At 29.0% G+C, this 72,089-nt stretch overlaps 1 protein-coding gene and 1 long non-coding RNA gene across 4 annotated transcripts; one reads left to right on the forward strand and one right to left on the reverse strand.

The window, feature by feature from the left end:
- The first annotated feature begins 15,438 nt into the window (after positions 1-15,438).
- On the forward strand, positions 15,439-38,446 carry HMA3 (heavy metal atpase 3). 3 transcript variants are annotated; one of them, XM_029273267.2, is made up of 10 exons: positions 15,439-15,569; positions 28,396-28,637; positions 30,096-30,353; positions 33,018-33,115; positions 34,142-34,397; positions 34,515-34,652; positions 34,826-35,153; positions 35,594-35,796; positions 35,975-36,177; positions 36,478-38,446. In XM_029273267.2, the coding sequence occupies exons 2-10, from the start codon at positions 28,433-28,435 to the stop codon at positions 38,026-38,028; spliced, it is 3,240 nt and encodes a 1,079-aa protein (XP_029129100.2). In that variant the 5' UTR covers positions 15,439-15,569; positions 28,396-28,432; the 3' UTR covers positions 38,029-38,446. The 3 variants fall into 3 exon arrangements, with proteins under 3 accessions (XP_029129100.2, XP_020226065.1, XP_020226064.2); XM_020370476.3 differs by lacking the exon at positions 15,439-15,569 and adding an exon at positions 27,925-28,037 and having other exon boundaries at positions 36,370-36,508; XM_020370475.3 differs by lacking the exon at positions 15,439-15,569 and adding an exon at positions 27,926-28,037.
- A 12,231-nt stretch (positions 38,447-50,677) lies between these two features.
- On the reverse strand, positions 50,678-55,989 carry LOC145958431 (uncharacterized). The gene is made up of 3 exons (XR_014434214.1): positions 55,829-55,989; positions 54,713-55,035; positions 50,678-52,941 (listed from the first exon to the last, which is right to left on the reverse strand). It is a non-coding gene; the product is annotated as an uncharacterized LOC145958431 (long non-coding RNA).
- Between the last annotated feature and the right edge of the window lie 16,100 nt (positions 55,990-72,089).

Raw genomic sequence — 72,089 nt, forward strand, 5'->3', positions numbered from 1 at the left:
TAGCTCTAAAATCATTAGCTTTGCCGATAGACATGGTCCTTAAAAGTCTCCAACAATAACATACCTTGTTCTGCTTTCATATCTAGTACGATCATTACAATTCAACCACATGAAAACATGTTAGAATAAGTTAAGATTCAAAAAATTAATATAATTAAACAGTAAAATTAGCATAGAAGTAAAAACAATTATAATATCGACATAAACAACCCAACTTACTATAATATTATATCAATTTATAACTTTCAACACAATATAACATGTTTTCTATAACATTTTAAATTTCCAGTTGCAATATTTTTGTATTAAGTTAAGTGAATATAAGTGATATACATAATTATATTATTATGCGATGATAAATTTTTTTTATAAAAAATATTAGTATTTTATTTTATGTTTGGGTTCCTAAATATATATATATATATATATATATAATTATGTAAAAAAAATTAAATATAATATAAATACAAATGTAATATAGTATTTATTTATATATATATAAAATAAAAGAAAAGAATGATAACATATATATAGAGCCATATCCGTTAAGATTTATTAAATATAAGTTCTCACTCCTTTTATGTTCATGTTTTATTTGGATTTTTTTTAATGATTAAAATAGATGGCTACACCAAATATTGGTTCATTTACTATACTCATTCATGTTTTTTTTTTCCTGAGTTGTAATGGGTCGTAGACACATTAAACAATATATTACCACCTTTAAAGGTTCGATTTTCTTGGTAATATCATTACTAAATAAGACAATGTCAATCACCCTTTAAAGGATCAATTTTTCTAAATTGTAATGGACCATAAACACATAAAACAATGTTGTCACCTTTAAGGATTAGTTTTCTTAGTAATATATCACCAAATGAGACAATGTTAATCATCCTTAATGGTCATGTGACCATCTCGTTCACTCTTGCTGACAAATCATATTAATTCACTATATAATATATAACATCTTTTCTTGGGAAACAAATACAAAAAATAAGAAGGGAGTTTTGTAATAAAAGAAAATACCTTTCCTTCTTTTCTATGACAGTATGGTAAGAATGTTAATAGTAATAAACTTGTAATCAAATGTATGTGTAATAAACTTATATTTTCCTCATCTCAATTTACTTTGTATTATAAGATGTTTAATTTAAATATTTTCTCATAATGTTTTTTAATAATTAAATAAATACGTTTGTATAATTAAGGGTGTTACATTTTCAACTTGAACAACACAAAATCAACACCTCAATTTGCAACACCACAACACATCTCATCACAAGTCAGTATTGCACATGAATAACACAATTCTATCAACACATTTTATGCTTAATACAACAACTATATGTGTCATTTAACCCACATCCAACAACAATTTAATTCGAGGAAATCCTACATTTGACATGAGCAAAAAGAGTGTTCTTAATCGAACTACGTCCAACACTATAAAGGCATGCCTAGCGTAACAATGAGTTCTGCACTTGTAGACTCACGAATTTAACTTTTTACACTTGAAAAACAAAGAATCCAACATGCAACACAATAAAACATAACTACACAACCTTAACAACTCAATTTCAACAACAACTTCAACATGCAACCAACACAATGATCAAATCATCAAATTCTCTCAACATGTTCAAGGAAACACCCAAAGTCTTAAATATTCAAATCTTCTATATCAAACATCATTACAACCACAATTCCACCACAATCATGTAATACACAACTTCACAACTCAACAAAAACTAAGTTCTAACACCCTGACCTCAACTCCAAGCCAAGAGAAAATGAAGAAGAACAAGATCCCAAGCTTCCAAGCTCCAAAAACCTCTGCACCAACTACAATCAACTCCAAACAGCTACAGATCATTGACTAGCGACTTGATTAATCAACAATAACTTCTAAAACTCACATGTTACAAGATTCAAAGAAAAAAAGTAATTTTTAATATATAAAGAAATAAATTTGAAATTAACGAATATAAGAGAAATCAACCGCAGTTGAGATTTGGGTAATAAAAATTATTGTGAAAAATTGAAGGTAGTTATTGTGATAGCCAAATTAAAGCAATTGATAGTATTCGAGAGACCAAGATGCAAGGGATGTATCGTGCATGTATTTTAAAAAATATAATTTTAGCCTAGTTAACTAATATATGTAGTGTCATTTTTTAATGGTACGTGTAAGAAAGTAATTTAATGATTGTCTTAATTTAAACCTAAATAAATAATTGAATGAAAAAGATGGGAATTCTAGAAGCTAAAATTATAAAAAAGTTAAAGAGACTATACTAATAAGTGTATATCTTTACCAAAATAAATTAGTTGATTCCGGACAAATCCCTGGAATTGTTCTTCCACTAAGCCCACTTTTACAATTCATTTAAGATAAGGGTATTTATACCTTATTCATCAAGAAATTTCTTCCTATGTAACAATCTTGAATTTGTTACAACGGATGAGATAGATTAGTGCTATGAAGAATTGGACCAACATGGAGAGACTCGAATTATTTAAATTAATGAAGTTTTATATTAATTTAAACTCTGTTATGATTATCATAACAAAGAGAATTAATTTCTATATATGTCAACGTGATCAATTTTAATTATAACTAACAACGTTGGCTTTAAAAATAATTATTAAAACAAATAATAAAATAAAATACACATGAATTAATTAATGGTAATGTAAAAGTCTTTTACACTCATGCATACATTGTTGTAATTAAAAAAATATTATTTTCACACAATAAATTAAATATATTATCTTCAATATGATTATCTTGAGCATGTCAGAATTCAGATCTTCTAACTTTAGCTATGTTATAATATTTCTTTCTCTTTTTATCTATCTTACTTTAATAAGTTGCATGCATCCTCAATTATTAATTATATCGACCAAATAAAGTTCCACCCTAACTTGCAAATATTTTTTATAGCCCAAGAAAAAAAAAGAAAAAAGAATAAAAAAGTAAAATAAAAAGGATGACGCGCGCAATGTTTGGTAAGATGAGTGCATGAAGTCGGGTTGTTTCCTTCGTGCAGGCAGGGGAGCAAATAAGAATTCGAATAGTAAACATATTTCTTATGCTATGTTGGGTTTCAAGAGACCATCATAAACTCAACTCATCTGATAACTTATCTCAATTTTAAAGGTAAGAACACTTATCATGTTTCACCAAGTTATAAACATTTTTTATTGTCTATTTATTTATTTTTCTCATTTTTTTATTGTCTAGTTATGTTTTTTTTTTACTGAAACATTTTTATACTGATTGATTTATAAGCTTAGAGTTTTTGTTGAAAATTTAATTATAAAATATATATTATTTTAAATTAACTTATATGTAATTTAATTTTTAATTATCAATTTTAAGATACGGTGTAAATTATGTGTATAAAATAAAATAAAAAACAATACGCGAGTGAGTCATATTTTTATTAATGACACAAAATTTAATCATAACCTTGGACACTACATTCATACAAATTTTTTTTGGTTCGTCCCTGGAGTATTCAACTGCATCCATACAAATAATGACGTTTCATGGTTAGGAAATTATTTGTTTAACACAGTTATAATTAAGAGCATCTCCAGTGGAGTTTGCTTATAAGCAACTCCTGTACCACATCACTGCCACATCAGCTCTGGTCCATTTTATGGGTTGCTTAAATTTTAGTAAAGTTGCTTAAAAATAATTTTATTAAAATTTAAACAACCTATAAAATGGACCAGAACTAATGTGGCAGTGATGTGACACAGGAAATTGTTTATAAGTAACCCGCACCGGAGATGCGCTTATGGCTAAACTTGAACAATACACCATGAAATATATAATTGAACTGAGAAAAGACGTCCACTCAACATATGCTATGTGATTGAAGGATAGTGGATTGCTAACCCAACTCCACTATGACCAATTGTCTACAATCATAAAAGCATCTATTATTGTTATTATTATTCTTTTGGGGACTTAATGCTACCTCCCCACAGAGACTTAGAGGGGTCCCATTACAGAAGTGGATCCTAAAGATAATTCTGTAAAGAGTTCCATGGAGGAAATGTTAGTGATGAGAGAGTAATGTCTTTGACAATATATCAACCATTTATATTTAATTTAATAATATATACCCTCCTTTTCATTTTGTTTAATGTTTAAAATTTTAATATATATGTCTGATTTCATAAAATCAATTATATAATCTTTTAATATATTTTAGATTTTCATCAATATTTTAAAAAATGTATTAATAATAATGTAAGATATAATAAAAAATAATAATACTATATTAATATTACAAAATGATAATTGAATTGAAATAGATAAGAGTTATTAAAACCTCAAACAAAATAGAACGCATGAAGTTTTTTTTTTTAATATAATGACATTTGTATATATCATGTCAATATATAATAGAAGAAAAGTGATATGATTCAACCAAGTGAAATTATTAAGTATTTAACTTAAATGTATGTCGAAGATATGGAATTACTTATGTTTTTACTTTTTCATTGAAGTTATATATTTTAGTGCTATGTTGGAATGTAGGATAATTTTTCTTAATGGAATGTTTTGTTTTTCTTCTTCTTAAAAATGGGCACTCGCACTCCAAGTCCAAGTTATCATTTAGAGGATATAGTGGAGCATCGATCCTTCTCTCGAGAAAATAGAGAAGAGGAGAATGTTAGTGGAAGATCATCTCCTCACGAAAGGCAACCACAGGAGTTATACAACTCAGCTTTTGTGAACTAATATGTGCTTATCCTTCCATTATAATATATATATATATATATATATATATATATATAATTTTTTTTTCCTGGGAATGAAGCAAACCTCTCTTGAGATTTGTACAATATTAGTCGATAATTTTATGTAAATGCCTTTCTATCAATCTAATAATTAAATTATAATTATTGTCACTTTTTATTATTTATGTTAAATTTATAAAATTAATTAAAATACTAATATTTAATAGTTTCAATTTATACATGTAGTGAATAATTTGAAATTCACACTAATATAAATTGATCTCTAACATGAAGTTTTTAAGAACTTTTCGATTGAAAATACATAGTTGTTTTAGATTTTTAGTAGAAAAACTTTAAAAATTACTTTTAAATTTGTGTTTTGATATACTTTTGTTGAAAATCATAATATAGTTATTATATATATAAAATATGAGTTAAGATCCGTTGACACCGAACATAAATTTAAAAACTTACATCAAGTTTTATATTTTCAATAATATTTTGTATATTACAAATTTAATTGATATATTTATTGAATTGTGTGATATTATATTCATGATCATATATATCAAATTTCATACGATTCTAAATTTATTTAATAGTTCATCACATTATTTTATTTTGATATATAATATAATATTTTAATATAATTATATAAAAATCTCTAATTATTTTTTTAAAAAAATCTAACTAGTTAACTTAAAACTCTTTTATTAATTTAAAAAACCTAAGTTGTTACACTTATACAGATAATTAAAATTAAGATAAAAAATACAAGGAATGAGAGGTGAATTAATGTTGATTATGTATAAAAAATATGAAGGATGACCATGAGAATGTCATTCCTCGAGAAAGAAAAATTCATATATCTCAACCAAATTCATTAATACTTTATTTAGATTAGAAATAAAATAATTTTTAAAATAAAAAACTATAAATAAATAAAGATTAAAAAATAAGAGGAAAAGGCGTAGAAGATTAAAAAAATTATATTATTTGAATGATAAAAAGAAAAGAATAAGATAATTTTTTTCTACTTAATTAGCGTAATGAAAAGAAAGAAAAAAATAAATTGTATAAAAATATTGTTATACTTAGTTAAAAAAATTACTTTATTATTTTGCTTAATATAAAATTATTTATTATTTATTATTAAAAATATTATTTAATTGTTTAAAAAGCTGGAAGAGAGAGAGAGAGATCATCTCCTCCTATTTCATGCCATTTGGATTTTTGCGGGAGGGAGAAAGGTTTTTTCTGGTGGATCCCACAAAAAAAAAAAAAAAAGAACTTCTTATTTTTAGTCTAAAAAAATTATTTCTCCCTTTTCTAATTTCCTACTTTTGATTTTTCCTGAAACAAATAATGGATAAAAAATGGGGGAAAAAAATCAATGTCTTACGTGTGACAAGTTGTTTGACGTTTTGGGTTTAGTCATATGTATAATCATTGCATGGCTTGCCATAATCAGAAATCGACCAAACAAAGCTTTCCAATAAAAGATGATTCTGAGCAGGTGTACGCACTCATTGTCATCATGTCTGAAATTTCTCTCATCAATGTTTGCTTTCACTTTGACATTTCGATTAAGCAGTATCGTAATGTCTTGTATTCATGTATCAGGAGATACACCTAGTTAATTTGAGTCGTCGTGATCTTCATCTTAGGTGTAGGTCTTCTTGTTTTATTTTTATAATATGAAGAGGAAGGAAGTGTTGCAAAGATACTTAATGTTTAAGTAAGTGATCGATGTATTAAATACAGTAATTAAAGTTGGTTACGTATTTTATTAGAAGTCTATTTATAGTAGTAGTTGTTGGGTCGTGATTAAAGACCGAGTCCCGGGACCATAAATAAAAAAAAATGGTTTAAATTTTTAGTTGATCAAATTGTCTCAATTTTAATTTTTTTCACTCCAAACCATTTGTAATCAACCGATGAATAAGCCTAACATCCACCATGTCAGACATTAAGATAATCCAAACCATCTCTATCATGGAATCCAAAAAATTAATTCATCAAATTTTTTTTTAAAATAAGAATAATAAATATATATTAAATTTATATTTATTTTCAGAATTGCTCCTAAATTAATGTGATATTAAATATATACTTTCAAAAAATTTGCATTCTAACAAAAAAAAAGATTATTAGTATGTCAAAAGACATAAATTAAATAAATTTTACTTACTTGTTGAATTTAAAATGTATTTACTAAAAAAAAATTTGTAAAAAAAATAATTAATGTTTGAAACATAATAGATTGGATTTAATAAAAAGGGTTAAATTAATTTAAAATTTTGATTATTATAATATGGACAGAAGATAATAAAGATATATATAAAGTTAGAATTTAATAAAATTTACTAAATTATAAGAGGTTAGTTAAATAAAGAGTGAAACTTAAAAAAAAAATTATAATTTTAATTGATAAACAATAGAGTGTCACAAAATATTTTTATCGGTACTTCTCATCGTTCTGTTTGTAAATCATATTTATTTCGTCATTCTATTAAATTGTTTTTATCTTCCCGGCCGAAAAAGATACTCCTATACAAGAGAAAAAAGAATGTAAAATGTTTTTTTTTCACTTAATAAATAAAATGATTTATAGAAAATTTTAAAACTATTCTTAAGATCATGCCTCCTAACGTTCTGGAAACAATTGATAAATAAATGAATATATATATATATATATATATATATATATATATATATATATATATATATATATGGAACATATCAAGTGAGAGGAAATTTATTATGAGAGATGAGAGGGTTAAAATATAACCCTTAGATTAATCAAGTGAGAGAAAATTTAGGGTTTAATCAAGTGAGAGGAAATTAATCTAAGGGTTATATTTTAACCCTCTCATCTCTCATAATAAATTCCCTCTCACTTGATATGCTTCCTATATATATATATATATATATATATATAGAGGAGGGTTCAAACGACACCGGTGTAACTTTTACTAAGTGTTACACCGCTCAATAATTTTATATTAAATGTGAATTTTGTAAATCTAACCGTTAGATTAAAAGTTCATATCTCTTAGATCATATATACAAAATTTTATAGTAATCCAAGATGATTTGATATTTCATTCTCATAAAACAAAACTGACGTAATATATACATTTTAAAATATACTAAAATATGAACACTTTGATTACCTTCAAATTGTTGTTCAATTTTACTAAGTGTTACACCGCTTAATAACTTTATATTAAATGTGAATTTTGAAAATCTAACCGTTAGATTGAAAGTTCATATCTCTTAGATTATATATGTCAAATTTTGTTAAAATTGAACAACAACTTGAAGGTAATCAAATTGTTCATATATTTAGTATATTTTGAAATGTATATATTACGTCAATTTTGTTTTATGAGAATGAAGTATCAAATCATCTTAGATTAATATAAAATTTGACATATATGATCTAAGAGATATGAACTTTCAATCTAACGGTTGGATTTTCAAAATTCACATTTAATATAAAATTATTGAGCGGTGTAACACTTAGTAAAAGTTACACCGGTGTCGTTTGAACTCTCCTATATATATATATATATATAAGAGAAAATATGAGAGGAAAGTTCAAACTATGTCAATATAACTTTTATTAAGTATTACACTGTTTAATAACTTTATATTGAATGTGAGTTTTATAAATCTAATTGTTAGATTGAAAGTTCTTTACGCTTAAATTATATATACAAAATTTTATATTAATCTAAGATGATTTAATACTTCATTTTTATAAAAATAAAATTGACGTAATATATATATATATATATATAATAAAATATAAACATTTTAATTATCTTTAATTTTAATAAATTTGATATAAATATATAAAATAATATTTTATATAAAGTTATAATTGAATGATTAGATTTATAAAATTTATATTTAATATAAAATTATTGAGTGGTGTAATATTTAGTAAAAGTTATATCGATATCATTTAAACCCTCTCTCTATATATATAAAATTTATTTTTTTCAAATCATGCCAACAATTAATGCATTGAAAATGATAATAAGAGTGCATTAATTTTTTTACTCTTTAACAACCTTCTAAAACAAACTCCTAAACGAGTTTATAAATATAAATATAAGAACTGACTCTTGCAAAATTTATTATTGGAATAAAATGACGTAAATGTCACATATAAGAATTATTCTTATATAACATAAAAACTTTCAAGAATCGATTCTTAAATAATAAAAAATAATTTTTTTAAATTCTCATTTAATTGTGAAATTTGCATAAAATAAAATTAAAAACTTAAATTAAATTCTTCTATTGAATAAAAAAAAAAAAAAAGTTCTGAAACCCTACGTACTGTGAAACCCATGAAAAGTGGATTAGGAACCTAAAATAGGCTCTATCACATGCTGTAAATGGGGACCTTATTTTTAATTTATTATTATGATAAAAAAATAATATCATTTATTTCATGGGATAAGGAGCATGATCCATTTGTTCTTTTGTCCAAAACAGGATGCATTTTTATGTTGGGGGAATGAATTATCTTAATTGAGATTTTTACTTAAACTTTTTTCTAATAAGCTCCACTATTATAAATTCATATCTCGTTTTCATTATTTAAATTCTCTTTTTGTTATTTTAATTTAAGATTATTTTATTAAAGTAAAATGTTACATGAGATGGTCCAAACCGAAGAAGCGTAGAATACTTCTGGAAAAGTAGGTATCAATTCGATGGGGTTTAATGGTTTTGGGCCTACGAGGGAACTTTTATATATTGGAATGCAATTATGTTCTTCTAAATGGACTCCCTCCTTTTCCGGGTCACTACACCAAAGTGATGATTGTTAATTAATGTGAGGGTCTACCAAAATTAAGGAATGAAAAGGAAGTGTGTCTTGTACCAATTTTTTTTTCATCATCAATAAATATTCCTCCATTGAATATGAAGACAAACACTATATATATAGTCATTTCCTTGTAACTTGAGTTTCACATACATCACATAGTTAAACATCTTTTTTAATTTGAGTTTTTTTTTTCAAGAGTTAAAATGCAATCCATAATCACTTGATTAAGTGATATGAATCTCTCACCACTCATATCAATCTAAGATGATTATCTGAAAATAAGATGACTTATATGATAAAAATAAAAGTAACTTATTTTATAAATTATATTTTTCTTCTCTAAAATTATTATATGATATATTTTATTTTATTTTACAAAAAATAAATGTCAAAGAATTAATTTTGATTTCATTATATCTCTCTTAATTATATATATATATATATATATATATATATATATATATATATATATATATATATATATATATATATATATTACTCTGTTGAGATTTTCGTTGAAATTAACTTTTGTTCTTGTTATAAATCATTTTAATTCTCTCAACGGACTCAAACACGGCAAATATACCGGTCGTATAAATAGTAAATTTAAATCGTATCCATAGGGACTAGTTAAGTAAAACAAACATTTAATGACTATTCATGACTAAAGAATAATTCCAATTTCTCATAAATTGTCATGCAATTTGAAGTAAAGATTATGACTCTCGGAATGTTAAAACTATAAAATTATTTGTGTGTGTGGAAAGGATAGAAATGGTATTGTAATTTTGTAAGATTGTGGAGTTAGATATCACCAAACTTTACTCTGATGAATCTTTGTTCTCTTGTTACATTCATTGCCTAGTCAACTCATAAGTTTACTCAAACCTAATCCCTTAGAGTAAGAGCATATGTGCAGATAATGAATATTAATTCCTTGAGTATCCAATATCTACACCTGCATTACGGGTTAGGATTTAAGACTACTAATGGACCAAGCTCCATTCCTAAATACATTTCCCACTAGGTATTTGTTTCAGAGCTAGTTCAAAAGGCTATTTTCCAATACCCAATGGACTTTTTATCAAGCAAAGGAGAATCAATCCAAAGCAAGCATTAAAATTAGAAACATAACACAATAATGAATGAAACAACATATATAAAATCTGTAAATTTAAAAAAAAAATTAAAATCATTTGATACTTCGTTTCATTAATTCAAATCAATATATAAAATGATTTATAATTATCCGTCAATTTGAATTAATGAAATAAAGTATCAAATAATTTTTACATTTGTAGACTTGATTTATGCATTAAAAACTTTAAATTCAATGGTTGGATTGTTAAAATTTGATGTAGAATATAAGTTATTGAACGGAGTAAATTTAGATAAATCTTCTCCTCAAGTAAACAAATCTCTCTCTCTTTATATATATATATATATATATATATATATATATTTATATATATATATATATATCATTGATAATGTGAAGATTACAATAGAGTTACGTTGGTTACATCTAACCCTACAAAATAATGGGTAAAACCGCTCAAAACAATGAGGGTGAAACAAAAATAGAGATGGAAGTGAGATAGAAGAACCGAAGGAAAAACCCACACACGAATGATCCCAAGCACCAGGAATCCCTTCCACAGCTCCCAGAAGTCGCCCAATGTGTGAATGAGGCGGAAAAGCCTCAAAGTTTTGCTCAAATATGAATTGGTTGAGTCAGGATAGGGTTTACACGCCCGACGCGTTATACCTCGCGCCCGGTGCATGGTATTTCAGAGGGGTAATTGCTCTCTGTCTTGAATCATGCCTGGCGCGGATACTCCTGCGCCCGGTGCAATGATGTTTTTCCTGCTCCTCAGCTCTTGCAATTTCCAATCCAATGGGCCTTCAATCTCAACTCTTTAACTCAATACCTGCACAAAAAATGAGGTGTATCAGGGTATTGTCATATGATTTTTGGGTTAACTATATTTGCACAAAAATTAATCAAAAGAGAATAATTATATTGCAAGAGTGCATGGGATGAGTGAAATTTTTCAATAAGTCCTATCTAAAAAGAAGTATAATTGAGACTTAACATACTCCAATACACCCATTGGGTGAATGTTACTATATATATGGAAACTATTAAAGTTGTGTTTAAAAATCCGTGTAAATGGTTTTAAATAGAAGTTTTTCATGTTTAAATACACAAATAGAGAAACAATGAAAATGTTGGAGATTATGCTTAAGATAATCAAATGTCTTGGTCTAGTGGTTATAAAGTCTGTTTCTAGTACTTTTATGTTTGATTTTCATCTGTGTAAAATAATGCTTGGTTAGTGAAAGTCACATCTCGCGAACACAAATTGGTCTTTAGTTGTCAACTTTAGGACATTATATGAACCATATCCATGAAAAAAAAATAGCTTAAGATCAATTGGATGAAACCAAAAATCAAATAGATACTAAACAAATGTATTTAGTTGATCACAAAATAAGCAAAAAATCTTGTTGTCGTGTGAAAGAATCCCTTTGTTAGAAAGAGTACATGTTCTTTTCCAATCTCAAGGCACACATATATTCATTTATCTATTGGCTTCATTGAAATGAACTTTAGTTTAGGTTTAACAACATTCCTTGGCTTTTTAACCCAAAGAGAATTAATATGTAAACAAATTTCTCAAAGGGGGTTATTTCAATACTTTGGTGTGATCAATGGGAGTGTCACTTCAGCCTAGTGTCATCTATGCAACATAATTAATTTTTTCAAAAATGGCTTGAAAGTGGAGGCAGAGCCGTATGCGTCAATGATGATCTCACACGTAACTCCAACAACACTTGTTCTAAGTAATAATAAACATGTGTTATTACTCTTAAGTAGGAATCAATTTTTTCAATAATAGGTGCCACTACCTCCCAATAAGTGGCTAAGTTTTGCATTTTTTTTGTTAGTGTTGCTATCCACATTGAGGAATCATTTTTTTTAATATTCAAGTGTTGTTGTCCCCAATAGGGGATCAATTTTTATTTTTTCTGCTATTCAAGTGTCCTTACCCCTGGTAGAAGACTATGTTTTTAATATTCAAGTATTGTTGCCTCCATTGGTGAATCATTTTTTTTAATATTCAAGTGTTGCTACCCTCACCAGGGAATCAATTTTTTTAATACATGGTGTTGCTGCCCCCCTTGGAGGATCATTTTTTTTAATTTAAATTAAATTTTATAGTAAACATTCTAATTAATAAATTAAGGTATAAATAAAAACACCAACATAAAAAATAAAATAAATATTTTATTTATTATTCTACAAATATTAACATTATGGATCACCTAAACTAGTTGATGAACATACTTTCACGTAAACAAACAATAATTTTGTCCGAAGTTTATGATCGACGCAAATACCGCAAAATATCTTATACAATTCTTTCAATCTTAGCATATAATTCAATCTTACCTGCTTTATAAAATTCTCTATATACAAAAAAATATGTAATCTACATCATTATCATTCACAAGTTGAAGTGAACCACAATCAACACAATCATTTTCCTGACAATAAAGTTGATGTCGATAATGAAGTTCTTTTATATTATCAATACTTCTTACTTTAATGACTTCTTTAATTTGATTTTTCAACTTGTGTAATGTAATAATGTCTTCATCAATCCTAAATAATTTAGGAATATCACATTCATCAGTAATTCCTCTAGGATCACTGATAATTTTTCCTCTGTAAAAAACAACGTATAGTATTAAACTCATTTATTTAGGAAGCAAACAAAAATAATCACTCTAAATTGAATCACCAAGCAAGCAACATTCAACATATGCGTAACATATATATACACAATATTTTTTTTAACTAAAATAGTCCCCTAAATGGGATAGCAGCACATGGAAAATAAAAAGGTCTCTCTTTTAAGGACAATAACACTACCTACAATGTGGTAAAAGGAGTCCCTCATTGGGGATAATAAGACCTTAATTGAAAAAAATAATTGATCTCTAAATGGGAGTAGTGACACTAACCAAAAAATAATGCAAAACTTAGTCTCTATTAAGGGTAGTGACACCCATTATTAAAAAAAATTGATCCTACTTGGGAGTAACAACTTTATTGTGAAAAAGGTGAAAAATTAAATTAAACACATAAACTTTTGAAATCTAAAAAATAATATGATAAAGAAAATATAATTTTGAATCCATTAATTTGATATAATTCAAATTAAAGAAACTAAATACTTTTGTCCTTTTGAACATTAAAAAGAATTATACATATGATTCCGTATGTTGGACTTAAATATGTTTTTTCTTCTTCTCTAATTTAAAGTTTTTTTTATTTTTATAAATTTATTTACAAAATCACTCATATAAAATTGAAACATTTCATTTTTAGTTTTTGCCTTTAAATATAGTTAAAAAAAAACGTAAAAATTTCTTAATGTTATCACGCGCCTCATCACTAAAAAGATGTTATAATATATCATCAAATGTGATACTAACAAATTATTTTATTATTTATGTTATGTCAGCATAAAATCATGTTAACAATAGTGTCACATCAATAATACAATAAAGGAGCTAAAAATGAAAGAAAATTAATTATAAGGATAGAAAATGAAAAAGAATACCAATTTATAGGAATGTAAAATAAAAAGTAAAAAGAATTACGTGGAAAAAAGTGAAAAATAAATTGTAGGTAATAATAAATATTTAAGCCTTAAAATAACAAAAAATATTTTTTAATAATTACTTCTTTATTCTTTTTTTCATTTTTTTTTCTTGTTCAACATTATAAAGTAAAGTGATTTACATATAGAATAAACACTTCAAGCTCTTTCACTCGGTGTACACCATTCCTTTCCTTTTTATCATGCACATGCCACATAGCAAAATATTGGCACTTATTAGCTTGCAATGGTTAAGTGACTATGACTAAATTAATTGTTAGTGGTTGATTTTAATATGGATAAATTTTAATAAAAGTCTTAAAATTTATGTTAGCATGTAGGGTATTTGAGCTAAAAAAAAACTAAAATTAAATAATACTAGTTTTATTGAGAGAATGTTTGATTTTTATTATTTAAATTTATTTTATATTTAAATTTATGCAATATATTTAAGACTTATATATTTCTTTGTGTCTAAGAATTTGCCACATGTTTTTCTTTTAGTCCATTAACTTTTTTATTTTCATTTTTCAACCCTGTAAATTTAGTTTTCATTTTTTTCCTTATATATATATTTATTTATTTATTAAGTCCCTCTACTCTACTGCTAGGGGGGCACTGGCGGTGCCTAAAAATTAATAAAATATACTCTCTAAGGTTAAACCGAAAAGACAATAAAAAGTTATTAATCTATATAATTACAATTATTCTCACAATATTCCTCTAAGAGAAAATATAAGTGATGTACTTTCCTGTAGATAATAATTTTATACTTTCATTTAATCATAACCTACCATTTGTAATAAATTATTAATTTTTTGATAAATAATAAAAATTTATATTATTAATAATATTTTATTAATTAAGAATATAAAATAATTTAACGTTATCGTACATGAGTTAAATTAATATATTAACCGTTTTTAACCTGCAGGCAGGAATAAAAAAAATGGATAAAACAACGTGTATGTTTGTGTGCGGATCATACGACGAGTATCGATCCTTTTCAAATCTCGAGGCACATAGATCCTAGAATTATACCATACTATATAGTCGTTTGTCTGTTGGATTGTTTGAATGGAAATCTGATTTTTCGGTGCAAAACATTGCTTTCTCTCTCCCTTGGATCTCCCTTTGAGTTTTGACTTGTTTTTTAGTTGCAATGACTGCTTCATTGCTTTCTTACTCTTGCAATGACTGATGGTCACAGTGGTTTTGAATTCCACACATGACAACGATGTTGATGCTGGTATGAAGCTCAAGAAAGATTGATCAAGAGGAGAAAGGTTGGTATCATTTCTAACTTCAACTAATTTAACAAAACATGCTTCATTGCATACTACTATTTTTGATAGTTTACCAAATCACCCTCGATATATAAATAATAGTTATTTGTATAATGATGTAAAAAAAAGAAGTTAAAAAGCAAATGTTTTTAAGAAGTTTTTACATAACTAAAGTTTTTTTTAATATTTTTTCAAAAATGGGAAAATTCTTTTAAAAAAATTCTTATTCATTCCAATTTGTATTTATCATATTTTATTTAGAAAATAAATTACTAATAATTGAAAACAATCTCTTGTTATAATGTAATTTATTTATTATAAATTTAAAATATAATTTATATAATTAAAATATTTATTTGTCCAAATTTTAAACATTACATAATTTTTTTATATTCATATATAGTATTTATATATATATATTTATTTATTTATAAATTTTAATTCACCTAAATACTAAATTAAAATAACTATATTAAACTATAGTTCTTTTAACTTATGTATAAGGACAATTTAGCTTATGAAAAAAGATAATTTTTTTTTGTTCTTATTTTTTTTATTTTATAAATATTTATGAAAAAATTTGTCTAAACAAACTTTATTTAACAATTAAAGGAAAAAGGTTGGGATAAATGTATGAGGACTTAGTTTGATCTTCATCATAATCTTTGTAACTTTTTTATAAATAAAAAGAAAAAATTTGCAAGTATTTGAGAGCACTTATAAAAAATACTTTGTAATTATTTCATAATATATTTTTAACTTATTTTCATAATATCTACATGATAATTTATGAAAATAACTTATGTGAAACTTATAAAAGAAAAAAACAGTCTGAAACCCTAATGGGCCAAAACATATGGGACATGTGTGTGATTTATTTTCATTTACTCCTCCCAAATTCATCCCGACTTTCACTCAGACAATAATTAATGAAATGGCAGATACAATATTTACAATACATGTAAATGTAATACGTGAACAAATTAATATAAATATTAATTTTTTACAAAATCAATTTTAAATATTGGTAGTAAATGTATTTATTTCAATGTTTGCTTCTTTCTAACAAAAAGAAATTAATTAAATAAAGTTACATTGCATGTTGCTAGTAATTTTTTTTATATGCTCCTTTTTGATGTCTAGCAATTGAAGTTTTATAATGATTTACTATTTTTATATACTTATATTTATTTATATACGTGAATGGAGAATGTTTTTAAGCTTATAAAATAATTCTATCATATAAACCATTTTAATTTTAAAAACTTGGTTTTATATGTTAATTATGTTTTGATTATTAAATATTTTAATTTTTAAAATTTTTGGTAGGTGTATAGCATTTTTTTTATAAAACTAATTTTAAAATATTTAAATTTAGATTAAATTATACTTTTGATCTTTTATCTTATTTTAAAATTTTAATTTAATTATTTATTTTTAAAAATATTCATTTAATTCATTTATCCCTTGAATTTGGGTTGATTTAGTCCTTAATAAACATTAATTATTTTTAATTTTGTGATATAATTTTGAATTATATTTTGACTTATTAAAGGCTTAAGCTTGTCTCTTTAGATTTATTTATATGAAAACTATTACATGCAACTCAAATTCACACAAAAAAGTGTCATAAACATGGTGAAAATTGCATAATAATAATAATAATAAGCCTAGAAGACAATCAAAATTTCAAAAAATTTAACTTCATATTATTTTTTAGTTGTTTAGGAGACATGTTTTTTTATAGGTTTTTTTTACTATGTTTATAACTTTTTTTAATTCGAACATCAATTTAATTTCATTATTTTTATATATGTGAATATAATATTATAAGTTTCATATCTTGAATTGATTAAAAATTGATTCAAGATCATATCACAAAATTTAAATAGTCATTATTTTAAAATGACCAAATTAATTTAAATAAAAAATTTAAATGATCAAAATGAACATTTTAACTTATAAAACATCAAAATAGATTTAAAAAGTAAGATAAACGACTTAGATTATATTTTTGTCTTAAATTTATTATCAGTAGGTATGTGATGACTTTTTCAATGGAACTATTTTTTATTTTTATTTGTGACAACCCGCTAGATCATTACATTTAATATAGTTTAACTACTATGCAACAAAATTGATAAACAACATCCAACTATCCTAGAATTATCATACTATATATATATATATATATATATATATATATATATATATATATATATATATATATATGAGGAGGGATCCTTTTATTTCAGGAGTAAGTCTACATAGACTTACTCTGTTCAATAACTCATGTTTTACATCAAATTTTAATGATTCAACTGTTTAATTTAAAGTTCTTAATGTATAGATCAAATCTGCAATTTTTTATAAAATTTAAAAATCATTTGATACTTCGTTTCATTAACTCGAATCAATGTATAAAATAATTTTATGATTATTTGTCAATTTGAATTAATAAAACAAAGTATCAAATGATTTTCAAATTTTCTAAAAATTTGCATATTTGATATATACATTAAGAACTTTAAATTGAATGGTTGGATCGTTGAAATTTGATGTAGAACATGAGTTATTGAACAGAGTAAGTCTAGGTAGACTTATTCCTAGAGTAAAAGGATCCCTCCTCTCTCTCTCTCTCTCTCTCTCTCTCTCTATATATATATATATATATATATATATATATATATATATACATATGGCAAAAACCAAAATCAATTGAAATTTATAAATCTCCACATGAGGTTACATTCATCCCTTGTACACATATTTTATCCACATAAATTACACAAATATACACAAAATAACCTTATATGTCGATCAAGTGTCTATATAATACTTTATCGTATCAAAATAGTAAGTGCAAAAATGGGTCATTACCGATGTGACCATCCACTACCATCCAAGTCATTTTGCTAATCCCATCTTGTTCCCATATACAATGTATAATCACTCCAATTCCAACCATACAAAAAAGAAAGGATAAATTTGTGAAAAGAATCAACATAGTATTCAAAACAAACAACTTACAACAATACAATACAACTTTGTCAATATTCAATGCTACTCAACATTCACAACTTTCAACTTGTTAACAATATCATCATACAAACAATTCAACAATTTATAATACAAACAACTTAACAATTTCAACATATAACTATACATACATATATTCTCAACAATAAGCAACTAATACATCATCACACATATCAACCAAGGAGATCTTCAACAACAGGGTGAGCATACTAAGTAGCTAGACCCTATTGAACCACAACATCTGACCTATTACATCTAGGTCAAGTATAAATAGTGTTAAACCTCTTAGAGTCTCAGGTATACAACTTAAATTGATTTATCAAGTTTCGTCGCTTAATCTATGAAGTCTATTATTTCTATTACAGTAGAACAATTTCAATATGAGCTTATCACAATATTAACTTGCAACACTAAGTCTCCTATGAATTTAACCCATTGATTATCCTCTAAATACTATGCTCTTCCAGTACTCAATTAGGGACTAAGGCCTCGACTTTGTACCTTACTTAGTTTGTCATTTTAACTACAATATGGATCGACCACACCCCCATATTATTCTTCATAAATCTTAGATGGAACAATTTAAACAACATAAATCTTCTCTAGTCTTTATGTATCTCAACTAAGATATGTATTTTCACCACATCTCTAACAACTTAATCAACTATAACATATACTTTTGCAACTTAATCAATTATCAACTTATAACTTAACAACATAACATTACTGTTCATCATCTCAATTCAATGTATAATGAACCATCCTCATACAACATTCATCACATAAACAAAACATCACTCTTCAGTTATCAAATCAACTTGAACATCACATTTGAATCATGCAACTCATGCCTTACGTTATTCCTAGTGTGCCCGACGTTATTAAGGTAGAGAGCTTCCTGTCTCACCCATGCCTGACTCCAATCTCCATGCACCCGAAATGGATGAGGTAGAGAGTCTCTAAGTGTCTCACACCTGGCGTAGTAAAATCCACGCACGACCTTAATTAGGTGAAGGGGTTTTGCTTAACTCACACCTAACGTCACTCTATTGATGCTCGACCCCAACTTAGGTAAAAACAACTTTCTCTCCTCATGCCCAACACTATTCAAATCCATGTCCAATGTGATCAAGTCATAGACTTTTCTTTATGCTCACATTCAATGTTGCTAATCCTACATTCCACATAATGAGATAAAGGTCCTTGATTTGAGTCACGCGCCAACGTCATGGAATCACACCTAGCATGACAAGAGTTTTTGCACTTGACAAACTCTCATTTTGACTTAATCCACTTTAAATCCAACAACTAACCAACATGCTGCAAGAAAATTCAACATTCAGACACCATAAATAACTCAAAATCAACCCAACACACATCATGCAATCATCACATTCTAAAAATCATTAATTTCACCCACATGCGTCTCTAAGCACTAAAACTTAACAACGTATCATCATCTTCCTTCCAATTTCAATCTAAAATAGCTATCAATGGAAGAATTCAACTATAACACAAGCATCAACAAATTACAAGCTTCCCTTATCTTTAGTCAATCAATCTGAAAAAAAGAGAATGAGAAGGAAGAAATTCGTATGACTCTGCCTTGAGGTTCCTACTTTGAGAGCTTGGATCTCCAACAATCACATTGGATCAACTGTAAGGATGGGAGAATGAAAGATTTTCAATATAAAGGAGGGAGAAGGAGCTTTGAGTTTTAAATAATTTCTCTCTAACTTCTCTTTAGATTTTCTTAAACCATTAACTTATGAGGTTCACATCTTCAGAAAACTTTATATACCCTTTGTTAAACTACACTAACTTAACATCTAACTTAGGCTACCTCAGGCAACTTAACTCTTAAGATTCCTAAACCCTTATAGCTCCAAAATAACATTAATAACAAAACAACAATATTTAATCGTATATCATATATAATTAAATTAAAGCATAATGTGTTATATAATTTATTACTATGACATTTTTTAAAAACCTATGATGCTTAAATTTTTTACTTTTCAAACACTAAAAAAAAAAAAAACTGGTGGCTAGTTATTCTTATGTTTGATATTTTTTGTTTAATCTAGTGATATGCCTTTTTGGTGTACATATTTTGGTGATTTTTTATCTTTTGATTTTTAAAACATCTTTTCTCTCATGTACTTCTTTATTCTCTTATTTCTTGTGAATTTATTTTTTAAAATTTTTACACTATCTAAATAACTATTCAAAACCATTTATATTATCATATGCATGCGATTTAGTTACTTTTAATATATACTAATTTCAAACCTTAAATCCTAAACAAAATTTTTAAATGAGAAAATATCTTAAGTACTTATATAACAACACATTTGCGCACTTTAAAATTGTATAAACACTTATCAACATGAATAATTTAGTGAATTTTAAGCGTAATATTTATCTTTAAGATCAATGACTTTTCTCCTAAACTGATACAAGACATTTTAGTATGTTTTATTTTAATCCACATATTTTTTTAGAAACTTTTCAAAAGGTCATACATCTCTAAATTGTTATAAATCAAACATGTTTAGTTGTGTAGTTCTTAATCAATGAGATATTAAAAATTAGATACATCTTATTAATATAAGCATCACAAATTAACTCCTCTAAAATATCATCAACTACACAATTTCACATTTGAACAAATCTCTGGATCTTTCTCATATCAATGTGTCCGATCTATTATATTAAGCATTTATAACAAAAAAATCTTGTACAATTAAAAAATTATATTAAGCATTTATAACAAAAGCTCTTGTACAATTAAAAACATTAAAAAATAGGCTAAAAACCTCTTTTGGTCCCTTATAATCTTTTTTTGTTTCAATTTAGTCCCTCATTAATTTTTGGTCTCAATTTGGTCCCAAACTAATTAATTGGTTTCAATTTAGTCCCAAATTAATTAATTAGTTTCAAAATGGGACTTCTGTCCAAATTATTTAAACAGAGTTAACTTTTGGCCACGTGGATGCCACGTAGATGCATACGTGGCATCCACGTGGATGAGAATTTTTTTGAAAACACCTGGACCCAGAACGACCCGTTCTGAAACCGAAACGGGTCGTTCTGGTTGCAAAATTAAAACACCACCAGTGAATCAGAACGGGCCGTTCTGAAACCAGAACGGCCCGTTCCAATACTGTGAATAAAATATTCTTTACTTAATTGTGTTTTTGATATTATAATTATGCAATTTTGATCTCTAAGGTTTTAATTGAGTAATTTCAGTCCTTAAAAGATTATAGTTGTGTAATTTTAGTCTCACAATTTTTAGTTGAACAATTTTAATCTATCAAATATCATAATTGTGCAATTTTAGTCTTTCTCATTAAAAATTTAATAATTTTAAAATTTTAATATATATATATATATATATATATATATATATATAATGTAAAACTATATAATTGTTTGTTTATTTAAATTAACGTATATTATTAATTTTTTAATGTATCAAAATGATATATATTTATTATTACTAAATAAATAAAATTTATATATTATTAATATTTTAATATTACTGATAAATTAATATCAATAATATTTTTACTATATTTATAAATAAACTAATAATTTGATAAATATAACTTAATATATATTAATATACTTTTACAAAAATATAAATATATAAGATCAGATATATATTTCTAATTAATATACTTATATTTTTGTAAAAGTATATTAATATATAACGAGTTATATTTATCAAATTATTAGTTTATCTATAAATATATTAATAATATTATTGATATAATATCAAAAATTATAATATACGTTAATTTGAATAGATAAATAATTATTTAATTTTAAAATATTATATATATATATATATATTAAAATTATTAATTTTTAATGGGAGAAACAAAAATGATACTATTATGATATTCGAGAGATTAAAATTGTTCAATTAAAAATTGAAGGACCAAAATCGCGCAATTGTAATTCTTTAAGGACTAAAATTATGTAATTAAAATCTTGGAGATCACAAAACTGCATAATTGTAATACTTGAGAGATAAAAAATGTAATTAAACCAATATTCTTGATTAATTTTATTAAAAAATATAATAATTTTGAAAAATATTTTTTTATGGTAAAAATTTTAAAATTACTTATTTTTATAAAATATAATTGTCTTATAAATAGAGTAATAATTTTTTCTTTTTCTCTTTCTGTTTAAAAAAATATTTAAATATCACTTTATAATTTTTTGCAACTTATTTAAGATTAAAAGAATAAAATGATAAAAATTAATAAGATAAACATAATAAAATAAAATATAAAAAAATATTAATATATTTATTTTATTAGATATAATAACATAATTAAAATATAATTAATAATATATATTTTATAAAATTATTAATATTTTATATATAAAAAAATAAAATAAAACCGGAACGGCCCGTTCTGAAATTGGAACGGGCAGTTCTGGTTGCATTTTCGGTGTGTTAATTTTGCACCTGGAACGGACCGTTCCGGATGCAAAATTAACACACCAAAAGTGCACCCAAAACGGTCCGTTCCGGTTTCAGAACGGGCCGTTCTGGGTCCAGGTGTTTTCAAAAAAGTTCTCATCCACGTGGCATCCACGTATGCATTTACGTGGCGTCCACGTGGCCAAAAGTTAACACCGTTAAAGCAATTTGGACGGAAAGTCCCACATTGAAACCAATTAATTAATTTGGGACTAAATTGAAACCAATTAATTAGTTTGGGACTAAATTGAAACTAAAAATTAATGAGGGACTAAATTGAAACAAAAAAAGATTATAAGGGACCAAAAGAGGTTTTTAGCCTAAAAAAATATCTTGATTAAGTTTTGTTTTCAAATGAGCCTATAATATTAAATTCAAACAATAGGTAATAATTTTCTGGTTAAAAAAGAATAAGTAATTAAATAAAAAATATTAAGTAATTTTAATAACTGAAAAAAGGAAAATAAATAAACTAATAAAAATGTTAACACATATTGACCCGACTTGACTCACATCAATTTACAAATTAAGTGAATTGGATTATATTGTTCTAATAAAAATTAAAATTCATTTATTAATTTGATTAAATTGACTCAAACTCGTTTTAACACTGCTGGCTCTCACTAAAAATCTGAAATTAGGAAAATGTCTTTCAATTAAAAATATACTAAATTCGAAAGTTTAAAAAACAAGGATTTTGTGTTGGGATAAAAGCTAGGATAGCATATTTGGATTCTCATTTTTGGATTCTCACTGCTATCAAAATATTGGTCAATTTGGCTGTGTACACCGAAAGTTGAGCTGAACCAAAGCATTAACCTAACAAAATTCTGCTATTTTTATACCCTGTTGCTATTCGCACGCCTTTTGCATATATGCCCTTTTCACATTGTTTCTTTAACTGTCTTCTCTCACTTTTTAACTTTTTTTTTTTTTTAAATATCATCTATCTATATATATATATAATCCATTTATTCTGAAATTTTTTTAAGTTAAATTTACTTCACTTAATAATTTATATTTTATATTAAATTTTAACAATTTAATTATTAAATTAAAAATTGTAAAAATAATTTATTTTGAATTATATTAAGATTTAATATAGTATTTGATCCTTAATTTTTTTTAATAAATTTATAAACTAAAAAAATTATAATTAAGTCTTTTTTTTAAAGAAGTCCTTCATTTTTATGTTTTTATAATTAAAAAATTATTTACAATTTATGAAATTTCATAAAATATTTTTAACGTTTACATATTTAGAAAGTCATATTAAAATATTATTTCGTGTCTACATCTATGTGTATCAAGAATATTAATTTGGTGGAATTTTATGGATCATAAACAAAATTTTAATTTTAAAAACTAAATTATAAATATATATAAAAAACTTAATTATAATTTTTTTTTTTAATTTAAGATTGATTAAAAATCTTTAAAAAATTCATACACCAAATTTGTATTAAACATTACATTTACTCGATAAATCTTCATTAACTCGAGTTAATTTATTTGTTAATGAAAAAATAAAGTTTAAATTATATGTATAATTAAATTACTGATGAATTTTATAATTGACTCCACATATATACATAAACAAATATTATTAATACTCCAAAATAATTATTATTATATATCCTCATTTAAAAATAATCATTTTTAAAGTACTTTTTGATATAAGTGAAAAATTATTAGCATGTTTAAATATAAATTTAGATGAACTTTTGAAGGTTTTTACCAAAAATAAATATTTTTTTTATAAATAAACTTTTAGAAATATTTCACATATAGTCAGGGATAGGAAAATAATATAAAAGATACATGTGATATAAATTTAAAATTAAAATTTAATCTATTATTTATTATAAGTTTTTATTTTTATTTTTATTTTTTTATTTTTATTTTTATTTTTATAAGTTTGATATAAAATATTAGTCTACTTAAAAGTTTACTTTATATTTACAATGTTATATAAGATAATAAACTTAATTTTAAATAAATTATTTTTTAAAAATATGTGCATAAGTTTTTTTATTTAATTTGTGTGATAAAAAAATAATTTACTCTATTAATATTAATATTAAAATTTAAAATAAAAATAAAAATAACTTAAAAAAGATAATTCATGAACAATTTTTTTTAAAATAAGTCAAATCATATTAAATTTTAAATAAATTATGTTATAGACCATTGTATCCAAACAAACTCTACATGATGTGTTATTTAATAAACAGCATCATGTATGCATTTGGTAACTTTCACAAGACATATTGATAATGATTTTTAATTAATTAATTGTATAATTGTTTAAGATATGACTTATTTACATCCTTACTTATATCTAAACAAATTTTAAATAATGTGTTATTTAATACAAAATTATATATGATATATTTATTGACAATAAATTTTAATTAATTAATTGTTTATACACAAAAAACGTAACCTTAAATATAAACAAGAAAAAATTGTATTTTAGTTTGTTATAAAGAGTACTCTCTTTTGCAGTTTTTCGAGATTCAATTTTCATTTATAATTCTTCACTTGTTAAGGACAGATGTTTTATAATTTGGAAAAAAAATATAAAATGAGTTTGTCGTTAAATTAAATAAATAAAAATCAAAGTTGTCAAATATTAAATATTAAATATAAGCATGTCTTTTAATTAATTTAACCTACCAAAATATTTTATTACAAATAAATATTTTTTATAATTAATATTTTGCAAACACCGACTATTATGATAATGTCACCCCACTTTCTTTTTTCCTTCCCTTTTGTGATGCTTTTATAGCAATGCACTTATGCACATTGCACCGCACACTTTCTTTTTGTAGACAAGTACAACTTCCAGTATATTTTTGCTGTTATTATTTCTTCACAATTTTGTTTTATAGAAGGTTTTTGTTTTTAAGGTACATGAATTAAATGAATTTAAATTAAAGTTATTCTTAGCAATTTGGGCAAGTCAAAGGTGACCTTGATCCAATTTCAAGAAAATGAGAGAATAGCAGCAATCCAATTTATACAGCGTTGCTTTTCCTTTGAAATTGTTCTTACAACTCCTAAGAACTAAGAATATATTTTAAAAAAATGTAATAACCATATATACATTAGATGTCACTTTAACTTCGGAGTGTAACACATCAAAATTTCACTATCATCATAACTTAATATGATTGGTTTGGGACAGATTTTGAAAAAAGACAAGACAAGAGTCAAACCAATTTCGGCATTGATCAGTAAGTTTTTTTAATGCCTTGTGCATAGATTTTTAATTTTAGACCACATTTTAAAATAAAAAAGAAACATATTGTATATAATTGGATACCGATTTAAAATTACATATAACAATACACATTTTAATGAAAAAAATAAAATTTATAATTACATATTCAATTCAATTGATTTTTAAACATACCCATTATCATTCTCAAATAATTAAGGAAATAATAAATTATAATAAAAAATATTTCAATATCTTAAAAAGTGTGTTAAAAAATTTAGTATGTTACTAAAACTTTTCATAATGACTTAAAAAAAATATTAAAAACATGCACTTTTGTAAATACATTTTCTGATGTATTATTCTAATTTTTAATAAATTTTAACTCAAAATAAAAACTAATACTTTTTTTTTACAAAAATTAATACATTTTTTTGACAGAACAAAAGTTAATACGTTAATAATTTATTGAGTGAACAAACTAAAAGACAAGGTGCTAGTAACATAAATGAAAAACATTGAAAGATGCCAGAGAATGAGATTCTCGGAAGCATGTTAAATTTGGTTAAAATTAATATATATATATATATATATATATATATATATATATATATATATATATATATATATGACAAAAAATATGTTTATATATTTTAAACATATATTCTATCAATTTTGATGTATATTATTAATTAATTTTAGATTAATATTAAATTTGTAAATATTTATATGATAAAAACTTTCAATTTAACACTATATTAGAAATTAAAATAAAATGAAATAAACTTCTATAAAAGTTAAAATAAATTTATATATAAATTAATTTATAAAAATTCTAATATTAATTTCTCATAATCATGATTTTTAATTTGTATAAAAGTTAGTTTTAATTTACAAATAATTTTATTTTATTTTTTATTCGATAAATGTTTATAAATAAATTTATCCACAGAAACTTGTAATCCATGGGATAATTTATAGAAATTTAACTCTTAAATTTCTCCTTTTGGAATTATAAAGCAATTATAATAAAATAAAGTTTAATTATTTTTTAAGATCACATATATCTTAGATATATTTCATTGGAGATAACAATTTATTGAACCAGGTAGAATGTAATAAAACTCGATCTTAAAATTTTATTGTAACTACGTACTTAAAATTCGAATTAGAAACTCTTTGATTTAACTAAAACAATTTTTTTTTTTATCGATTGATCTGGTTACTCCGTGATAAAACTAAAGTTTAATTGAATGTAGTTTCTGGTCACTGTAAACCAGCAATTGAATTTACCTAGTCGGGTATATCAAAGAAAGATTATGCTTTGTGTTGATTTAACTTGAATGTTTTGAACCTGTTGTACTAAAAATAACAAGAAAATGTGGATTCATAGGTGGATTCCATTAATCTTGTTGATTCTCCACTACACACCCTTGTCTCATCCACACGAGGAAGACACCCAAAAAAAAAGAAACTGTTAAGAAAATAATTGAAGTTTCTGAGGGTAATTAGAGCTTAATTTCTAAATAATGTAAATAATTTGTGTCCTGTTCCTGTCTTTTCAAACCATAGTGCATCTTTTTTATTTTCCCTTATATACCCCACGAGGTGTTGCCTACTTAAACTCCCATTTCTTCTTGCACCGCTTCACACCATTAGCATATATCACTATATTCCTTATCTCTCTGCTAACAACAAGGTGGTTTTCTTTTTCTTTTTCCAACGTTTCGCCTCTTACTTTGGACCATGTTTTTCACCATTTACTCTCGCATCATGCATGCTTCTACTTTCCTCATTTAAGGCTTCAGTTTAACTGTTACTTTTTCTTACTTCTCTGATTCAGCTTTTAACTTATAAGAATAAGAATAATAAAATCTTTTTTCCTTCAATCGCCATGTATATGATGATCATCATTATCTTGTCACAAGATGTTGCAGTTTGACAAGTTTCGGAAATTGACCAAATTCAGATGATCCTTGTTTTCATATCTTAAAAATTGCTTGTTCAATTAGAAAGGTGTTTCATCTGGGGTGATTAATTGTTTTCTGGGGTGGCAGGTTTTTTCACCAAAGTTTCCGAAATTTTTCTCTCGTCATGTCTCTTAAGGAGAAGAGCAAGGAGGGGAAGAAATTTGAGAAGAGCTATTTCGATGTGTTGGGTTTGTGCTGTTCTTCGGAGGTGCCACTGATTGAGAACATCCTGAAACCTCTCGAAGGAATCAAAGAGGTTTCTGTCATCGTCCCATCACGAACTGTCATTGTTGTTCACGACACTCTTGTCATTTCTCAACTTCAAATAGGTAACTTCTTCATTCCAATCACTTTGTTCTTCATTCCAATCACTTTGTTCTGTTTTACTTTTGATAATTTTGGATTTTGGCCTGTGCCAAACACGGTATCCTAGTGAAGCTTGTGACGTGCATATTTCTTATGTGACACATAAACTTGTGTGTTTAATCACATGGGATGGTGAAGCCAATTATGCCAAAGTTTATCTGTCATGGTTGGACCATTCCACATTGGAGTGCATTGTTTGAAGATAAACGTCTCAGATTAGGATCACCAGATTGCCTTTTTTTTAATTTTTATATTTTATATTTTTCAACAGTTACAGGATTGGGGATGAAAGATTCTCTTGAGTGTTTGGATTATAGGATAGATTGTGAAAAGGAGTTCTGTTTGGAAATTTATTAGTTTATGCCATTCACGACGACAATGAAATATAAATTTAAGTACTCAAACCTCCTATGATTCTAGTGGGTAAATAATTGTTTTAATAAGTTAAGGTACACAAAATAGAATATTTTTTTTACTAAATTATGAAATGCGTATTTGGGGTTGTAAAGCCTAAAAGTTTGCTCAGAAGAGGGCATAGGGGTTGCTTACGCTGATGATCTTGCGTATTTCCTCATCTTTTTTCCATGAAATAAGAGCACCTGTTATCATCTTTTCACAAAGTTTCCTTTTGCTGAAAACGTAACGTGTTGATGCACTACTAACCAAAAAGGAAATGCCCCTTTATCTTAACTTTTTCACATGGACGGAAATAACCACTAAATGTGCTTGTTTAGAGTCCACAAATTTCATGTTTGCAGTGAGAAAGATGGATTATTTTTTACAATAGTCACGCCAAGTTTAATCATAAGCAATTATGCATATTATCTTACATTTTGATCTTAGTGGTTATGAATAAAGTGAATTTGCAAACCTTGTTTGGATTTTGGTTTTAAGATTAATTCATTAGCGAACAAAATTGTTTTTTAATATTAAGTTTCTAACATTAATTATTTCAAATTTTCTAAATTCAGTTTTATGAGAATCTAATAAGAAGAAAATGATTAGAATGAGGTGGGACATATAAGGGTGGCATTTTTTTTTCCTTAAATAAATAGTTGTAATATATAATGAAATTTAAGAAAATAAAAAATAGTTAATATACTTACCATGACTATTAAAATATACTCATTGGAGTGACTCTTTACATGCCCAATTATAATTTATTTTTGCAACAATTTTTTTAAAATTATGCTATAATTTAGGTACTTGTACTATAACTGTAATGTAAGTTGGTAGTTATAATGTTATAAATTATATAATGATATACTTTTCCTTGTGGAAAAGTAGTTCTATCTGTAGCATTATTTGGGCACTATGAATAAAGTTAGGTTGTTTAATCTTTTGCTTTAAGATCAGCAACTTTAGCTTTTGATGCGAAAGATTTGGTTGAAATAATGAATCGAAAATGAATGTGATGACAGTTAAGGCTCTGAATCAAGCAAGACTAGAAGCGAATATTAGAGTGTATGGGGACTCAAAGCACCAAAAGAGATGGCCAAGCCCTTACTCGGTTGTGTCTGGTTTGCTACTTTTGCTTTCGCTTCTCAAATTTGTGTGCCATCCCTTTAAGTATTTGGCCCTTGGAGCAGTTGCTGTGGGAGCCTACCCTATCATCTTGAAAGCTATTTTCTCCATTAGGAACCTTAGGCTTGACATCAACATTCTCATGATCATAGCAGGTAATTTTTTTGCTTAAGCACAACATACTGGTTTCTATAATTGTAAAACTACTAATAATAAAAATATATTCCTCATTTTACTTGTGCCCTTTTACTAGAGGACAAAGGGTAGGGCGGCCTTATTTTCTTCTGCATAATTTAAATTGAGAACATTTAATAAAACATTGGAACGGGTATTATCTTAATTGAACTAAGTATAAGAAATTTATGATAATTCATATACTTAACTCAATTAACTGAGTTAGATCCTAATTAGAATGCCATTAAATGAACCTTGAAAAAAAATCACTTTTGTGCAATTTTTTTTTACCCTTTAACTTTTAAAAAGGTATTAATTGAATGCTTTTTCAAAAAATCTTCCTATTTTTATCTTAATTTTTTAATATATTTTTAATTGAAAAAATCCTTTTTTGAAAAGAGCAATAGAAAAGGACTTTCACATTCAATTTAATTTATATGTTTTCCTTACTTATTTATCTATATATATATATATATAATTAAAATTATTCTTTTGATAATGATTAAGCTTTTTAGCACAATTTCCTTTAAAGTACCATTATTATTTTCTAATTTTTAAAATTAATTACTTATATCTTTTTTATAACTTTAATATTTCTTTTATAACTTGTACTTTTAAACTTCTATTTATATTATTTTTTCTTACATAAATTTATATTAATAACCGTTCAAGATACTAGCTAATTTGTTATAAAGAAATGCCTTCACGAATATTCTTGAAAAGAAACTCTTGTTCTCATTAAACTTAAAACCTCAACCCAAAAAAAGAATCCTAAATATAATCATGTGAAAAATATTTATTTATTTATTCATTTACTCACCTAATAAAATCACGTGAAAAATCACATGAGAAGATTCTCGTATCCTTGAAACACAGAGATAATTCTGTTTTGCAAGTTTCGAAACTTGAATAAATCCATATATTCTTGTCATGCAAAGTGGAAAACAATATTAAATCCTTAAAAACAAATATGCACATAATTTGTCACATATATATAATTTGTGTGTTTGAAAATGTGTTCGGTAAACATCATCACATACAAAATGTTGAATGGCTAAAAAACATGGAAGCTAGAAGTAGTAGTTTGGGCCAAGATGTAAAAATCATGTCAAATGTGGGCCTTAAAGAGTCAAAACATGCTAAAAATCTAATATGGCATCCAAAATTAAATGTGATCACACTGCACAGAATATTTTGGTTGTCTCCTTTTCATCAACGGTGATTACAGATGAACTAACTTGTATTGTGAGGCAGCGTGAAAGTGACAAACTTGTCCCCTGAAATATCAAACATTTCGTAGAAGCAAACAAGAAAGAAGATACACATTAAAGTCTAATATATACAAGACGTGATGGAATCAAACTGGATGACATCATAGCATAGCTATCCAAATTAAGTAATTAATTCACAGTTCACATGAGTAAATGTATTTTTGTAGACATAGGATTTTTTTTATAAATATTAACTTATACGATGTTATATATTTGATTTTAGTGTCTAAGATAAGTATTGTTTATTTAAAATATTCTGTTAATTATATCTTTTATGTTTATAAAAAAACCTGCAATTAATAGAAAAAGTTAATAAGATAATAATTGAGTTCAATGTAATATAGAGGGGGAGATTGTGCTTGATGAGTAACCATATACAAGAAAAGATAGGATTAATTAAATTTAAGTAGATTAGAGAGAAAGTTGGAACTCCTCCAATTGTAGAAATTAGAAAAGATGATAGATTGTCTTATGTGAATTTTTACTTGTGTAATAGAGACATTTTAAAGTTTTCATTAGGATGGATAACCAAATGGAGGGTAGCCTGAATGCGGATAAATTACAGGGGAAATCATTATAAATTACTGGTGTAAATGAGATATTTTGCGTCTTTTTTTAATTTTAAAAATAATAAAAAATAGAAAGATAGAAATAATAGAATAGGTGGTTATTTAAGAAGTCAGAGTGATTTGGAAAAGAAAATGTAAGTAAATGAATTAAAAATAATTATAAATTATAAGGGTAAAATAGTCCAACAATTTTGAACATGAAAACATAGAATTACTTTTATATATAGATCTAAATTTAACCTTTATTTAGTAGGGTGATTTAATAGTGAGGAGGATAAATTAGAATGGATTAGAGTGGATTTGGAGAAAAAAAATTATATCAGGTGAAAGATATTTAAGAAGAATTGTAAAGTATTAGAAATGAGTCACACATTATTTTTTATACCCTTTTTATAGGAGAGGAATTCTTGTGAAATTTGATAAATATGTAAAATTACAACATGTAAAAAATAATTATTTAAATTATATTATAAAGAAAAGGTAAAATAAGAATTATAAATACCAATTTTATTATATTTTTTTGCTTATTTTTATTCTGTTAAACAACTAAAATTTTCACTTTATTCAACTCTATTTTCTCCTTATTTCCTATCATATCAATTTTCACATATACTTATTTCTTTCTACTACTTGTCTCCAAACAAAATCTTAGGCTTTAGAGTTCAATAGTTTTTATTTTATTTTAATATAGAGCTTAAAGAAAGGGAGGATATTACTTGTTGATTATGATGAAGTAATTAAATTATAATTATTAAAAATATTATTATAACATTTACGCATTCTCTAATTTCATTTTATTTGACAGTTATTGGGACAATTGCTATGAATGATTATTTGGAAGCCGGCACCATTGTTTTCCTCTTCTCAATTGCTGAATGGCTAGAGTCAAGGGCAAGTCACAAGGTATTTATTTATTTAATTTTCATGTTTAACGGTGGCTCAAGAATTAATGGTGGATCCAGAATTTATTGAGTGACCACTGTTCAAATACACGCACACATATTCCATACCATCATTAGCATACTTATTGTGGCACTCCTGAGATTTCAAACTCTAATTCTTAACTTCAACAATAATTCTGGTGTCAAAAGAAACTTCAACAATAATTTTTAATTACTAATTTAACATTTTTATTATTATAAATATATAAAATTATAATATATAACTTAAAAAGGAATCAAAATTCCATATATATATATATATATACTACTACTACTATTAAATAAAAAAATATGTACTATATTAATAACGTTATTGTATAAGTTGTTATTTGAGTAGTCAACACTTAAACATAAATCCTCTTAAGCAGTATTTCAAACATTGTAAATGTTAAAAAAACTTTATTTTTTTTTGGGAAAGGAACTTCACTGAAGTGGTATCAATAATCGTACACTTAAGTCAATTGATTAGATTTTTCTTTTTTTTAATAATAGTTATATTTCGAATCTACGGTACATATTATTTAACTCAACACTCAAGTGTTAAGTTAACCTTGGTAGTTAAAATCTCGTACATATCATTTAATTTCACTGTTAGGTGAATTTTAATAGTTAAAAACACGATATGATTTAAAGCTGAAAGAATTATTATAATTGATTAATGAGATTAAATCTCTATTTAATTTTTATAAAAAAAAAATAACTTTGGGAACAATTATGTAATATACAGTTATTTAATACAAATTTTTATTTGAAACAAAAATTTAATGTAAAATTATTTAATGAAAATTTTTATTTGAGGAACAAAACAATTCTATTAAAAATAGAAATTAAAGAATGTTATTGGAAAAGTGAATGAATGAGCCAATGTAAACTGCCACGTTTCTTTTTTACATTTGATGTTCTCTGTAGAAGAGAAAAGCAGGTTTCTCTGTTTCAATTCTGAGAGTGATTATGTGAAAAGTTGTAAATTGAAAATATGTGGATTCAGGCAAATGCAGTAATGTCATCTTTGATGAACATAACCCCTCAAAAAGCAGTCATAGCTGAAACAGGAGAGGTTGTGGATGCTGATGAGGTGAAAGTAAACACCATCCTTGCAGTTAAAGCAGGCGAGGTCATACCCATTGATGGACTTGTCTTAGATGGAACCTGCGAAGTTGACGAGAAAACATTGACTGGGGAATCATTCCCTGTCGCTAAACAAAAGGATTCTACTGTATGGGCTGGCACCATCAATTTGAATGGTAAATTAAATTCTTAGCTTCCATTATCTCTGCTACAAGACTAAATATAAGAAGAATATATTTGTTTTTCCTTGACCAACTTGGTGAAATCAATGTGTTTTCTTGATTGATGAAAAGGTTATATTAGTGTCAAAACTACTTCACTAGCTGAAGATTGTGTGGTGGCTAAAATGGCAAAGCTTGTTGAAGAAGCTCAGAACAGCAAAACCAGCATTCAGAGATTGATTGACAAGTTTGCCCAGTTTTATACCCCAGGTTAGTCAAACTCTCCCCAGCATTTGTTTCAAACTTTAAATACTCTTTTCATCTCTATAGTTTCATCGTCTTTATCTTTTAATTCTTATAGTTAAAAATATTTCATTTGACTATGATATTTACAAGAAGCTCGTTTTCCCAGTCATTAATTTTTGTGTTGGGAATGTTTTCAGCTGTTGTGATCATATCAGCTCTTATAGCGCTGATTCCAGTAGCGTTAAGAGTGCATAACGAGAAACACTGGCTTCACTTTGCACTGGTTGTTCTAGTAAGTGCATGTCCATGCGCACTTATCCTTTCAACGCCGGTTGCAACTTTTTGTGCTTATACGAGAGCAGCCACATCAGGTCTTCTCATCAAAGGGGGTGACTATCTTGAAACGCTTGCTAAAATTAAGGTCATTGCCTTTGACAAAACGGGTACGATAACCAAGGGTGAATTTCTGGTGACGCATTTTCAGTCTCTATCAGATGACATTGATTTCAACACGTTGCTTTACTGGTCAGGATTTTCCCTCTCTTACACTGCTATTTCTGTCTATCTTTATTTCAAATGTAAACAAAATAAAAAAGAAGAAAAAACACTTGTGAATGAATAATAGTGATATATTTTCTTTTGTGTTATAGCAAATATAATTTAGGACAAAACTAAGATGCAATTATTTAAAGGATAAAACTTACGGGAACTACCATAAGTGTTGTTGTTAGTGTTATTCTTCAATTAAAATTGGAATTTTATCTTAATAATACATATAACAATGGTTTGTGAATAATAGTTAAAATTTGAATGTAGATTACTGTAATAAACTTTTAATTCTGATTGGAGGAAGAATATAAAATATAGTTATTGCATTGTATCTAAGTTTTGTAAAGGCTAATTCGAATATAGATTAAAAAGATGGTTGAATTATGAGATCAATGAGTTTAGATTCAACTTTTCAGGGTGTCAAGCGTAGAGAGCAAGTCAAGCCATCCTTTGGCAGCAGCAATTGTTGATTATGGAAGGACACTCTCTGTTGAACCACAGCCTGAAAAGGTGACAGAATTTGAAAATTTTCCTGGAGAAGGAATATGTGGGAAAATTGAAGACAGAGTTCTTTACATTGGAAACAAAAAAATTGCTGCAAGAGCTGGGTCTGAAACAGGTAATTAATTGACTTTACCATTGAGATGTAACATGGTAGTAATACAATTCTGCTTAATGAAAGCGATTCTTATATAGTTTATATAACTCATTTCAATATCCCTTTAAGTTAATGACAATTGGCCCTTATGCTCTCTAGAGGTTAATACTTTTTTCATTGTGATGGTTTTGTTTTGTAGTTCCAATCATACAAGGGGAAATTGAAAGAGGAAAGACCACTGGATACATATACTTGGGAGCAACCCCAGTTGGATTTTTCTCTCTTTCAGATGCTTGCAGATTAGGGGTTCAGGAGGCAATAGGGCAGTTGAAGTCATTGGGAATCAAAACTGCTATGCTCACTGGAGATAGTCAATCTGCTGCAATGCAAGCACAGGAGCAGGTGTGTGATATTATATGGTTAAACCTTTTTAAATGCAATATAGCCAAATTCTAGCATGCTGTCACCGGAGTGATTTTGAGTAGTATCAGATTCTATATTTTCAACGTGAATTAATATGCTTTAACAAGTGAGTTGAACTTATTTCTTTTTATGTTGTAAAAGTCACTAGACCATTCATTTTTCTATATGTAGATATCTGACTATGCTCTATTCTTAGCAATAAGTGCTAACTTTCCATGGACATGTTGGAAGCATAGAACCTGAGTTAAATACTAATGGCAACATTAATTTCATCAACAGCTGGGGCATTCTCTGGAGTTAGTCCATGCAGGACTTTTGCCAGAGGACAAGGTGAAAATCATCTCAGAATTTAAGAATGAAGGTCCAACAGCCATGATTGGAGATGGTGTAAATGACGCGCCGGCATTAGCTGTAGCTGATATAGGAATCTCAATGGGCATTTCTGGTTCTGCATTGGCAAGTGAGACAGGAAACATAATTCTCATGTCAAATGACATTAGGAAGATACCAGAAGCCATCAAGCTTGCAAGAAAGTCTCGTAGGAAAGTGGTAGAAAACATTATTTTGTCCATCATTACTAAGGCTGCGATTCTTGGTTTGGCCATTGGTGGTCATCCACTTGTTTGGGCAGCAGTTGTTGCTGATGTTGGAACATGCCTATTGGTCATCTTTAACAGCATGTTACTTCTGAGAAGAGGTCACAATCATGGAGGAAAATGTAGATCTTCCTCTAAACCAAATATCCACAAAAGTGGATGTGGTGGCACTAATGGTTGCTCCTCTCATCATCATCATGATCAACACCAACACCAACACCAACACCAACACCAACACCAACATGATCATGATCAACATCAACATCAAAGCCATAAGGGTTGTTGCTCAGACAAGACTGAAAATGCGTCTCAACCTAAGAAATGTGGTGGCACTCATGGTAGTTCCTCTCATCACCATCATCATCATCATCATGATCAACATCAACATCATACCCATAACCAACATGATCAACATCATCATCATCATAGCCATGATCATAATCAACATCATAGCCATAACCAACATGATGAATTCCACGAACATGATCACTGTCATCATGGAAGGTGTGACAAGAATCAAGATGGAGTCCAGAAGCATGACACTGAAAACAAGGGTTGCTCAGATTCACACAATTTGATTCTGAATGCAGAAGATAATGGTGCAGCAGCAGTTGCAACAAACAGGCATGGTAATTGTTCGGGACATAAGGCTCATCATGGGACAAAACACTGCCATAACCAAAATGTTGACATGGTTACTCATGATGGAGCTTCACTAAGATCTCCTTGCAACCTCAATCTCTCTTGTCAAAAGGAAAGTCATCAAGTTACTCATAACCATTGCCACCTGATCCATGGTTGTGAAAATCTGAAAGACCATGAAGAATCCAAAGATGTTTTAGCATCCAATCATGTCATTCAGCATGAACAATCAGGTGAAATATCGATTGACATTGACAATGATCATGGTGAATTAGCTTCAATGCATGGTTGTTCAAGTTTGAAAGAGAAAGAAAAGGATTCCTGCTATGAAGGCTGCACAGACACATGCGAGAAATTGCCTGTTGTGTGTGTTGGCTGTGAGAATTCAAATGAGAGAGAAGACGGTGCATGTTGCAGAAATGATGGCTCTTCAAAAGAGTGTCAGGAATCTCCTATTATGCACGTATGTCTTAGTTTGGAAAAGAGAGAAGTTGGAGGATGTTGCAAGAGCTATATGAAGGAATGTTGTCGCAACCTTGGACACTCAAGAGCTGGTTTTGTAGGAGGTTTATCTGAAATTATTACAGAATAGGTGTAGCTGACTCAAGTGTAAGCAACATAGATGTCAGCATATGTTTGTTCTTGCAAAATTATATATATTTAGTAGATTTTTGGTGGTATGGAATGACATGGATCAAGGCCCCTAAAGTATTATTGCTCTTGTATATAGTTTGAGGAGTTAGTTTAAGTGAACACAACGTGGTGTTTGCGACCTCCATTTTACCAAACAGGTCTGGCATAGTACTTTTTATTTATTTTGGGGTTATATTGTCTTATAGAATATAGATATAGAGAATTGGGCTCGTAAAGGAGAAAAGGAATCACTTCTTTGGACATTTGTTTATGTAGATTTAAGGCTTTTTTTTTTTTTTTTTTTAAATGAATGTTGTCTATGTATTATGCTATGCAGTACTCATTAACGTTAACATAAGAAGTTAGTTTTATGTCAATCCCATCTCAATTCTGTTTTTCTCCTTTTGCGTCTGATTTATCTCATTCCAAAATGTTTGACAGACTCAATTTATATCATAAAAACAGGAGTTAATCATTTTATTTTTTAAGGCTTCTGATAACATTACCTTAGTATATGGATAAGAATTTAAACTGATCTTTTTAATTAAAATAAATATAACATTTTAGTGTTTTCAATACCTTTTTCTTATGACTTTTAATATATTTTTATTTTAATTCATTAATCATTATTCAAAATAGTTTTTTAAAATTATTCTCCCCAGTTGTTTCACAGGAATATTTTGAAAAGTTTATCTTGATATTTTTTACAAGACAATTTTTAAACTGTTTGTTACATTTATTTTTTTTTTATTTTACAAATTCAGCTTTAATTAATCAATAATTTTTTTGTCGAGGAAAATATAACATTAACTTCTTGGAGTCTCTGATTAGGATAGGAAAATATCACTAACCGATATTTAAGCATAGATACATCAATTAATTAGATAAAAAGAAACTAAGAAAATGTCACCTCGAAAATCTTAAGATATATATATATATAGTGACGGATTCAAATACTTTAGATATTTATAGATTTATAGTATTAAAAATTTTATATATAATTTTTAAAAGTATAAATATGTATTATAATTATTTTTTATAAACTTTTGTATCTATAATTACAATAAGGAATGAAAATAAACTAGGTCAAACTAAATTATATTATAATTTAATAGGTCTGAGCCTAACTTTTATTAAAAATATATGTTTTAAATATAACTTATTTTTCTGTTATAGATATTTGTAGACATTTTTCAAATATCTGGTTAGAACTACAATTCTAAAGACATACTTTATAATAATTTAACACTGATAAAAATATAAAAATAAATATATTAGATTCTATAAAAATCAAGTTTAATTTATTTATGATATAAATATGTTTTAATATCCAATATAAACTTTTAGATGATAATTTATTTAAAAAATATTTTATAATAAAATTATAAATAGAACATAAATCTTATAATTTTTACTATTTTAATTTTTTTAATCAATGTATACAATAAATATAAAGTATAAAAAGTAAACATGTATGTCGCAAATTTTATTTTATCAAAAATTAATTTTTTAATATATTAAATTATATATGTGAGTATTAATATACGTATATATATATATATATATATATATATATATATATATATATATATTAATTAAACTTAAAAAAAATTGGTTTGTTATTAAGAAGTATTTTTCATCACATTTGAGAATTAATCTCTTTCGAAAGTTTAATAAACATCAAATAAATAAATATTTCCTTCGAACTTAAATTTTATACATACAATAATTTAAACATATATATTTATTTTATTAGAATATAATTTTTATTTTTTAAAATATACTATTTTTTATAAAATAAAAAAGTCTATATGTGTAAAATAGTAGTGGAGATAAGTGCCTCCACTATTTACCATATAGATTCGTCCTTGAAAAAAAAGAAATTATATATATATATATATATATATATATATATATATATATATAAAGAGATTATTTTAAAAATAATTTGCAAATTTAATAGTAATAGTGCCTTATAAAAGAGTATTGTGTATAGAATTAGAAAGAGTAATGCTCAGAGAATTTATTTCAATTGATTGAATAGGGTGTGCGAGAGTTGTAAATTCTTTTTAGTACACGTGTTTAATTCTCATGAATAAAAAATAAATTACTAGTTAAAAAATACTATTGCCTTAAGTTTAAATGGTAATTCGTTATTTTCAATTCGAAATTTGGGACCAAATTTTTGATGATATAACATATAATAGTGTATTTTTTTAATGGTACAAAAGTAGTAATGCATCTAATAATACATTGGTTGCAACATATTGAATAAAAAATAATAAGTATCATATTAAATGGTATGAATTGGTTTGAGGTTGTTGTACCTTAGTTAGTAATTTTGAATTCAAATTTTAAATATATATAACTATGTTAAATATTTATAGCGAGACTAAAAATATTGTGTATATACATTAGTCATAAGTTTTAAAAATTATATATTCGTTGTGAATACGTAATTCTATTTTGGTATTTTGGTAATATTTATATGATTTATGTTATTTTGGAAAAAGGAACAACGACAAAATATATTTTTTCTCCATAAGTATTAAACAGGATCTCTATCCAGTGATCCCCTAAAGATTTGTTTTTCTTCTTCAAGATCCATTACCCATTTATTTTGGAGTAGAGACTCTATTTGGTCCTCTGATCCAACTCAAATCCAATCATTGACTCACAAATCAAACCCAACTCAATAATCCACATCTGTTCATCACATATTTCCTAGTTGTGATTAGCTCTCATAAATAAATAATCTTTAATGAAAACTATATTTTCATTTTCATTTTAAATTTACTATTTTCTCATCTTAACTTTAATTGTAATATTTGTATAATTAAATTTTTTTTTTGGTAATGGAGGGGGCTAAAAGCCCAGAAACACAAACTCAACTAAGAACCGCATTATCTGCGGCTAACAAGGAAAGTATAAAAGTTAGGAGGGGAATGAAAGATTTTCATATTCTCCTCTAACCTTGATCTAAGTCTAGCTAACTTATCAGCTACTAGGTTGGCTTCTCTAGCTATATGGGAATAAGAGAAAAAGGAAAAATGTAGAGTTAAGTCATTAATTGACTTGACGAGATCATAGCATGGATGCCCTCTATTGCATCCTTCTTCAATCAATTTGACTGCCTCCTTAGAATCTGATTCAATAGAAATTTGCCCTCCTAGATGATGATTTTGAATAAGACGAAGCCCTAACAATAGAGCCCAAAGCTCGGACTGAATGATCGAGCAGCGTCCAAGATTTTTTGAAAACGCAATGATAAATCTACCTTCAGAGTCTCTGACAACACCACCACATGAGCCATATCCATCTTTAGTGACTGCGCCATCCCCATTAAGCTTGATGAACCTTTCTGGAGGGCGTTTCCAATGGTCAGAACTAAACAGAGGGGTCCGCATACAGGCCGCCCCTGTTAAGGTAGCTGCAACAAATGAATCAACTCTCGCTCTTATCTCCCCCACCACCTGATCTACTGATAGAATGGAGTTTTGGAAAATTAATTTATTTCGGCGATACCAAATTGAGTCAAGAGTAAAGGCAAATGTGATGGACAAATTTGGAGTTACTTGACTGTTCCTTGTCAAGTTTGAAATTATCCAACTCTGAAATTCTCCATTTATTGACCTGCTAACTGCCGCTCCACCTGGAATTTTACTCCAAACTTCCTTTGCAAACTTACAATCTCGTAACACGTGGATAATATCTTCTTCTCCTTGCCTGCAAATGGAACAGGTAGAGTCTAGTCCAAGACCTCGTTCAAAGCGAGTCAGGTTGGTCATGAGGCTATCGTGTATTACTCGCCAAAGGAATAAGCAAATCCTCTCAGGGCCTTTCCACTTCCAAACTACTCTGAAAAATGCCGATTGAGAATTCTCACGGGGAGGGGAAACAACATCAAATGCTGATTTAGTAGTGAAAATCCCATCAGGAGTAGGGCCCCAGATTATTTCATCAGAACCATTATCAACAATTGGAGGGTGAAGACACTGAATTTTCTCAAGCGTTTCAGAAGGCAGCCAAGCTTGTAACCTTTCAATATTCCATTCTCTCGTATCGGTTATGTAGTCGCGCACTGTCTTAAAGAGTTCCACGGGAGGAATGAATGTTAAGGCCTTCTGGATGATAGTCGTCTGCGTTGGTAACCATACATCATACCAGAATCTTATAGATTGTCCATTTTTCACCCTCCATTGTATGTGAGGAACTACTAGGCTCCAAGCAGCACAAATACCTTGCCAAAAATTTGACATTTTGCTTTTTTTTTCAACGCGTGGTATGATTTTGTCGAGACAGTTATATTTTGATCTAACAACTTGGACCCAGAGTTTATGCGGTTCTGTTGTTAGACTCCAACAATTCTTCATCATATAAGTTGTGTTTATATCGCGCATGGATCGTAAACCCAGTCCCCCATTCTCTTTAGGTTGACACACCGTAGTCCAGCCAATTGCATGATAACGTCTCTGATTATTAGTTTCTCCCTATAGGAAATTACTACAAAGACGATCCACCTCATCACAAACGCTACGTGGTAAAAACACAGATTGCATAGTGTAAGAAGGTATAGCTGATAACACCGATTTACAAAGAGTGAGCCGACCTGCAAAAGAAAGTGTAGAAGATTTCCATCCACTTAGTCTCTTGTTTACTCGTTCAATGATCCCTTGGTAGTCTCTTCGGCAAACTCGTGAGTGATGAGCTGGGATGCCCAAGTATTTTCCAAGATTATCCGTTCGTTGGAAGCCAAAAGCCGAGCTAACCTCGTTACGAACTATATGAGATACGTTCTTTGAAAAATAGATCCTCGTTTTCTCAATGCTCACCTTTTGACCCGAGCTGGCACAAAAGTGATTCAAACATGATTGTATTACCTCTACTTGGTCTAAAGTTGCTTCGGCAAACAAAATTAGATCATCAGCAAAAGCAAGATGGGATAAAAGAGGCCCATCTCTAGATAACCTGATTGGTTTCCACTGCTGAGAATCCACTGTTGTTGTAATGAGATGAAATAGGCGCTCCATACACAAAACGAAAAGATAGGGCGATATTGGGTCTCCTTGGCGGATACCACGGGATGGGACAAACTCCTCAAGTGCTTCTCCGTTCCACAACATGCGGAGTTTGGGAGAGGAGATAGAAACCCATACAAGGTTTACAAACTGATTGGGCAGACCAATATCCAAGAGGGTGTCTTTTACAAAAGACCACTTCAATCTGTCATAAGCTTTCTCAAGATCGATTTTAATAGCCATCCATCCTTTGTTCCCCGATTTGTGTCTCATGGTATGAATAACTTCTTGGAAGATTATAATGTTGTCTTTACTATGTCTCTGTGGGATGAAGCTACATTGATTAGGATGAACTAACTTTTCCATTACATTATTCAGTCTCCGAGCTAGAACTTTAGATATGATCTTGTAGGATACGTTACAAAGACCAATAGGTCGCATCTGTTTTAAATGAGTAACTGATTCCACTTTTGGAATAAGAACAATAAGCGTTTCATTAATCTCAGCAATCTTCTGTGGATTTTCTTCAATTTCATGGATGAGTTGACACACTGAGTTGCCCACTACGTCCCACTGAGATTGATAAAATATAGCTTGTAGACCGTCAGGGCCAGGGGCCTTAAAACTTCCCATGCTCTTGATTGCACTAAGGATTTCATTATTGCCAATGGGCGATCCAATGGAAGCTAACTCATTGTCCTCCAGATGTTGGAACGCATTCGAAATAGGGAATGTCTCGGCTTCATCTGTATCAGAGAATAAAGTTCTGTAAAAATTCGTAACCATTCCTTCTAACTCTTCCTTCTGAGTGACCCATTCATCATTATCATTCATTAGCTTTTCAATCTTGCTTTTCCTTCTCCGCACAATAGTAGAACCATGGAAATAACGTGTGTTTTTGTCACCCAAAAGAAGCCATTTGCAGCGAGACTTCTGGTACCAAAGAATTTCTTCTCTCTTAAGGATTAAATCTAGCTCTGTCCAAAGCTCATTTTGCAGCTTTTCCAAAAAAGGATTAGGTCCAAGGAGAAGCTCACGTGAAATTCCATGCAGGCGCCTAAGAATCCTCCTTTTTGTATAGAAAATGTTGCCAAATGTTGACTTGTTCCATTCCATTAGCGAATTCTTAATGTGGTTAACCCTCTGGTTCCAATCCTGATGGATGTTCCATTTGCAACTCATCAAGTCCGAAAAACCATCATGGGTAAGCCAAGCCGCCTCAAATCGGAAAGGTCTTCTGGTGGGACGCACAAAATTGTCAGGAAATAATCTTAACAAGATAGGCGAGTGATCTGATTTCAAGGGGTTAAGGTGTGAAATAGTTGCATCAGGAAATAGAAGGCGCCAATCATAGGATGCTAAGGATCTGTCAAGGCGTACGAATGATCTGCCTCGACGCCATGTGAAGGGAGCACCTACATAACCCCAATCTAAAAGATTGCATTGGTTCATGCAGTTGCGAAAAGCTATATCCCCTCTTGTGCAAGAGTTACCAACACCCCCTTGTCTTTCAAAGGAAAAAAGTACTGCGTTGAAATCTCCCATGATCATCCAAGGTCCGTCCACCTGTTTAGAAATACGACAAAGATCCCTCCAAAGAGGTATACGACCTTGTGGGTGCGGGCTTGCGTATATCAAAGTGCAATACCAAGGCATACTCCCATTAAGAATCTTTAGGTGAATAAAATGATTAGAATGCTCCCTGACATCCACTTTCCAAGTCCTAGAATCCCACATGCACCATAAGCCCCCGGCATGACCCTGAGCCTGAACCATAAAGCTTTTGTCAAGGTTAATACGGTGTGCTACTCTTAGTGCATTGTCACCACTGATGTGTGTTTCCATAAGGCAAAGAAGCCCAACGTTGTATTCTTTGATCAGATCATTCATTAATGATGAAAATCCTCGACCACCTGCTCCTCTACAATTCCAGCTTAAGCAATTCATGGGGAAACATTGGATTTGTTGGGTATTGAAGCCCCTGCCACATCAACGTTAACTTCACTAATCCTGGTTAGATTGCCTGATTCTTTCAACTTGATACTATAGGTTGGGTCCAAGTGTCTCCTCATTGCTTCCGCAAAGGCTTGAGTCTCGGCATCGGGTAGGTTAGCTTGAGTCAAGACGTTCTTTAGGGAAGGGATGGAGTTTGGCGAAGACTCTACGGAACGTAACCCATCAAAAACTTTACGTGAGTTTTCTCGTTGTATTTCAACCAAATCCGTGGGACCCGATGGGGTTGGTAACGTATTCAAATGATTAGAAGGCATACTCGTAGAAGGATCCTTTGTGTATTTCATATGATTAGAATGCCCCGATTTAGCTTTCGTTGTGCCTCCAAAAGAAGAACTACCACTGCCCCGAATAGGTTGGGTATTTTTTCCAGACTTGGGATTACGAATCTTGGTAGTTTGAACCAAGGTGGGTGCGACGTGAGTGGTTGCTGAAATATGCATGGGCTTCATGGGGAAGTTCACGTGAGAAACATTATGAGGGAGGGAGCTATCATGCTGCTGACGTGGCGATACCGTATCATTATGTGGTGGAATATTATCTGTCCCTGGTTTAAGCCGCATATCTTGCTGAAGATTATGGCTAGTTTTTGATTTTAAAAAAGATTGGTTTTTCCCGGATTTTCTTCCACGTTTTACTATCATCCATGGCCCGTATGTAGGCTCAAAATCCGGATCTGAATTATCTTCTTCCGTGATTTTTGCATCCTCACCAGCCTGTGGCTGAGCAGCCTTTGGTTGAGCAATTGTCGTTGGAGCAACCTGCTCGCCAGAATCAATAGCCATGGCACCCGTATTTTGTTGATTATAATTATCTGCAGAACCAGGTGTTTGGCCTAGAGGATCAACACATTGTTCTTGTCTGTGACCGTATTTTCCACACTTGAAGCAGATCGCATGTAGTCCCTCGTACTCAAGTTTAATGACATAGCCCAACACATTAATCATAGAGACCAGTTTCTTGTTCAGATTAACTTCTACACATATCCTTGCAAACTTACCTCTAGAATGAATTGAAGTCAGTTTATCTATCTTTAGCATGGATCCAAGCTTGTTTCCCACACGCCAGAGGAATCGATCATTGTAAAGTTCAATGGGCAGACCAATAATTCTAATCCACGCAGCCACTTTCCTTGTCTGAGTTGATGTTATTGTGAAGAACGGTCTCCATCTCTGGACCAGAATATAATGATCAGCGATCATCCAAGGGCCTTCATATAAGGCATGTCTATAGTCGTCCTCTGCAGTGAATTGCACCAGGAAGAAGTCATCTGGCATATCAATCATACGCATTGAACCTGCCTTGATCCAGTCACGATTAATTTTATTCTCTAATGCCTTGAAAGATATGCGTTTGCCAAGCACGTGTGTAACAAGAGCATTCTTCCAAGGTGAGCACCATTCCTCAAATTCATCTTGAGAAACATTAATGGTTGGGCATGGGTCAGGATCTGACTCCTCCTCCTTTAGCAAATCATCATCATCATCAAAGACCTCCTTAAAATCTTCCATCTCTTTAATCAAAGCATTGTAATCAGTGAAAATTTTTTCACCATTCATGGCTAAAACGCTCTCAGCATATGAGCGCTTTGGAGTATTTGCAAGTGGGGAGGACGCCATCTGGTCGTCCATGGTAGTGTCAAGGTTCTCCTCTCCATTCTTGGTTTTAACTTTCTTAGTGCAGCGAAGACTCACGTTTTCCTCCTCTCCTCCAGAAACCCTAGCAGAACTCATGTTTTTTCTCTCCGCCAAATTTTAACACACTTTTATTTGTATAATTAAATTGATTGATTACTTAATATTAAATTATATAATTATTTTATATTTAAATCAGTCTAGGCTGTACAATTTAATATTTTCAAAACTTAACCCAATTCTATGTTTAAGTTGGACTTAATTTTTATCCAAAAATTCAATAATGGGCTTAATTTTTTTAATCCAAATTCATTCATAAGCTTAATTTTATAGTTTAAGGCAGAGGGCATTTTGATCACCCGTAATTATCCGTGTCGATGTACGTATAACACACAAAATATATCTATACTTATTAAAAAACGATAATAAAGTATGTAACATTTTTTATCTTCATTTTTTTAGTGAATCATTATAATTTTTAGATGTCAAAAAAATAATTTCTTATATTTTTTTTTAATAATTACTCGTAACCTTTTAATATTTTATTAGTGTGTAACTGTTAGAGACATGAAGTGTCTCATCCCTTCTAATATATATAAAAGAGTTATTTTAATATATTTTTAGTCCCTTAAATTTAAAAATTTATTTTTAATTCATCGAATTTAAAATTGATCTTTTTAATTTATGTAATTTCAAAAAATCTTATTTTAATCTTTATAATCAATTTTTTAGGAAATTTGTCAAATTTATCTACCTACTAATATCTCTATTAATAAAAACATAACATTAAATTCAATTGATGTTATATAATTATCTCAATTTGTCACTTTCAAATGTGTTATTAGTATTTGAGGGACTAAAATAATATTTTTGAAAATTACATAGACTAAAAAAATAATTTTAAATTTAAAAGAGTAAAAACAAATTTGTCTTAAATTTAAGAGACTAAAAAAGTATTAAAACAGAAGAAAAAAAATTACCTTTAATCTAGAGAAAAAAATTTAGTCAAGAGCGTTTATGAGACTATGACATCGATAATTATATGTTATTACTTGAAAAATATTGTGAAAAATATTTTGTGGAATTATATATAATTAAACATGTTAATGAAAATAAAAAAAAAAAAACTGAATATAAGCTTTACCGTTCTTTATTTATTATATTGAAATTGATTACATCATTACATGATTTTCATGAAGTTTATGTTTATTTTTTTTAAAAATTAGCTAGTCTCTAAAAGTCAAGAATTTTTATTTTATATAGGTGCTAATTAAGGTTTAAAGTTAATAAATTTAGATTATAAATTTTTAATTATTTTTTTATTTCATCTTCTTGAATTTTGGTGTAGTTTTTTTATTGGCTAAATTATACTTTGGTCTTTCTATTTTTATCGGTTTGTAGTTTTGGTTTCTCTATTTTTAAATAAAGGCATTTAGTTTCCCTATTTTTTAAAATAAAATTTTAGTTCTTCTATCAATATTTGATGTTGATGGACAATTAGATTTTGACATAATCAACTAATCCATATTATTATTCAAGTGATATAATATTTAATAACGTGATGTATAAGGATTAAAATTTAAAATAACATACAATATATATATATATATATTTATTTATATATATATATATTTATTTATTTTTATGAATGATTGATATTTATTTTATTAATAAGAATCTTATTTGTGTTTTTCAAGTTTTTTATTTCTAAATATCATATTATTAAATATTATATTACTTAAATATGAATAAATATTAAAATTAATTATTAATAAATATTAATTTAATGAGAGGACACAAATTTTGTATTTTTAAAATTATAGAGATTAAATATCTTAATTTTAAATAAAAAGATCAAAATTATGGATTGATAAAAATAAAGAGATAAAAATATTATTTAACCTTTTTTTATTTTATTTTGATCCTCTCAAGTTTTAGTTTTTATAATTTTCTACTTTTTATGTTATTTTTATGTTAATATGATGATAAAGACGAAATTGAAAAAAAAATTTAAAAATTAATTTAAAAGGAACTAAAAGTGAAGACCTCTTAACTTACAAATTAAACGAAAAAGTAATTTATACCTAAAACTTTTACGAACATTGAACAAACTAAGGCAAGGGTAAACTAAATGGTTGAGTAACGTAATTTATAAGAAATGGGTAAAAATTCAGAGTGCTAATGGATTGCCAAATTAATTATTCCCAATTTTCTTGTGCCTCCAACACGGAGAGATAAGATTCTATTCCCACGCTTGAAAGAAACTCATTCTCTATTTCCTCCATGAAAATTTGTGTGAAGCCGAAATGTGAACAGTGTCTTGCATATAAGTTGAGAGAGGGTTATACGCAATAATCATTCCCTTTGAATATATAGCATGAGATATAAGGATGACACCTACTGTTTTAATGATTAATATATATTCATTCATATAAACAAAATATAGCTCTATTTACGACTATATAAGTATGACACAATGAATGAGGTTTTTGGTGTTAAGAATAAGGTTGAGCGTAGAGTGAAGCCAAGAATGACTTGCCGGCGGAATCAGATTCCATCTTAGTGATTGAATTAATTAACCCGGCAAGTTATCCTTGGCTGCATTTTCCTCTCTTCCTGCGCCTCTTGTTAATAACATTTCATGAGTAACGTAACATACAGCTAGCTACTTCATACTTACCTACCCTTTCTGATATGCATGAGAGACTCATCTCTATATTCATATATTTTTCCACCATGTTTTCCTTCTTTTTGTTTTTCTCTTTCATTTGATGCATCATATGATGTATATAAGATGATGCCGGCAATCTAGTTTCAGATCGTGTGCGTACAGCTGAGTATTTGATCCCCAGATGTGGAAAACTTGTAAAATATATATCATTTGAATTGTTAATAATTATATCATAATTAATATCTCTTGTTTTGTGTTTTCTCGTAGGGCTTGATTTTATAATTAATTACATTTCAGTTATATTTTACTAAACATCATTACATATTTTAAGAATAACTTAATAATTTATTATTTGTATTAAAATTTAAAATTTAGGGTTTTTTTTTTACTGAATAGAGATTGAAAAAAAACTACACTCCTTCACTTTTATTTTTATTTATTAAAATACATATTTTTTTATTAAACTTAATTTAAGCCGGTATCAAAGATACACTAAAACGTTGATTTAAAAGCTTTAATGAATAGATTATAATATATATTCACATATCTAAAGCGTAACTCTGATGAGGTCTGAAAATAGTTATGTTTCTATACGTATTGTTTAATCCAAAAAGGCTGCCAACTAATGGTGTGGGACAACATTTCATATTATTTCACTGTAAAGGCACCCGGAAAAAGACAACACGCATCAAAATAATGTCAAACTTTAAATCTCAACAGGTTATTTTAATTACAAATATTAGATAGACCTTCCGTGAGTCGGTATTAATTATATTTATCTCATTCTGATAACTTATACCGACTTTTCTTATATATCACGAAGTGTGTAAATATATATATTATAATTTTTTTTTTAAATTAGTAGTCTTGCAAATGAGCTTGTCTTCCTCTAAAATCTTCTTCTTTTTCTATAAGTATAGACAACATGTTGATGGTAATTTTATTTTAGTTAAATATAATTATAGTCATTAGAATATATAATAAAACTATTATATATAAAAAGGAATTAAATCGGATAATTGATTTGTTGAAACCGGATGGAAAAAAAAAAAAAAGGCGTGGATATGAATGAATATTTAATGTAGGATTGTGTTTGGTTTGAGGCATGCAAGCAAACACATGGAAGAGAAATGGGAAAAATAATAAAATTGCAGAATAGTTGTTGGTGTAGATGATTCATGAATGATCTGAGCGGAACGTGGCTTGTGATAAAGAGTTGGACGTTGCACGTGGCCCTTTTCATATGCGGATGTGGCTGTCTTCCATACAAATACAATCGGTGAGTCAGAGATGGATGATATGCATGCAAATGCAGCAGCTCTGAGACATGCATGCCTGAGTCTGACTCCAATATATACATATTATTATTATATCATATGTTTCTCTTTTCTTTTGCTATATATAGATATACACCATAACATAACATAAACCTTAATAAGCTTAAGGTCCTCTCATATCACAACAAGAGGCAGAAAGTAGAGTGCAGCCAAGGATGACTTGCCGGAGCAATAATTAAGCATTTTTATATATATTTCATATTTCATCTTCATGCTTACCGGCTACCGGCAAGTTGTTCTTGGCTACATTTTCCTTTCTTCTCCTACTGTGATGCTCTGCGGACTCCTTTCTTTCTATTTTCATATAAATACTCATTCCTTGTGTTTAATTTACTTCTTCTTTGCATCTGCATGGTTAACTTAACTATATCTGATATCTCTCATTATTATAAAGGTAGCTTTCCAGAGATAATGCAATGACTGAGACCTCCCCCTTGGATTAATTTATGTTTATGTTCCACTCTTAATTTCTTAGCTCCTTTCTCACTGTAGCAGAAAAATAAAACAATTATATATATACCTTCACACACACGCAGCAGACATATATTTATGCATCTTCTTTATTTTTTACACTCCTAATGTTATGTTTATTTTACAAAATTCTGTTTAGATAGATATCTATTTTTTGGAGCTAGGAAGAAATAATCCTATAAGTATAAGATTGAACGGATATATCTGTTAAGGAATCTTCCAAGAAATATATTTTTGTGAAAATTACGTTATTCTTACCTTTCTTTTTTTTATAACTTTCTTTTTCTATAAATTTATTTTTATGCCATTTATCTTATTCTATACTGTTTCTTTGTTTCTTTAATTTAATTTTTATGTACCATGAGAACTATATTTTTAAAATAATTAATTATTATAAAAATCAATACATTCTAATATAATTTAAAATTTTCTCTTCTCTTTTTTTTCTCTCGTGAAATTATACAAAAATATTATTCCGACTTAAAATTCTCATAGCACTTTTATTTTTTATTACATCATTTATATTTCTCCTTTTTGAAAAAAATACGACAATTTTTGAAAAAAATACTAGGATTTGGAGTAGTATGTAAAAGCTTTAGTGAGAGGTTTAGAATAATATGTAAACGATGATGATCTTGAAGTTTAATTGAAGTTTGGAATTCGGAGAAATTTGGAGTAGTATGCATCTAATCTAAAGTTCGAAATATAACATTATTGAAATGCAAATATAATCAAACTATTTTATGCTAATTTAAGATACACAAAGTATAAATTTTTGTATTGTCTTATATTATTTTAATTTATATTTATGTATTAATATAACTTATTATTATTCTCATGAAAATATAATCAAACTATATTTTATGCTAATTTAAGGTATCAAAAAAGCATAAATTTTTATATTGTCTTATTAATTTATCCCATACGTTAATATATATAATATTAAAATTACACTAAAAATAATGGAATGACAAACACCTTATACTACAACAAAAATCACTTTTCACTTTTAGTGACAATTATTATACTTTTTAATGGCAATATAAATGAGCAGCAAAATATTTAGTGACCATAAGATTTTGGCCGTGGCCGTGTATATGGAGTCGCTAAAAATATTAATGGCAATTATAAGAAGTGCTGGTAAAAGTTCATTTTATGGCCACTAAAAATCGAATATGTTTAACGGTAATACTAGTAATTATTTTTATGGCCACTAAAAAACCTTTAATGATAATATTAGTAGTTATTTAAATGCTCACTAAAAGTACTTTTTTAACTTTGATTACATTACTAACAGACCTTTATTATTACATCTGTAAATACTTATTTTATTGCTAAAAAAATTAATTTATTAGCAATTTTAATTGTTGTTGTAACTATTTAACAATACTATTTTTCTAGCAATATAAACAAATCTATAAAAAAATTAATTTATTAGCAATTTTAATTGTTGTTGTAACTATTTAACAATACTATTTTTCTAGCAATATAAACAAATCTATGAGTTGGTATAACAACGCTCCTTCAAATAAAGGTTATGCAACCAATAGGTACAACAAGTGCAAATTCTTTAAATTAAAGAATACAATACAACAACCAGAAAGTAAATTGTATCTAGAAAATTTATACTCTTAATTGAAGAGTACAGGTCCTTATAGATGTAATATTCTTCATTATGTGACAAAGTTTTACATTGAGTATACCTAATAAGTAATAACCATCTTTCACCTGCAAGGCACAAAGTAATAAGAATCACTTTATGAAAATATACTTTTATTATAAACAACTAGATTTCATAGTCCTAAAAATGTCATTTATAAGCTTAATATGTTTTAATCTCATTCCTATTGTTTGAGTAGAATACGACAAGATATTGATTTCATTAATGATTTTATCTTTGATAAGCGAGAATTTTAAAATTAACAAATAAATTAAAAAAACATCAAAAAAACATTTTAATGAGTACCTAATCAAAAATAAAAATTATTAGTTTTTTAAATAAAAAATCAAGTCTTTTCTTATAAAATGGAAAAAGGGCATAATTACATTAAAAGAAGATTATTCACTCAAAATATTTTGTTATGCAAGGAATGATATGTTGTTATGCTCGTTAAACTCACAATTTGTGAAAAATACTACAAAGGATTCTTTCATGCAAGTTTTTTAATAAGTTAATAAAGTGACATGATGAACAAAGGCAACCTAAGAAGTTGTGATATGAATGACATCTTGTCATGGGAAAACATTATAAAGTAATGATCAAATCCACAAGCTCTAAGTAGAAATAAAAAACTAACTGTTAGCAGGTAAGGTGTTGAGTGTTATGTGAGAGAAATTATCATCTTGTATCATTCTAACACCTTTACAGAGAGTATGATTATCGTTTTATATATAAGTATAAGTTGCCAAAGAAATAACAATCTAACTAACCATGATTGCTGGTCTAGCAAACTAACTAACCATGATTAGGATTAGCTAATCTAAAACTAACTAAGACAAATATAGGTATAGAGGAAAATAGAAAAGAAAAACTAATGAGAGAAGCGCCTTATTTATCCTAATACTAACCTGGAAGCATCTTTCAACTTCATTTAAGAGATCCTTACTAGCACCCTTGACTAGTATTGACCATCGAATTCTTGTAATACTTGAAATATAAATTGGATATCATACATCAAGTAATCGATGTTTAATAACTTTAAAGATTAAATTAATTGATATATTTCAAACTTTAATTTTTTGTAACATATCATTTTTCCTCTTTTAAAAGAATAATTTTTTTAACTATTACAAAACTATCCTTGACTACTTAATTACATATTAAGTTTAACAAATTTTAAGTTGGAAGACTTAGAAATAAACAAAACACTTTTAATCAAAATAATGTAACTAGCTAGGCTACTCATAACATTTAAAATAGAAGGGTAACAATCTTAGAATCTTTTTTGCAGCTTCTAGAGCATGCGAAATATGTTATGCTCCAACTAATGCTTGTTTTTGAAACCAAAATTTTCTGTTTGTTTGCCTCTAGAGCAATAGCAACACGATTGTGCAGAAAAATTTTTAAATTCCAAAAAGCTCTTTGGTGAGATCATATGCAACAATCATAACAAAAGGGAACTAGTGAATAGTTAAAATTTTTCCAATACAGTTTTAAATCTGTTTCTTTGTTAATTGGGATGTGGTTAAAGTGCTTTGTAAGTATGAAGGGATGCCCAGTGATGTGTTTTATGTAGATTTAAGGGAGTTAGGAGTTGAGGTATAATTTTTTTCTTCTACCTGTGAGAGGGTGCTCTACGGTTATTATATAACTGGTTTGTAATTTTTTTAACACCTTTTAGGCACAACTTGTGTTGTGATTGTCTCTTAATAATATTGTCATTAAAGAGGCACAATCTGTAGTATTCTTAAACTAGATATTTTAGTATATTCTAGTGTCATAACCTTGAGATCAAATGAAGAACTATAAATTAAAGAGAATAAGAAAAAACAAATTCACCTTTTTGCACTCCATCTTGAAAACAAGATATCTGTCTTGTGTTAGCTCTGGTTCACGAGATATAAGTCTTGAAATCTAAGAAGGGCTCAGTTGATAATAAAAACATAGATTATTCAACATTAATTGAGAGATAAAGACAATGCAGAACCTTCAGATAAATAACAGAGTATATGAGAGCCTCCAATCTTCTCCTTGCAAACTTGAAACACGATTACTTCAGGGTCTTGGGCTATCCACCACACCATGGGAATTCTAACCCCATTTAAGCCATTTTCTAATATGAACTTGAAATCATCTTTAGTGATGTATGTATTCCAATGATCCTGCATGCCACCATAGCTCTATATTATTCAATTAAATTTTTTTTAAAACGTTGCTCCTTGTTATGTTTTAAAGCATTTTATTTTTCTCTCATGATTTTAGGAGCTTTATTTGGTCCATAACCATTTGTAATTTGCTTGTCAAAACATTCATTTTCAAGACTGATGGGTCACTATCATCCCAACTGGATCCTTCATAATTTGCAAGCACCAGAGTTATTAAGAGTTTAAAAACATTACTACCTAACATAATCTATAGCAACTTTGAAGGTTTAAGATCATCATAATCATTATTGTGTGATCAATTAATAAAACAAATGAGGCTAAAATATGAAGAAGAAAAAATAGATCATTTGGTGCTTTGATGCGAACCCTGTTTTGGACATCATCACTCCTCGAAATCTCAACTATTCCTTCATCTTAATTTGTCAATCTCACAAATTGCTTACTAGAAACTCTAAAATTGAAGGTCACTTCATTGAACCTCCATAACAGCATTGTTGATGGTTCCAAAAAAAATGCCACTAAATATATAAAATTGTAAATGTGTAGCAAAACTATGCAGGAATTGTGCTATTAGAAACAGACGCAAGCATTGTCTAATAATTATGCAATATTTGAATTGTGTTATCTTTAAAATAATTAACACGTAAAACATTAGAGGATGAATGAAATATATTCAAGAGAAAAATATATAAAATCCTAAGATTTGAATAATTTATCAAATAGAAGATTCTGATAAAGTCATTCAGAGAGATTGTTACGAGAGAGATAAGATAACAAAACCTAAAATTACCTATTTGAGATTTCTCAATTGATCAACTGAGTAACCTTGTGAGCCATTGTTGTGAGAAATTGAGTGATTGAGTGAACGATTAAGATGATGGAGAAATTTTTTTGAGAGGGTGAAATGTTTGAATTTTTTCCCCCTGAGAAGCATAGAATGAAAATAGTGAGGGTGAGATGAGTGAGAGAAAAATGACTTAAAATACCATGAATGATATGGTTTTATTTGAAAATAACATTTTATTTTACTGTCAATTCTTATAATAGTTATTAATAAAATATTTTTTAACAGCAATTATAAAATAGTCACAAATGATTTTTATTAAAAAACAAAAGCCAATAATTAACTTATATTGCCACTAAATATTCGTCATTAAAAATATATTTTCACGTAGTGTTATAACGTCGACCCACTTAAAAATTATTTTTATTCACACTATAATATATATATATATATATATATATATTATTAAATAATATTATATTTTTTGTATACAGTGATAAATAATATTATATATATATATATATGTGCAATTTTTTTTAATTTATAAAGTGTAGTGACACTTTTTGTATTGTAACAAATCCAGTCATGGTTTTATTACAATTTGATTATTAATGAAGTGTAAATTAGTGTCGTTTCGGGTTTTATCATTGGTCTGCATTTATGATTTTAGTCTATTAATATGATTTCCTATGCCTAAAAGATCCTCGACTTTTGAAAAAAAAAACCCACTTTTGTTGTCATAATATTTTATGGATATGACAAGTATAAAAAATATTAAATTACATAAGTAATTTATTTGATTCACATAAACATAAATCAATCTCTCTACACACAAGATATTAAAAACTAATAATTTTGATGTAAATTAAAGACTATTAATTTTGATTTACATCAATATTAATCAATCTCCCCACGCCCACACCCAAACACTTTCTTGTTGTTAATATTTTATAGATATAATAATTTGATTTACATCGATATAAATCTATCTCTCCACACGCATAATAATTTTGATTTACATCAGGATTCAGGATACACTTGGAGCATGAAATGAGCATGAAATCAAATAAGTAAACACTCCATGTTCATGGCCTTAACTTGCATCTCAAAAATATTCTTAATTCTTCAAGATAAATACTTCCTGCAACCAGCAGCTTTTTACCTTAAGCCAGCTCAAAGGCCTGTCTACAAGGAGTGTTTGGGCTGAAACCCACAAAAATAACTTGGTTGCAAGGTAAATTAAAAACATTTGAAGCAATGAAGAATCCAACAAGTTCACTAAAAATGGCCTTGGATCCTACACAATTCACATCGGTATACCTCAAAGTATTATTACAAACAGAACACCTAGTCTTTAGTAGTGTCAATGTCAAATGCACTTTTTTAACATTTGATCAGCCCAAAAGTCTATATATGAAAAGTGTCCTAGCCAAAACCTTCGAAGATAATTTAATTGTAAGGTAAATTAAATACACCCTAAATACGGAAACAAGTAAATATTTTCCTAAAAGACCTTTGGTCCAGCACAATTCCTCTCAGGACTATCAAGCATGTATTTAAATTTTTTTAAAGATATGTAAAACGTAAAAGTCTGGTTGTACAAAAAAAAAAAGAAGTGCTTACCTTAATCGTCATAAAATCCAATCTAGCTAATCCTGTTTCTAGAAGAGTTGCTATTTGAGTTAAATAATGATAGCCTTTTTCTTTGACTACATCCAGAAAAGAGATTTTGAAATGCTGAAATTAATGGATTCTCAACAAATCAACAAGTTACGTGCAAAGACATGAAAAAAGGAAAAGCAAATTCTTGTTTAGGCAAGATAAAGGGAAGGAATCAGCAATGTGCTTAGACTGATATAGTGTGTGAGAATGAATGACACGTACACAAGGACCAAGGAATGTTAACCTCTATATGCCCATACTCAGACGGAATTTAAACCAATTAAACTCAAAAATCTAATCTCAGTAGCCAAATTTGTGAGAATAAATTCTCATTGACAATGCCAAATCACAAATATGACTGCATTAATTCCTTACTTATATTCTATTCCCACAAGCCACAACAGTAAATTAATCAACGCACACAGTTTTAGCTAGCAAGTCAACTTTTTGCTTGATTCCAAACAATAATTCAGTTTTGGAAAATGTCATAGCACGTGTGTAGTTTTGCAAATTGCAAGATTTTTTTAGAGGACTATACTTGATTATTTTCCTTTAATATCAGCATCCTTTGAGTTTGATCTACCTTTTCTACTTGCTTATAAATTGGACAGCATGACACTCAAGATTATTACACAAGTGAAATGTGAGTGTTGAGAAAGTGAATGTAGTTTTTGCTGTCAAGTGTCTTGCATGAAGGTAAAGAGAGTATAGTTGAGCCGGGATGGCTTGCCGGCATATGCATTAAAGCAAAGATCTCCTATGTGGGTGTTGCTGGTGGCCATCCTGGCTCATGTTTGCTCTCTTTACTCGCACGTGAGGCTTTGGAAAGAGCTAGCTTCAAGTATCATATCATGTTGCAAGTATCATATCATGGTGCTTCTTTTTAAGTGTATCATTTTTGCAATGCTAGTGAGTAATCATGCATGAACCGTATAACTTGATTTTCATCAACTTTATTTATCACTATTTTCTCTATCTAAGTTCAATGCTATTCGTACTAATAACTTAATAAATATATTCGGTATTTAATTTATTTGAATTCGTTACTGATGGGTAAAGAACCAGGTTTTCCTGCAAAAAGTTTCAAGTGTCTTTTTCATATTGCTTAATCGAAGCATACAGATGATTCAGTTTGGTTGCTGGAATCTGCTAGCTTTGTATTTCGTTCGTAATGGGATACATAAACAATAAATATTATAGCCAGTATAAACATAGTGTGATTGAATCAATGGTAAATTGGTTTTTCACAAAAGGAGGGGGAATCATTTCATGATAATTGCTGAAGGTGGTGAATATTGTTGACAAGGGCACAATCAAAGCTCAGTTTTTTTTTTTTTTTTTTAAAACAGTGAAATATTCACATTGTTAAATTTTCTTTTCTGTGAAGTGTCCACCAAGATTTTACCTATGTTAGATCAATCTTTATTGTGAAAGTGTCAGTCTGGAGGGTAGGTGGTGCGTATGGTTTAGTTTTTATTTTTTCAAAAATTAAACTAAACCAAATTGAATTACTTTTATTGGTCGGTTTATAATTCAAACAGTTTTATTATTTAATGAAAGTGTTATTATTTTTGGTGAACTATTTCTAAATTGGTTTCAAACCTATTTGATTGAAACCAGTACATAACAAAACTAGTTTTAAATTGGCCTTAGAATTGGTTTTGATTTTATTTTTCAGAATTGGTTTTGATTTTATTTTTCATTTTCAAATTAACAGATAAATCACCAAAGTTTTGATTAAGGATATCTTTTATGGACAAATGCTAGGAATTAGTATGTCATATTAATTGAAAAGATTCGAACACACCACTCTTACGTCTGTCCTCTCAAACCACATACTTTATCGCCTTGATTACGAAAAAATTTTAGTTCGAACTTCTGAAAAGAAAAAAAATATATATATAATTCAAAAATAAATCTTGTTAAAAATAATCGATCACACTCTAATAATAGAGATTAGTAACTGAAATACTTATACACAATTTTTTATATATAATAATAGTGATTAATGACTGAAAAATACTTGCACAAAAAAATGTTTAACCAATAACATAGTACAAGGAAAATTCGTATACACCGAAACCTTTTGTACTAACAAGCGGTGCTGAAAAATTACACTGATTCTACGATGGTTTTAAATTTAAAATGGTGACCGAACAAATACGGATAAAATAAGTGTAATTCATAATTAATTTCACTTTTAATAAAAAAAATTAATTAGATGATATTAAATTTATAAATATGTGTGAATCTTTTGAGCCGAATTGAATTTTACTGAAATTATATCCTGAAAAATTAGGATTATCATATTTATTATAAATTATATCTTTGATATTTGATGTAAAGTGCTGATTAAAATGAATTTCATTAAAAAATCTAGCACTACTTATTGGGACAAAAAATCTAATACAAATGTATATAACCTGGAACAATTTTATTTTCGAAAATGAAAAACAGTCCCAAATAGGAAGAACGAATCAGGCGTGGTGGTGGTAAATTTAATTTCTTCAAATTTTGTTGCTAAATTTTCCACAATATTTATGGAGATGTCTTTATTTTATAAGTCAATTTTTAAGGTTAATTTATACTCATTTTACTTTTTTAAGATAGTAATAAAATTTTAAATTTTTTATAATAATTATTGATGTACATATTTCCCTACTATTAATTATAGGATCATAAATGTTAGGCTTTCAATACGAGGAGATTGTGTTACAAAAATATTATAATAAAAATTACGAATGATAGTATATAATGTAAACAATTGTGATACCATTTACTTTCATAAAATGTATCAAAATTTATTTTTATAATTGTTGGGCTTATTATATCACACACTATTTAGTTGTCATATGATCAAACACAAATGTTTACTTCTTAATATGAGGGTAGTGTGTTAGAAAAATATTATTATCTCTAGTCTTAATTATAAACAATAAATTAAAAAAATAGTTCTTATTATAACTAATGATGAGTAGTTTTCAAAGTTATTTAGAATTAAACTTTCTTCGTACCCTTAATTTTAAAAGTAAATAATTTAATTATTTTTCTTTGTAACACCTCTCGAATTTGACATCTAAGTGACTTCACTACACGACCCTTTACATAGTGACACTTCATACAATTCACATTGGTCAGCACCTTTTGTGAGTAGCCTTTTTGAGAAATCTGACTGCCATTTGGATTATTGTTAAGTCTCAATTATGTTTCTTTTTGGACAAGACTTATTCAACAATTCCACTCATCCTTTGCACCATTGCAAGATAATTGTTCTCTTTTTGATTTATTTTTTATGCAAATATAGCTAACCCAGAATGTAGCTAACAATACCTTAATACACCTCATTTTTGTGCAGGTATTGAGCTAGAGAATTGAGGATAGAAGATCCTTTCGATTGGAAATCTAAGAAGCTAAGGAGCAGAGAAGAGTGACTGCGTCGGGCGCCACATTACCCGCGCTGGGCGTGATCGAGACATAGAGTACTTGAAACTCTCTGGAAGACATTGCGCTGGGCGTAAAAGGAATTGTGTCGGACATGTACTGAGGCAGGAAGTGCTTAACTTCCCTGGAAGGCCTGCGCCGGGCGCGAAAACTTATGCGTCCGGCGCGTAACCCTAACCTAACTCCCCAAGCTCGTATTTGAAGACATTTTCGGGGGTTTCTCTCCTCATTCACACATTGGACGCGCTTTAGGAGCTGTGGAAGGGATTCCCGGAGCTTGGAGTCGTTCGTGTGTGGGTCTTTCCTTCAGTTTCTTCATTCTCCCTTCATCTCTATTTTGTATTTATCCTCATTGTTTTGAGTGGTTCTACCCATTTTTTGTGGGGTTGGGTGTAACCAACGTATTCTATTGTAATCCTTACGTTTTCAATGACATATATATATATATATATATATATATATATATATATATATATGTTGTTCATTTATTGTTGTGTATGTTTCTATTCTTAATGTTTGCTTTGGATTGATTCTCCTTGCATGATATAGGTTCCATTGGGTATTGGAAAATAACCATTGAAACTAGCTCTGAAACAAATGCCTAGTGGGAAATGTATCTAGGAATGGAGTTTGGCCATTAGTAGTCTTAAACCCTAGCCCGTAATGTGGGTGTAGATATTGGGTACTCAAGGGATTGATATTCAATATCCGCACCTAGGCTCTTGCTCTAAGGGATTAGGTTTGAGTAAACTTATGGGTTGACTAAGCAATGTATGTAACAAGAGATTAAGGATTCATTAGTGTAACGTTTAGTGAAATCTGACCCAACAATCTCACACAAACCATAATACCATTTCTACCCTTTTCCACACTAAAACCAATATTTTATAGTTTTAACATTCCAGTAGTCATGCTCTTCAATTCACATTCATATTGCAAATTACAAATTAGAATTATTCTTTAGTCACGAATAGTCAATAAATACTTATGCTACCTTCTAATCCCTGTGGATACGATAATTTTACTACTTGAAAGGCTGGTATACTTGTCGTGTTTGAGACCGTTGATAGAATTAAACTGATTTACAATTATAACAAAAGTGTTTCAACAGAAATCTCAACAAGTTTTTGGCGCCGTTGCCGGGGATTAGCAAGGCAATTTAGTATTTATAGCTATTTGTGACTTGTTCTTTTGTTGTTATTTTTATTTTTATGTTAGCAATGAATTGTTGGAGCTAACTTGTGTACTCTAGTCCTCTGGTTTCTCTTGTATGCAAGGTACTATTGAACCAAATTGACCAATCCCTCTGAGCAGTTGTTGAGCAATCCTGAGATTGAGCACAGGGCAAGGAAGAACCATAGCAACAGGAGGAGAAGGAGAATTAGAGCAATTCAAGTTGGTCACTATCAGGCTCGGGACAGTAAATAAGCGCTTCCTAGGAGGCAACCCAGAGATCTGAACTTTGTTTATGTGTTTCTCATCTCATTCATGTTTTAGATTTCATTGTTAATGTTTGTTATGCATAGTTGTTTTGTGTGGTATATGTTGTTTTGTGTTAATTGTTAATTGTTAGAATCATGCTTGAGTGGGTAAATATAGGGTATATATTGTTTGGAGTGTGAGGAATGAGGTAACTATGGTTCTGGGTGGTGATAAGGCCTTCTCTTAAAGAAAATTTAGGCAAATTGACCACTACCACGCCGGGCGCGCTTAATTTACGCCCGGTGCGATATCAGATTTGGAACCTCGTTGATTTTTACTGATACAAAGCCCGGCGCATCTGTTCTGCGCCCGGCGCATAACATTCTTGAAACCCAGTATTTAGCTATTTTCAATCATGTTTCTTTATGTTCTGTTTGTGTTGCATTGTCATAATCCATTTCTGTGTGCATGCATGTTGTGCTTAATTTTGGTCTAAGGATATTCTCCATTTTTGCTATATTTGATTGGTCATCACTGTGTATAATTTTTGTGCTCACCATGTTCTTTCATGATTACACTCTGCAACCACTTCTGGTTACCAGGACTTTCAGGCATATACTGGTTGGCCTGGGGACCAGGCTCCTAAGTTTGGGGGAGTGGAGTTGCTGATGCTGATGGAGTTAATGATGGTGGAGCAACTGTTGATAATGATGACCAGACCCCATAGATAGAAGCGGATGGAGCCTACCTTAGTTTACCTTTGTTTATTGCAATCTATTTTTCTGTCTTTTATTTTCAGTATTTTAACTATTTTTATATCTAGTTTCTGTTTGGTGATTACTCTGTTGGTTCCCTTTTTGTGAATATTCTGCTTTAGCACGGTTTTAATCTTATTGATACTTGCTTTGCTTGTGGTCGATTCTGGATTGTGGTTTGCTTGATGTTTGTGGTGCGTATACCGTAGACATTTTCAAGTCATGTTAGATCTTTAGTTCATGACTAGTTGCATACGGGTTTCAATGTTGATCATAGAACTGAGTTGAGTCTGATAATTTGTGGATGCATAGCCGGGTGAGGTTTGAGCCTAAATTCTGATGAGTGAACTACGCTTAAGTCGCATGATAGACTTTGCTTGAGTTTCCCTGGTAATTTGCTTATGTTGTGCATTTATATGATCAAGGCATTCATACTTCCTTATTTTGTTAACCATCTAAGCCAAAAGCCATATCCACTTTTCACCTGACCCATAGTTTCCTAAGCCTAAACACCACACCTCCCAATTATCCCAAATTGTGAAAAAAAATTAACCATAACCTTTGTTTTGGTTAAGAGAGCAAATTGATTACATCAAACAAGTTTGGGGGAATTGAAGAATGGGGAATTTTGGGAAGAAGAAAGTATGTGGTCAGCCATTACAAAATATATATATATAAAAAAAAGCAAAACAAAAGCAAAAATATTAAGATGCAAGAGTGTAAATATGCATCACATAAAGGCTAATGGCTTGGATCCGGTTAAGGGCATATGCTGAATTGTTGTATTGGGGTATGGAGAGGGATATCATTGTAGAAATCTCAATTGCTCTCTTAAGCCATAGCAACTTGAATCCTTGAAAAATCATAAGATTGCTACTGCTTTACCCAGATTTCCCTAATAAAGACCTTGTGATAAGTGCCTGCATTTGTTTTACCATTGGTTTCATTTGGAAACGAAGAGCAAAGTTGAATCATGTGGCGTGAGTAGTAGATTTGAGAGAAACACTCACCCTGATACACTAGTGTGCATAGAGAGAAACACTTTCCTAGTGAGGATGCATTCACAGATAGTCATTAACTTCTCTCAGCTCTTTGATCTCTTTTGAAACCTTTGTTTGCACCTTGTCATGTTCTATTGTAATAATTGTGACTGAAAGTTCATCTAAGGTTCATGCTTGCGAAAAGAAAATACAAGTGAACTAGGATGTAGAATTTGACACACATGCATTGCTTGTTATCTGCTAGATTAATTACCTATTGCTTGAGGACAAGCAAGGTTCTAAGTTTGGGGGAGTTGTTAAGTCTCAATTATGCTTCTTTTTGGACAAGACTTATTCAACAATTCCACTCATCCTTTGCACCATTGCAAGATAATTGTTCTCTTTTTGATTTATTTTTTGTGCAGATATAGCTAACCCAGAATGTAGCTAACAATACCTTAATACACCTCATTTTTGTGCAGGTATTGAGCTAGAGAATTGAGGATAGAAGATCCTTTGGATTGGAAATCTAAGAAGCTAAGGGGCAGAGAAGAGTGACTGCGCCGGGCACCACATTACCCGCGTCGGGCGTGATTGAGACATAGAGTACCAGAAACTCTCTGGAAGACATTGCACCGGGCGGAAAAGGAATTGCGTCGAGCATGTACTGAGGCAGGAAGTGCTTAACTTCCCTGGAAGGCCTGCGTCGGGCGCGAAGACTTATGCGTCGGGCGCGTAACCCTAATCTGACTCTCCATGCTCGTATTTGAAGATATTTTCGGGGGTTTCTCTCCTCATTCACAAATTGGGCGCATTTTAGGAGCTGTGGAAGGGATTCCCGGAGCTTGGAGCCGTTCGTGTGTGGGTCTTTCCTTCGGTTTCTTCATTCTCCCTTCATCTCTATTTTGAATTTACCCTCATTGTTTTGAGTGGTTCTACCCATTTTTTGTGGGGTTAGATGTAACCAACGTATTCTATTGTAATCCTTACGTTTTCAATGATATATATATATATATATATATATATATATATATGTTGTTCATTTATTGTTGTGTATGTTTCTATTCTTAATGCTTGCTTTGGATTAATGATTCTCCTTGCATGATATAGGTTCCATTGGGTATTGGAAAATAACCATTGAAACTAGCTCTGAAACAAATGCCTAGTGGGAAATGTATCTAGGAATGGAGCTTGGCCATTAGTAGTCTTAAACCCTAGCCCGTAATGCGGGTGTAGATATTGGGTACTCAAGGGATTGATATTCAATATCCGCACCTAGGCTCTTGCTCTAAGGGATTAGGTTTGAGTAAACTTATGGGTTGACTAAGCAATATATGTAACAAGAGATTAAGGATTCATTAGTGTAACGTTTGGTGAAATCTGACCCCACAATCCCAGACAAACCATAATACCATTTCTACCCTTTTCCACACTAAAACCAATATTTTATAGTTTTAACATTCTAGTAGTCATGCTCTTCAATTCACATTCATATGATAAACTACAAATTGGAATTATTCTTTAGTCACGAATAGTCAATAAATGCTTATGTTACCTTCTAATCCCTGTGGATACGATAATTTTACTACTTGAACGGCCGGTATACTTGCCGTGTTTGAGACCGTTGATAGAATTAAACTGATTTACAATTATAACAAAAGTGTTTCAACAGAAATCTCAACAATTATCGACTATCCTTACAAATCAACACAAGACCTTCAACATACTTTTTCTTCACTTAAACTGTTTCTAGAAAATTTCTCAAAAGGCCACTCACTCCAAGTCAAGCACGCGCACTTAATTGTAGAATTCTTAAGTAATGAACTATTGAAAAGTAGATCTATCTTATTTATATAAGTAGTACAAATTAATTTCTTTATAAGTGTATAATTTCATACTTATACAAATTTTTAGATCGATCTCATTTTTGTGTATCTAAACGGTTACATACTTGATTTTAATGATTTGTCTTATGTTATTTATAGTTATGACAAAAAGTAGTATGATAAAAATTATAGTGAATTAAATTCAATTCATTTTCGTGAGATGGTATTAATATTTACTTTAAGAAGTGTTGTTGGACTTAAAATATTATCCATCATCGAGCACTATTGAATCACACACAAATGTTCAGTCATTAACATGAGGAAAGTGCATAAAAAAAATATTATGAAATATTAGAATGATAGTACATATTGTAAAAAAAATATTTACACAAGATCTTGCCTTATGGCCCCGAAAACATTTGTGATACCATCTATTTTTATAAGGTGATATTAGAATTTATCCTAATAATTGCTAACTTGTTAAATTTATTGTCTCACCCACTGTTTAGTGTTATAGGATCAAATGTAAATGTTTAGTCTTCAACATGAGGATGATGTGTTATAAAAATATTATGAAGAATTTAGAAATAATAGTATATATTGTAAAAATATATGCAAGGCCTTGCCTTATTGCATGGAAACAATTTTGATACTATCTACTTTGTAAGATGTCTTATTGTTGGACCTATAAATGTTCAATTCTTGATGTGAAGAAGGTTTGTTGGAAAAATATGGAATGATAGAATATGTTGTAAAAATATTTACAAGACCTTGACTTTGGTCACACACACACAAAGTAACACAACACCATATCCTTACAAAGAGATATTCAACTCTCAACACAACCACCTCAACACTAAAAAGCATGCAACTTAACTTTCATTCTACTCACAACTTTTGATAATTCAATCATCAATATACATGATCCTAGAACAATGTATAAAGAACTATCATCATATACCAACATACAACATGTGAGAAATTCAACTATTATATACATGTTCAACACTTAGTCAAGAAATCAAAATATTTTCATTAGGCAACCTATGTCTAACACCATTCTCTTTGCGTCTGACGTTATCGAGGTAGAGAGCCTCTAACTCAGTCACACCTAATGCGAAATTACCCAAGCCTGACTTGAATGAGGTAGAAAGGCGCTGGTTCAATCACATCTAATGTGGCCAAAATCCACATCCAACCTCATTCAGGTAGAAAGTCTCCACCTAACTCATGCCCAACGTTAGAGCCGTCAAAGTGGGCTGGGGCCCGTGGGCCAACCCGGCCCACCTTGAAAATGGGTCAGGTCGGGCTAAAAAAATTAAAGTTTTATAGTAGGTGGGTATATCTCAACCAGGTCCACTTTAACCCGGCTCACCCGGGCTGAACCCGTGGTGGACCGGGTAGCCCACCAACCCACCAATTTTTTTTTGCAATAAAAATTTAAGTATGATTTGTAGTTAATTTTATATGATGGGATATTGAAAATTTTTATTTTGGACTTTTATCATGATTTGTATTTAATTTTGTATGATGAGTTATGACTTATGACTATTAATGATGCTAATTTTATGACTATTATGTTAATTTATAATTAATTTAAAATTTTGAATTTTGTTGATAATTTTTTTTAAAATTTTTTGTGGGCTGGTGGGCTGGCTCGTATAACCCACCAACCCGTGGTGGGCCAGGCTGGGCCAATTTTTTTTTGAAAAAATCAAAAGTGAGTCAGGTAGGGTTGACTCATTTTTAAAGTGGGTCAAGGTGGGCCGGTCCACATGGGCCAGGCTGGCCTGTTTTGACAACTCTACCCAACGTTACTTCATTAGCACCCAACATCATTCCACTAGCGCTTGATGACATTTAGGCAAAGAGTCTCTATTTTAATAATGTATGATGCCACTTAACTGAGGCCTCGCGTCACCAAGTTAAATTAACGACATCCATACTTGGCACTATTCAACTCACGTCTGATGTGACCAAGTTAGAAAGTTCCAAAAGGAAATTCACACTCAACACCATTCAACTCACGTTTGGCATGACCAAGTCAAAAAAACTCTCCTTTAACTCACTCCTGACACCCCCAATATCACGCTCAACATCAGTGAAGCAAAGAGCCTATGGCCTATATCACACTCGATGCCGTGAATCTATACCCAGTGCAATGATGAATTCTACACTTGACAGATTCATGAATTTGGCTCATCTATACCTAAAACTTAGGAAATTCAAGCATGCAATGCACCAATTCATATATGCACATCATAGACACCACAATTCCAACCATAAATACAACATGCAACCCATAGTTACTTAGAATCATGAATCTCACCTTAATATACCACTAGAACACAAAACCTCCACTCCCAACATTTCAATCTCGAAAATAATTCAACATAGATGCACCCATTAGAAAATATTTCAACAACTAACCAAAGAGTTGGGATTTGGCTTCCTTTACCTCTAATCACTAAGAAAGAGAAAGAAGGAAGAACAATGAATCACTCCAAGCTAACTCTGCACCAACACCATACCCACTCCGATTCTTAGCTTTGAGGTTTGAATCACAAATATAACTACACAATCTCACTCTTTAGAAGGCTTAGAAGAAGAGGGAAGAATCTTGACTCCAAAGCTCTTTTCTTTAGCTTTTCTCTAACTTTCTTAAGAAACTGAACTTATGAAGTCCACTTCTTAAAAAAGGTCTTATATATCTTTTCTCAATAGGTCAAATTTGACCTCTATTCAAAGAAACTCCAAAAAGATTAAAACTCATGAAAATTCTTAAATTCCTAAGGTTTCTCAACAAGTAAACAGATAAACAATAAATCAAATACAACACATAATTTTATAAAACTAACAATTATTAATAATACATAATGTTACAATATCAATGATTTTCATAAAATAGTATTAAACTTTATTTTAACAATTGTTGTTAAGTATATTGTATCACCCATTATCAAACAATATTCAATTATTTACAAATGTTTAATTCTCAACATGGACAATATTATTATAAAAAAATCTCTTTTACTCATAAATATCATAAATCATTCTCGATAACTTTTAAAATATTATTATAAAAATACATATTTTTTGTTATAATGTTTTATTATCATATGATAATATAAAACAGTATTTATAATATTGTAAATATATTCATTAAATTTTAAAAATTAAAGACATAAAATGTAAAAGCCGTGTTATACTAAAAAAACAAAAAAGCATATGCTTACCTAATAATTTTTTATCGTCATAAAATGTTATCCAATCTTGTTTGGAGAAACAAGATATTCTTTTTCTTTGACTATATCCAGAGAAAGAGACTTTGAAATGCGGAAATGGATTCTCGACAAACAAGAACAGGTTAAATGCAAAATTCATGTGCTATCCTTTCTCCTATTTACAGCTCAAAGCAAAGGAAAAAAGCAAAAGCAGATTCTTCTTTAGCAAAGAAAAAGAAAAGTATTCGTACAATGTGAGGCGTATTCCAGTTTTATTATCATTGTTTCTGTTTCTGATTATACCAATTTTTATTTTCATATTCTACCGGTATGAAATTTATGTATTCATTTCTGTTTTTTTCATTTTACATCTATTTTAAAAATTAATTAAATATTTTAAAAATACATATTAAAAATAAAAATTTTAACATAAAATATTAATTATAAAATTATATTAATTAAATTTTATTAAACATAAATTTAAAATAAAATAAAAATTACATAAATATCAAATAATCTTTTTAAAAAAATAAACTTTACAAAAATTTAAAATAAATATAAATACATATATTAGTATATATATATATATATATATCCTATTTTCATACTCGATTTAATAAATTAAATATTATTTATATTTGTATTCATGATCAAACATGAAATTTTTTACTAAGGTCAAGTTAAATTTAAATATGAGTTAATCACCTATACAGTGTAAAAAAAATTTACATTGACAACCAATTATATATTTTAATTGTATCATGTCACTATTAAAAATAAATGTGTTTACAATGGTATGACACAATTAAAAGATATAATTAATTATCAGTATAAAAAAAAACTTTACACTGACAATGCATAAATGATTAACTCTTCAAATATTACTTATAAGTAATCAAATACTTGTCAACCATAAAATTGTGACTATATATGAGAATGATACGTGCATAAAAGAGCTATGATATATATCAAAGGAATGTCAAACTCTATACCCAGACTGATACGGAAACAAATCAAAGTCAAAACGTATCTGATTACCTAAAATTTGTGAGAACAAATTCTCATTGACAATGCCAAATCACAAACATGGGGCAGCCACTACTACTCTCTAGCTATTCTATTCCCACAACAGTAAATTAATCAACGCACACAGTATCTGGAAGTCAACTTTTGCTTGATTCCTGTAACGACTCACCCTAGGCCGTCACATCAATAACCAACCAAAATAAAATAATATAAAATAAAGAAAATAGAGCAAAAGCCAGCTACGCTAGAGTGTAAATATACAATAATATATAAATTGTTTCCAAAATATATAATATAATCTTCTATAGCAGAGTCATCATCCTCAGTAAAGTTATACAGTAATCCAAAAAGATAATATAATTACAATGTCATGAAAACATCAAAATAAGACACCCTAGGTGCTGGTCAAGCTCTAAACCTAGCCACTTCTCAAAGCAGTTATCCAAAAGACTCATTGCTATCCCAAAGCCTCATACCTGATCTGCTCCCCCACATAGTGAGATCATCACAGTCCACATCATGGAAATATAAGGGTTAGCACATATAAAACCAATCATAGTACATCATAATAAAATATCATTAAACAAATATTTATCCACAGTATTTATCCAGACCAACAAGTCATTTTCAAGCTAAATATAGACCAACCCAAAATATAATGTATACACGTCCATGCCAATGTATACATAATTTATGATAATAAAATAATCCATAACCAATGTATACAATCCATACCATATGTATACATATTCCATATCCAAAACAAAGTCACACCACTGTATAATCCATGATGTAACCAACACATCCAAACCAAATGTTGGCCTCAACACCATCCAAACCAAGTGTTGATACGGTGAAACATGTCAGCAACCCATGTCCCACGCCTAACCTCTCATGGAAAATATACAGTTGGATTATGTCGTCACGTAACCCTGGTGGGGCCACCTCATCCATCGGTATGACTCGGCCTAGACCCATACCGGTAGCAAATAGAATACTTAGAGGAGTACTTCAGAATCCACCTAACATTTGAAGTGGTTTATTATATAACCTTTGGAAAAGTTCCACATCGGAATCCTCACCATGGGATTCCCAAATTCCATATTTTTTCAAAGATTATATCCTGATCTCACCAAGAGATCTAATCCATACCATAACCTTACTCCTTTAAGTCCTATTTACTTTTCCAAACCACATACACATAGCATATTCCATAATTAAACATAACCATAATCATACCAAGTTGTCAATATAATAATAATATAAATAATTAAATATCCAAAACAACCATCAATTGATCCAAATTATATTATGTGAAATGAAAATCTCTACATAAAATAGCATATTAAAATTATATTATTCCTATCATACTCATACGCACTAGATTAATTTTATAAGCACTACCCTTACTTGGATAAACCTGAATTGAAACTCGGGCAGAACCACCACCTCTCCCTCCTCTTTTCTCTCCCCTGGCAGAACCTCCTCTACTGGATTCCTCTTTCTCTCTCCTCTTTTCTTTTCTCCTCCCCTCTTTTTCTTTCTCTCTCTCTCCTCTTTCTCTCTCTAGGATTCTCTTCTCTCCAGTTATATTTTTTTTTCACCTCCCCTGCCTCCTATTTATAGGCAACCAGAGTCACCCGGAACGGCCCGTATTGAATTCGGAACGGCCCGTTCCGAATCTTTCCAATGTACGCAAATTTTTAAACTGGAACGTCCCGTTCCAAAATCAGAACGGCCCGTTCCCAAAAAGCAGAACGGCTCGTTCCAAAATCAGAACGGCCCGTTCCGAGACTCATCCAGAATGGCCCGTTCTCCTTCCGGAACGGCCCGTTCTCCCTCCAGAATGGTCCGTTCCAAAGTCAGAACGGCCCGTTCTCCCAGTTGGAACGGCCCGTTCTGGACCCGTTTAACTTAAAATTTAGTGTCTT

This window comes from Cajanus cajan, chromosome 5 (genome assembly GCF_000230855.2).
Source record: "Cajanus cajan strain Asha chromosome 5, NIPB_CcT2T_4, whole genome shotgun sequence".
NCBI lineage: Eukaryota > Viridiplantae > Streptophyta > Magnoliopsida > Fabales > Fabaceae > Cajanus > Cajanus cajan.

Bases quoted from the DNA above. Each gene is read 5' to 3' on its own strand.
- HMA3 (XM_029273267.2), top strand. From the start codon at position 28,433: ATGTCTCTTAAGGAGAAGAGCAAGGAGGGGAAGAAATTTGAGAAGAGC. The intron at 33,116-34,141 runs GTATTTATTTAT...ATGTGGATTCAG, and splicing joins AGTCAAGGGCAAGTCACAAG to GCAAATGCAGTAATGTCATC. The intron at 34,653-34,825 runs GTTAGTCAAACT...GAATGTTTTCAG, and splicing joins TGCCCAGTTTTATACCCCAG to CTGTTGTGATCATATCAGCT.